Genomic DNA, 72,089 nt, shown 5'->3' with positions numbered 1-72,089 from the left:
TACTATCACCTCAAACTGTAGACCCCAATGAATCTTATGATTCTATTCCATTATATGTCTCTTTACCTCTTGCCAAATCTTGCCCTCAACCATTAAACACACATCCTATGCTCACTAGGTCTAAGACTAAAGCTCATAATACTATCTTAGTTTCTTCCCTTGACACCAAAGAGCCAATAACAGTATCAGAAGCTCTCTCTCATCCATCTTGGAAGGTTGCCATGCAAACTGAATTTGATGCCCTGCTGACTAATAACACTTGAGAGTTGGTTCCTCTCACCTCTGAAATGCATCCAATTGGTAGTAAATGGGTGTTTAGAGTCAAGTATATCTCTGATGGATCTGTTCAGAGGTTCAAAGCTAGGTTAGTGGCCAAAGGATTTCAGCAAACTCCGAGTGTAGATTACTTAGAAACCTTCAACCCTGTAGCAAAGTCACCAACTGTTCGTGTAATCCTCAGCTTGGCAGTGAATAATGGGTGGGATATACAGCAGATTGACATTAACAATGCGTTCCTAAATGGTGAACTTACTGAGACAGTACACATGACTCAGCCTAAAGGGTTTGTTAACCATGCACAACCTCATCATGTGTGTAAATTAATTAAGGATCTTTATGGCTTAAAACAAGTACCAAGAACCTGGTTTGAGAAGCTAAAACATGCCTTTTTGCAGTAGGGTTTTACACATTCTGTGGCAGATTCAAGTCTTTTTATTTACAAAAAAAGATGAGAAAATTATGTATGTCCTAGGATATGTGGATGACATACTAGTCACCGGAAATGATCCTACTTTAGTACAAGCTACTGTTCAAGACTTAAACACTAAATTTGCGTTAAAAGTCTTGGGATCCTTAAAGTATTTTCTTGGGTTTGAAGTTTCCAAAACTGCATCAAGCCTTTATATGAATCAAGCAAAGTATGTTAAAGATCTTTTGGAAAGAACTAACATGGGAGAATGCAAACCTTGTACTACCCTATGGCTCTTGGCACTAAGTTAACTCTAGATGATAGTGAGCCTTATGAAAATTCAGCCCTTTATAGAAGCACAATAGGAGCTCTCCAATACCTGACCTTATCTAGACTTGATATTGCTTATTGTGTTAACAAATTAAGTCAGTTTCTTAAAGCTCCCACACAGCTACATTGGCAGGCTTGCAAAAGGTTACTTCAGTACATTAAAGGCACAACTCACTTTAGCTTATAATTCACTAAAATTCACATATTAAACCTGGAGTGTTACACAGATTTTGACTGGGCAAGCAGCCCTGAAGACCGCAGGTCCACTAGTGGCTGTTGTGTCTTTCTTTGCTCAAATCTACTTCAATGGACCTCTAGAAAACAGAAGGTAGTAGCCCTATCATCCACTGAAGCAGAATACAGAGCTCTAGCTCAAGGTGCTATAGAATTGACTTGGTTTTCCAGCCTTTTCTCTGAGATTGGCTTTCCTCTTTCAGAACTTCTAGTCATCTAGTGTGACAACTAGAGTGCTGGTTCATTAGCATCTAACCTTGTCTTCCATGGCAGGACCAAACACATTGAGCTTGATGCTCATTATGTGAGAAAGCAAGTCACTGCCCACAAGCTCAAAGTTCAATATGTTCCCACTGAATTTCAAAAAGCTGATATTTTTATTAAAGCTCTTCCAACTTCCAGATTTGAATTTTTAAGGAACAAACTCACAGTTCAAGCTCCTTCCAGCTGCTGAATATTCTTGATGAATTCACTGTGTTCCATTCTTCTACTGAAGTCAAGCTCCTTCCAATTGTTGAAATTCTTGAAGAATTCATTGTGTTCCATTCTTCTGTTGAAGTTACTACTACCTGCTAAGAAGTATCTTGATATGTTCTACTCACTGCTGAGGAATTTCCTCTGTTACTGTTTGACTTTTGCTGATGTGGTTGATGCTGATTGATGTTACTGTTGAATTTTGCTGAAGTAATGTTGGATGATTCTGGTTGATTTTGTTAAGTTGATGATGGTTGATTTTTTTTTTTTTTTTTTTTATGTTGATTGATTTTGCTGTTGAATGTTGCTGAAGTAATGCTGGTTGATTTTGCTGGTTAACTTTGCTGGTTAATACTGGTTGATTGTTACTGGAGTACTACTGGTTGATGATGCTATTGATGCTAGATGAGAAAATGCTTAAGGTTGGAGGTTCAACTTATGGATGGATGTTAAGATGTTGAAAATGCTTCTGAAGAAGTTGATGCTAGGATGAGAAAATGCTGAAGCTTGGAGGTTCAACTTACGGATGGATGTTAGGATGTTGAAAATGCTGAAGAAGTTGATGCTAGGATGAGAAAATGTTGAAGATTGGAGGTTCAACTTATGGATGGATGCTAGGATGTTAGAAGTTTGTTAAAACAAATAACTAATTATGTTAATATGTTAATCATGTGTTAGAGTTTGTTAATATGGTTTTAAGTTTGTTTAAACAGATGGTTATTAGTTAGTTAGTACAGCTTGCATAAAGACAAAACTATAGCTACCATTTATTGTTAATAAAAAAACGCAAAACAGATTACACTTTCTCTCTCAAACTTTCCCTTTTTCTTCTCTGCACTTTATCAGCTAACCTTTCGTTCCTCTGCATTTTACCAGCTGCTTTAACTAAGTTCAGCTGATTTTCACCTCTAATTATTAGTGATGGTTCTAATCCTTTTGTTTATTATATTTTCTTAGAATTATTACAAGAATATACAAATAATTAACCTCTACATGTTGTCACAGCTAGAGATGTAGCCAAGATTCTTAGTGAGTGGGTTTAAAATATTAAAGTTGATAAATTAATAATAAAATATATAATGAATTAATAAGCATAAAAAAAATGTACTTTTAAAAGCTATACATACCACATTATCGGAAATATAATTTATTTTCAATTATAATTTTAAAAAAAAAAAAAAAAAAAAAACAACAACAACAACAAAAAAAACACAAATTTCACCCTAAAACCTTCCAATTCCTCAACTTAAACAACAATTATAACTTAATTTATCAAAATTCAACTCATAACTTAGGTTTTTCAAACAATTTCTGCTAACCCAATAAATTTCAACTCATAAACCTACGAAAACTCATCAAATACAACTCTAAATATCAAGCAATTAACCAATATATCAAAATTAAACCAAATCCCCAAATCTCTACAACTTAGGATTTCATCAATTCTTTAAACCATTCAAAATTAACTAAATAACTAACCAAAATTTATTAAACCCAAGTCAAAACATCAACTAATTAACCCATACCTCAACATAAACAAGATTAAATCAAAACCTACATCAAAATCTAGGAATTTAATCTTCCAATTTCAAACCCATTTATTAAACTCAACAAAAACCCATAACTCATGATATTTCATCAATTAAGAAAGCTAAAAGAAAAGAATTTTAAGTAAAAAATAAAAATAAAATGAGCACCATCTTACCTTGTAATCGAAAGGAATAGCCTTTCTCGAGTGCCCCACTGAAGGAAAAAGATAATATGAGAGAAAATGAGAGGAAATGAAGAAGAGATGAAAGTTAAAAAAGTGTTAATTAATAATTTATTTTTGTGGGGTCAACATGAAGTTAAATGCATAGGGTTAAAATTGTTAAATCCATAAAATATTAATACTTTTTTGAATTTTTTAAAAAGTTGAGTGGGTTTAATTGAACCCACAACTCTTTATGTGGCTACGTCCCTGGTCACGGCCTTAGTGAAACCGTGTAGCTTTGGAACATGATTTAAATATTCTTTGTATCAAAGCCTCCAATTAGAAATTGGACCTCCTAAATGCATTGGTTTTTTTTTTTTTTTTCTTTGGTAACTAGTAATTTTACCAAAAATAATAATAATAATAATAATAAAAGAAATACAACCTAAAGGGGACTCCCCTTTAGTACCAAGCCCTCAAACACACCCGATTGCAAGTCAAAACAGAAGAAGAAAAAACTACCAAGGAAAACAAATCTTACCGACAAAACAAGTTCACTAGATCCTAGGAAGCCAATACAAAAGGCTCAAACTTATGGACCGACGAAACTATTCATGCCTAGTGTAATGATAGTGTCATGACCAAGGGCTATCCTCTATCTCGCCACCTTTGGGCTCAAGGGCTTTCCCGACATGCTAGACACATCCAAGGTATCGTCCACTATAGGTCCTTCTATCCACGCCTCCTTCGGACCCTCACGGCTTTGTTTTGTTTCGTGGTCTTTTTCCACCTTGCAAATGCCCTTCCTCGTGACTTGAACCTCAGACTTATACCTTGGCCAAGTAACATGAGTAACATATTATCTTTTTTACTCAACGGAATTCCATATGCCCTACCTTTGTATTATTTTCAAAGGCACGAGATTCGATCCCAATCCAGTTGTCTTTGTCCCTAGTATTTAGATATGCATCGTTTGGTATTTTGGAGCCATCTGGCATGGTGATAGTGAGTGTCACCCATATGTTCTCATTTCTAGAATGATCGCCCTCTATCTTGATGACAAATGCGGCTTTGTAAGAATTTCCCATAAATGTCAAATCCAGAGACTATCAGTTTAGCCACCTCCACATAAGCATCACGGCAAAAATAGATCGAATTTTAGTATAATAAGGAACAATTAATCAAATTGTCAGTTTCTATCAAAAGTTGTTAGATTGACTTAATCTCATGATTGGGAAACCTCCAAAGGCTTAGCCTAGTGGAAGGGAGCTCCTTCAAACTTGGCAATGTCCTTGGTTTGAGTCTGGACCGTGTCAGGGCCTTTATGGATGGGATGGGATAGGGGTTCAAAAACGTTGTAAGTATATATATCCAAAAAAAGAAAAATTGGGAAGGCGACAAATTTAAACTATTAGTGTAACTATGATGTTTATAATAATTATGTGTTAATATTGGTTTTATTGTTGAATAATGGCAGAACCAGAATTGTGACTTTGCTGGGGCCGAAAGGTAATGTTTTGTTAATAAAATATTGTGAAATATTTCAGGGTTTATCTGATATTATTTACAAAGCCATTGTTGAAAAACTGTTATGTAAAATAGAAAGAAGAAATTGGATTTTATTTATATTTCAAAAAGAATTAAAGAATGAATTTGTGAAGAGGGGCTTCGGATTGAAAATTGATGATCAGCTAGCAATTAAGAGCCAAGAGTAGTTAGCAATTCTTGTTGCGTTATTGATAATTTTGAAAAACCAATGAGTGAATTTCAACATCTTTATCACAAAACATAATATTTTATCAACATCCACTGTGTGAACATGTCTATTTCGCTATTGACTTTGGAACACACTACCATACTCGTACATCTCGCCAAATAAAAGAATTAAAAAATATATTATATACATTTTGAATTTCTTTCTCTCATTTTTTAGAATAATATATATATTGCATACTAAATTTCATTCTCATTTTTAAAATAAAAAAAAATATATTTATGGTAACTCTACATTTGCCCTCATGTAGAAGTTAGAAAACCCTTATCTATATCACTAACGGACAAAGTTTGGGTTGGTAGCCATATCTCATTGATACTAACTATTTCTCTTTAAGATTATTTAGAAGTGGCTGGCTTGCTTGTTCATCACTGTCAATCATAATAAATATGGTTCAAGTTATTTGGGGATGAGAGAATTGGCACTTGAATTATTCCATTAATTGTGATGTTATGTGTGAAAATGTATATTTTTCTATTGACTTAGAGTTATGTCCAGTGAAATTCAACCATTGGAAAATCCATTATATGCATCAAATGATTAATAATTCCTCCTCAAATAGTCATATTGATAAGAAAATCCGTTCGTTCAAGATAATGGATGATGATGAGATAATCGTTAATTCATTATATATGCATCAAATGTTTAATAATATGTTGCTGTCCAAATACAATGGTCTCAGAAATTAGAATAACATGCTTAATTATTTGATCATTCATTTATATATCCCTAATCGAAATATTAAGGCAGATGTAATTTGTTTAAAATGTTTTCATATGTAAGCACTACACGAGAAGAGAAGGTTAAATTTCCTTGTAAAAAGTTTTTAAACTAACAAGGGAAGGGTTTTTTGCGAAACAAAAGGTTAAGAACAATTAATTGCTCCATTCGAAAGGACCAATCATAAATTCCCAAGGCATGATTTAGGTTGAGATTGAGTGACATGAGAGGGAAAAAGAGCAATTACGTTGCCCACGTGACGAAGCAGAGATGATTACATACTAAATTTATTTGTCTTAGTTTTTTTTTTTTTTAATATTTACTTCTTTAGTAATATATATTAGAATTTTAAATAAAAATAATTGTAATTTCAACGTTTATAGTAACTCTACATTTTGCCCTCGTGTTGAAGTTAGAAACCCGCATCTTTCCTTGTGGTCGGATGGCAAGCTTTTTAGCCACTAGGGTTAGTTATACTCATCCAAGAGGGACGTAGTTAGGATTTTTAGTGAGTGGGTGCAAAACATATAAGATGATAAAATTACAATAAAATTTTGTGAGGTCAAAATTGTAAAGCCTTTTTTTTATTTTTTTCAAAGTTTGAGTGGGTTTAATAAGAATTTGAATAGGGTCAAAATTGAAAAATATTATAAAATATAAAGCCTTTTTTTATCTTTTTCAAAGTTTAACTAGGTTCAATGTGAATTTATGTTAGATCAAAATTGTAAATATACTATAAAATATAAAGCCTTTTTTTAATTATTTTTTTCAAAGTTTGAGTGAGTTCAATTGAACCCATATGTGATAGTGTGGCTATATCCTTGTATCAAGGGGTCCTGTGTTCAAGTCGCGAGAGAGGCAATTGTTGGGTTTACCCAAAAAAAAAAAAAAAAAAAAGGTTAGAAAACCCTAATATGTATTACTAACAGACAAAGTTTGGGTTGGTAACCATATATATCTAATTGATACTTATTGTTTCTCTTGGATATTATGCAAAGTGGTTGGCTTGCTTGGTATTCATCAATGTCAACAATAAATATGGTTAAGTTCTTTAGGGACGAGTGAATTGGCACTTGAATTATGCAATTAATTGTGATGTTTAAGTGTGAAAATGTATATTTCTCTACTGATTTAGGGTCATACATCATTCCGACATATGTATGGTGAAATGCAACCTTTGGGTGTGAAAAGTAATATAACATTGTCAGTAAAAAATTGTTAATAATTCCTTCTTCAACAAGCAATTAAACCAAGGGTGTAGCTAGGATTTTTAGTCAGTGGAGTTTGATAAATTTACAATAAAATATATACTAAAGTAATAAGCATAAAAAAAAATATGGGTATTTTCGAATCCCGAGATCAATATGGATATCATCCTACCTTGTGTTCTCTAAATGAATAGTCATTTTTTATTAATCCAACCAAAAGAAGAAGAAAGTAAGAGGGAAGATGAGAGGAACTGAAGAAGAGAGAAAACGCGAAAAATCGAATCCCGAGATTAACAAAATATGGAAATATCTTAATGAGGTCAATAAAATACAGATAATTTTAGTGGGGTTAAAATTGTTAATTACTATAAAATATATACCTATTTTTAATAATTTCATAATTCCAGTAGGGTCAAGTGACCCAATTGAGTATACTTTGGCTACACCCCTAAATTCAACATCTTTTTTGTGTACAAACTCCTAATACAAATTGATTTGGTATAAAGTGAATTAATGAATTTATATACAAAATCAACTCAATAAATTCTAATTAATATAGATTGATTATGTGGCAATAAAAGAGTTATACTACATCAATTTGTATACAAGAATTTGTACATATAGTATCACTCAATCGCTAATCATTATGGATATCATATAATTAACAATATGGTGCTCTACATTACAGTGGTCTCAGAAACTAGATTGACATGTCTAGCTACTTGAATTCATTTATCCCTAATCTATGGCAAGTATCTCATAATTTCATTTATCCCTAATCTATGGCAAGTATCTCATAATTTGTTTTAGTTATGTTTTTGTAGATATTTGATATTATGGGTGTGTTCGTTTTATTATTTTGAGTAGTATTTTAAAAAAGTTAAGTTGAGTTATTATTATGAGGATAGGATTTGAATTTGAAAATGCGTTCGGTAAGATTTTTTTTTTTTAATCCCCTACATTTTTTAATTTAGCTGCAATAAAAGTTTTAAAATTAACAAAAACACTTCCACTCACCCAATAAATGCCCGCGAATATGTAGGTAGATGAGAGTGTTTTTGTCTATTTATAAACTTTTATTGTTAAGGGTTTTTAGTTAAATTAACAAACCTAAGACGTTAAAAAAATCTAAATATTTTGAATTGAATATAATAGGATTAAATTATTTATGAGCTATCATTGCACTTAGTTGGTAATGATATTCAATTTTAAACAGCTGAGTGAGAAAGAGATTTTGGTGTGTAGTAAAGTGTTAAGTTTAGAAAAGATTGCACTTGGTACTCATTCATATATTTTGAATTGAATATAATAGGATTAAATTATTTATGAGCTATCATTGCACTTAGTTGGTAATGATATTCAATTTTAAACAGCTGAGTGAGAAAGAGATTTTGGTGTGTAGTAAAGTGTTAAGTTTAGAAAAGATTGCACTTGGTACTCATTCATATATATATATATATATATATATATATATATATATATATGTTAATACAAAAGCATTACATGAGAAGAGAATGTTTGTTCTAGAAAGAAGAAAAAAATATTGTAAATTGTTGAATATTTAATTTATGTAGGGAATATGATTTACTTATATGCATAACCATATATACATGCATTAAAACAGGAATTAGCAGTTTAGTACCATAGAAATTGGTAGGACAAAGTCTGGGGAAGGGCCGCCATATCCACCACTGGTTTGGGCAGTGCCTAGCCTTTGCCGCCATGGGATTTGCGATCCCAATTCATATGTAAGTACAACGTAGAGAAGAGAAGGTTAATTCTAAAGATTTTTAAATTGTGAAGGGACTTTCTAGCCAAAGGTTAAGAAGAGGGACCAATTTGAAATTGCCATGGGGGGATTTAGGAGCAGAGTGACGTAAGCAAGAAAAGGAGCGATGACGCAGGATCAGAGGGGGTCCTTTTTGTAATATTTTTATTCTAAGAGAGGTTTTAAGAAAGGATTGACAATAAGGGTTTGATCCTGAAAAGATCTTGAAGGATTAGGACTATTAGTGGACCACATTAATGTAAAAATTAAATAAATTATAAAACACAGACAAAGTAAAAAAAAAATAAAAAAAAAATTGGAGAATTATAATTGAAGAAGTTATCTAAGGCAAATAAATAAGATTTTTCTTGTTAAGTTTTAAAATTAATTTTTGAACTTTTTTGTTCGTTTAAATAAATATTATTAGTTATAAATCTTAAGTGACCAGCCAAATAACGCATAAATATCTTAATAATAGATATCTACTTTAATTAAGTGTTCATGATAAAACAAATTGTCTCTAACTAAGCTCCACGTTCACTTTGAAAGATGACAAATTTGTAAAATAATTCTTCAACAAGCAATTCAATATCCTTCTTTGTATTGATAAAAAAATTCATTAGTTCAAGATAACTAAGATATAAGTTTCTTTGTTCCAATGCCATTAAGTTTCGAGCCAAAGATTCCATGGTGTCGTTTGCTTCAAAACATTGGTTTTGCAGCTCAAGTGCATTAAACTTTACGTCAAGCAAATGTTTCCCGCAAATTGGCGTAAACCTCACTCCCAACTTTCGCAACTTCATTGCATTAGGTAGATCTTCTATAATCGGCCCTTTTGTCTTCAAAATTGGTTCCATTAAAGCACGTCGACACTTATTGGTGAATTGCTTTACTTTGATCACCTTCTTGAAATTAAGGTGGTTTGTAGGGGGAGAGATGAAGTTGGAAGAAAATACATGAAAGAGTGAAAAATGAACGAAATATCTTATGTCCATTTGGAGTTCTGGGGAAAGCTAAATTGTATAATTCATCAAGAACAGAATCTCACGAAAAGTTCCAGTATGAAGATAGCATCATATAGAATCATCTTGACAAACTTATCACTCAAAATCTCAAGGGGCTCTAAATAATGACAACGGATTTTTTGTTCATGGTTTTCAATGAAGGTCTTGAGTTCCTTTCACTCACACTATGTGATTTGTTCATCGAACATTTATTTATATCGTTCCTTTAGTTTCTCCATATCAGAGAGTTCTTTTTTGCCTTGTTGAAAAGGACCGATGGAAATTAATTGAGGACTGTACGCTTCTTCATTTATTTTTCGAAGATTTTTCGAAACCTTGTAGATACAACATTCTGGTGGAGGCTCCAAGAATTCCTCTATATCAAATACCAATTCATCATGTTCAAGAGAAGCACTATCTATATCTAGGTTGTATTTTGTCATCTCCCAACCTATTTCTCCTGTTTATATCAATAAAAAGGACAATAAATTCCATCAAAAGAAGATCCTTTTCTTATATGCGATATGAATTAGGTGTAAAACGTTCAAAAATTTGGCCATGCCAATAATTAAAATACAATCAAAGACAGAATTTTAATTAAACTACTTGCATCATAAAAAAAAAAATCTTGTCTCTAGTGCATTACCGATATCAAGAATAATAGTCAATATCAGAGTTTTAAAACCCAACCTGGCCCAACCGGTTAAACCAGTTCAATCAAGACCCGAGGCCTTTACTGGGTTGGGTACTAATTTTCCTATTCACCGAAAACCCTAGAAATTGTGAAGATGATCGACAAACAATTGAAGGTTGGGATGTTAGGACTTACGAAGAGGAATGGCCAGTGAGTGCAATGGTGTTGATAGATGTGATTTCAGGTAAGTGAATTGACTAGAAATTGAGAAAAACTAATGATAGAAACAGCCAACTTTTGTCGGCGATTGGCAAGGTGAATGGGGGTGGGGTGAGGTGGGTTTTGGTCAGAAGGCTGAGGAGAGTATTTTCGTGGTGATAGGGGGTGTCAATTTTAGCCATATTTTGGGTAGATTTTCTTGGGAATGGGCTCAAGTGATGATTGGGATTGCACATGGTGGGTTGTCGCGGCCAACCAGTCGATCGTCAATTTGTATTTGGGGTGTGTTTTGTTAAATTGAGACACCAAAATTATATTACTGGTGAACATTAAGTATTATTGTCATTCTAATAGATTAAACATTGTAATAGTAGATTCACTGAGTTTCTCAATCTTAACTTTCTACTAAAATCTTTATTTGAGATTGTGCTGCGAGATAAGAATTTGAGCATTATGTCTTTGATATGCCCTATGATCTACAATGTCAAATTATTGGCTTACTTTTTGAGAAGAAGGAAAGTCCGTACTAAAGAATGATTTATGTCTTTGAGGACAATTTCAATTTATGTAGAGATTGTTTGGGACTGGTTTCCTTGCAAAGTTTATTTTTCTTATGAGATTTGTGTCATGTAAAAATTAATTTCAAGAAGCATACTAATCATATAAGGAAAAAGTTACCAATAAAAAGAATTGACGTACCAAGATTGAAAATTTTGGGTTAAAAAAAAAACTTTTTATTTTTATTTTTAGAGCATTAATTAACTTGACCCACTACCCACATGCCGCATAACATTGACGTGGCGTGCCACATACGTCAATTTGTGCAAACTCTCTTATAAAGAGAGTTTTTACAAATAGCTTTACTAATAAGTTAATTAAAGACGGTTGCAAAGTATTCTCAATAAATAAAAACGTCTTCCATTGAAGTATCTTAAAAACCTATAAGACATTTAAAAACCGTCTTCTTTTAATTTTTTACTTAATGTAGATATCTATTCTAATTTTTACTATGAAAATATATTGTATATATTACTCTTACAAAATGTTAGTCTGAAGTATGAAGTATGAACAATAGTTTAAGAAAAAAGGAACTTTTTAGTATGAAATAAATTTTTTTTTTTTTCCCTAATAAATGTTGTAAAAAAGTTATCAAAGACATTTTTATTGAAAATCTTCACTTTTTAAACTTTATGTAATTTTATAGTAGTTACATATAAATAAGGAAAATGCTACACCCAAAATCTCTTCTCACGATCCTAACGTGACAACTCCCAATTGATCAACTCGTAATGGGTCTCACTTAGTAAATTACGACTGACCAATTGTGAGCTGCCACATCGAAATTGTAAGAGAAAGTTTGTGAGAAGAGATTGTTGATCTAACATTTCTCTATAAATAAAGGGATTAAATAAAGGGATCATGACGCATAAGAGAGTATTTTAAAATCTCAACAGAAAAGAAGGTGGGTCGAGAGTGTTTACCACAAGAATCAATGGGTTAAGGCCTCACCAGTGTCAGTAGGCAAAAACCTTTACCATAGAAGAGTGTCGGTGTGCATCTTTCTGCCAACGATCAGATCATGTAAATGACTCCAACATAACTTCAGTAATCGGTAGGAAAGACTCTAGAGGTTATGGTTGCTACAATGGACAAGAAAATCGTACATGGATAATGTAAAAATAATTTCCAAAAGCTTAGTTACGGAGGCTGGAGATTAAACTAAGCTTCTTTAGTTTTATTAAGAGCCTAGTTTTGTTATTCTCATTAAATTGGATTTGTCTTAGTTTGTGATAACTGTTATTATTTTGAAATAGGATTTGATTGAAGAAGTGTACAAATGACATGAGATATCTGTTTTCCCGATGAATTTCTCCAACATCAATTATATATATCAGAGACTATCATGTAGGGATTTCAACAATAAATAAATATTAAATATCAGACACGAAATAACCGTAATATAGCTAATTGTATAATGGTATACAAAACTATATCACTTCATCAATTGTGTTTGGTTGTCTTTCACAATTACCCAGATATCCAATGTGAGTTTAGCAAATGAAAATAAATGAATGTCAAATTTGGTTGGTGATCAACAGAACCGAAATTGGAATAAAATCAAGGATGAAATGAATAAAGAAATAGAAGCAGATTCCTTGCATTGTATCATAGTAAAAAAATTATGTATATACAACACCAATGGTTGATGCCCCACCATTTTTGCTTGTTTCATTTACAATGTACGGTGAACAAAAGTTCTTCGCGTTACCTTCACTTTGCATTTTTGGCAAAAATCAGTTTGCCAGCTTTCCTGTTCGATACTAGAACCCATTTAATCCAAGTTTTTCTTTCAGCAGGTGACAAACCTATACATAACATAAGCAATGGACTGGAGGAAGTTAAATTGAAATATAAGTCAAATGTTCATATTCTGGTAATACAAAAAAACAAATGGTTATAGATATACCTTGCTTTCAGCAATGTTCAACAATCTCCATCTTCTATTCAGCAGCTAGTTAGACCAAGGTTGCTCACCATTGAGGCAGTAAAAGCTTCGATTTGACTTTGCCCATGGAATCACTTCCTAAGTCCGCTTATATCCATGTTGCTGAGAGAATGGAAATGCTTGAAATCTTGAGTTATCTAACATTTTTGGCTCTAGAGATTATGTCATATATAGAAACTGATGGTTTTAAACCTGACTCTATCATCTCATTAAGTAAAACCCCAGCCTCTTGCCACTTCCCGTTCTTGCAAAGGACACCAATGGTGGAGCTATAGCTAGCAACATTTGGAATAAGTCCCTTCTCATCCATTTCTTTAACCAACCTAAGGGCCCTATATGAGTTATCCTCTTTGCAATACCCGTAAATCATCATATTATATACAACATCATTCGCCTCCAACTGCATCTCACTCATTGATTTGAATAGTTTTGACGCCTCTTTCATATTGCCATTCCTACACAATCCATGGATCAAAACACCATAGGTGTAAACATCTGGAACCAAACCAGCCTTCTCCATGAAGGCAGGTATCTGAAAAGCTTTCTCCACATGATCAGATCGAGCAAATGCATCTATTAGAATTGTATAAGTAACTTTCGAAGGAGTTATGCCCCTCTACTCCATCTCCCCAAGTATATCAAAATCTCTACCTAAATTTCCTGCTCTACAAAAACTTCCAATTAGAACATTATAAGTCACCAAAGATGGAGAATGACCATTTGACTTTAATTGATCAAAGAATGTCAAAGCCTTGTCCAATTGCCCAACATTACAAAACCCATCTATTATTGTGTTATATGTGATTAAATTTGGATTAATACTAGCATTTCTCATCTGATAAAATAACCTCTCCGCCTCCCGGATCCTCATCACTTTACATAATCCACCAATAAGAGTGTTATATGTAACCACATTGCAAGCAACACCTCTTTCACGCATTTCATCAATCAGTTTAAAACCTTCACTTATTTTTCGATCATTGCAATACTCATTAATCAAACAATTATAAGTATACAAGTTTGGTGACACCCCATTAAACTGCATTTTTTCATATAGCTCAAACCCATTCCTTTTAAGGCCTTTTTTAAATAACCCACTAATCAAAACAGTGTAAGTGTACTGATTAGCAACGCTACCCCATTTTATCAAAAAACTTTTTAGCTCTCTCGATATCACCATTTTTACAACACCCATCATTCAAAGTAGTATATGTGACAACATTTGGAGACCAACCCAAATCCTCCAACTGATGAAAAACCTCAAATCCCTTGTTCAAATCACCAGCCTCACAACATCCCTTAATCATTATCCCAAAACTATAGGCATCCAATTTAACCCTACATTTATTCTCACTAAAAAACAACCAACTCTTCTCAAAACAAGAAGATTTGATAAGAAAGCTCAACAGATTATTAAACAAGTTTGATTCAGGTACAAGACCCTTATCAACCGTTTGATTAAAATAAAACAGAGCTTGCTCTACTGACTGAGATTCTATAAGAGCATTTACAATTGCTTCATAAAGATGAAACTTGACTGTTGGGTCGCAATTGAAGTGTTTTTCTGTTAAGTGGTGGAGAAGAGAGTGAGGAGTGATGACTGAAGGTGAGATGTGACCAGATAATATCTGTAGAATGAGAGACTGCGCATGAGATTGCATGTTCGAGGAGAGAAGAAGGTGGAGAGTTATTGATATGGATTGTGGGGTGTGATGGAGGCCTTGGAGAGTCATGGATTTAAAGAACGAAAAAGCTTTGAGAGGTGGAATTTTCATCATATTTGATATGAGAGCCAGAGCTTGCTGACTGTGTGACATTTTTGCAGCTACAATTTGCATGTCATGGCTTTCTGACTACAAAGTTCTTAATACTGCACAAGAAAAATGAATATTAGCTGTAACCGAACTTCCAGATCAAAGAAAATTTTCCCATTTTTTATTTTCCCTCTACTGTGCGACATGTTTGCAGCTACAGTTAAAATATTACGCTGTGATGGAGGCCTTGGAGAGTCATGGAGTTGAAGAAAGAAAAAGCTTTGAGAGGTGAGATTTTCATCATATTTGATAAGAGAGCCAGAGCTTGCTGACTGTGCGACATTTTTGCAGCTACGGTTTGCCTGTCATGGCTTTCTGACTACAAAGTTCTTAATACTGCACAAGAAAAACGAATATTACTCTGTAACCGAACTTCCAGATCAAAGAAAATTTTTCCCATTTTTTATTTTCCCATTCCCATACCATTTTTTGTTCACTCTCTTCGAAAATGTCAGCATAGATAACAAATTATTTACAAATTCTTCAAAAAAAAAAAAAAAAAAAAAAAAAAGTGAATTCGCTTCTTGCAATGTCAATACAAATGATATGTCTCATCATCTTCAGTACACAAACTGTCTGTAAATGATTTTACCTTGTAACAAATATCACAAAATACAGAATCATCTCATACAAAAACTATTAGCAAAATTATCAAAATTATAATCTACCTTCATCCCATCAAAGATACAAGGGAAAAGGAAAGAAAACCGTAAAATATTTTTAAACACAAATACAAAAATAATGTAGCACAATTAGATTCATTTTAGTGAGAGAGATTTTAGAGCTAGTTTTACACCATTGCTACATTAAAACGACAGTCAGCAAAAAATTGTCAAAATTATAAATTTAAGCATCATATGAATTAAGAATTAAAAGCACAGCACAGCACAGCACAGCACAATTTTACTTCAATTTTGAATTTTGAATGTCTTTAAATTAAATTTAAGAAATTGAGTTTAAAACCGATTGAATGCATCATTCACTTAACTCATAGAAAGAATAAGCAGAAAAGAACTAGGAAATACCTCCACAGCGGCGTGCGGCGGCGTGTGCGGCAGGTAACGCCGGCGACGGCTCAAGAATGCAACCAGAGAGCTGATAGATCTTGCGGGATTTAAAAGACGACCTCATTTTAATATTTGTTTGTTCAATGTCATTAAGATCCCTATAGATTATTATAATACCAATCGTCTACTCCAAATAAAATCACATCGTAATACTTGTCATTATTACATATTTACCTCTCTTTTAAATGTTTACGGGTTATTTCATTTTGTCCCCATGAATTATTAAAAGCATAGAGTTTTATAATACTAAATTTTTATTATCAATTGGAATCAAAGGATCATTTTTGTTGATTTTAATAGATTATTTTATAAAATTGTATTCCTAGAATTTCATAATTACCATTGCCCCTGAGTAGAGGTGACAATGGTTTTTTTGGAACGGCACGACCCCTAATTCTTTTGGCACAACACAAAAATTTCGTGTCGTGCCATGGCTCGTGGACTATTTGGGATGTGTTGTGAGCTTAGGATTTAGCATGTGGGCCTAGCATGGCCCATGAATTTAAAAAATAAAAAAAAAATTAAATTTTTTGAGAAAAGCCTATGCAGCACGTGGGCCAGCCCACAAAGACAAGGCACAACCCATCGGGCCATGGGTCGTGCCGTTGGCCTTGAGTTTTGATTGCTTGGCAGTTGGCACGGCACGACCTATGGCACGGTGGGTCATGAAAATTTTGGCTCGGCATGGCCTACCGCCATCTCTACCCCTGAGGGCTTAGCCTAGTGCTTCATCGAGTTTGATCTTTGGATTAGGCCTAATAGGTATTTATAAGTGGATGTTCATGTAAATTTTTAAAATCTAATAGGTTTAAAGTAATTTCCTAAACTTCTTAGGCATATAAATTATAAAGAGACTGAAACCCCATGGCCACTCCAAACTGGTAACTTCACAACATCGCTGTGATGACTATGAAGATCATATCTTTAAGAACAAAACCTCTCCAAATCCTTTCTTCTTCCTAAAATCTCTTAAAGTTTCAATCTTTTTCATCATCTTCAACAATTGAACATTCTTCATTGAACCCAGAACCCAAAACTGCAACTTTAACACCACAATTAACCCAACAAGAACTCGCCAAAATCAACCTCTTAATCCCACGCCTATGCCTCACAAACAACATTAATACCGCCATTAATCTCACTCTCACAGCTTTACGAACAAACGCGCCTCCCAAGTCTCTATCTTTCTCCATTTTAACTCACTCTCTCACTTCCCAGCCCGACTTGGTCCTCCCCATGGCACTTTTAACCAAACTCAAACATACCCCACGAGCACACTCACATCTCACATTAATCACCACACTTCTTGTGTCTTCATATCTCAAAAAGGGTAGGCCAAAAGATGCTTTGAAAGTGTACAACTGGATGCTGAGGCCTGGCTCTCCATGTAAAGTGGAGAAAGTGGTGTGTGAGGTTTTGGTTGATGGGTTGTGTAGAAGTGGGTTGGTTATGGAGGGATTGAGGGTTTTGAGGGACATTTTAGGGATGAATTTGGTGGTGAGAAGTGGTTTGAGGAAAAGGGTTTTTAGGAGTTTGTTGAGAGAGGCTAGAATTAGGGAGGCTAAGGAGTTGAATGAAGCTTTGGAGAGAGTTGAGAATGGTGAAGGTGAGGGTTTGGAGAAAGTGTTGGCTTTGTTGGATCAGATTATTGCTAATTGGACAGAGTAGAGCAGGTTAGTCTTTATTGAAAGACATTCTCTGTGTTTATTTGGGATTTTGTTGTATATAGTTTTGTATAAGATTTTCTCCTTGAAATCAATATGTTAACTTGATAATGATGCAGGAATAAAGTTTTAGATTAATTGAATCCATGAGATCGAAATTACATTATCTCATGATGAGCTTAGGTTTTTAGGTTTCTTTATCTCGAGTTACAGGAAGTACCATTTCTGATGTGTGAAAAACAAGGAAGTTTTAGAAATCTTGAAATGATTATAATGAGTGAAAATGAATGCTATTAGTTCCAAATTGCAGTCTGTTTTTATTATGATTTGATATTTGCTTGTGTGGCATCTGTTCTTTTCGCGTGTACTCTTGATATAGCAATATCATTTGTTTTCATTGACATTGTGCTTGAGTTTGCTCCATGAAAAGATGTAGGGGACTGGAGAAGATATATAACCTTGGAATTGCGTATAACAATTCCTTGGAGTTGCTGATCTCTGCAACATAACAAAAGCTGATCAAGAATTTTGGTGTTAGAAGTTTAACATTGATGTTGGTAGATGCTTTTTTCTTTCCATGATATGTGCATATCCATGACACAAATTTGTGTATATTAGTTCTTACTGTGAATGCATTAATAAATCATTTTCTTTATTCATAGAAAATTGCAAGCAGTTAAGGGTAAAAAGGAAAAACGTTCTAAGCAAGATTGACTGGTGTTTGGCTTGTGACATGCTTTACTTGATCTACTAAAAGGATAATTTCTCTGTATCTACTTGTAGCATTTTCTGTAGTGCCGTTCTGAAGTTCTATTGATTAGGAATTTAGCACAGATTACCTTTTGTACCTACAAACTACAATACATGTCCAATCCATTGCTTGATTAGTGAAGCATGTTATTTACATCAGTTATTCCATTGGTCATTCCCAATAGTATATTGTCATGCAGCTAATAAATTTTAGGTGAGTCTTTGACTTAAGACAGTCCTCTGCTTCGGTTTGATCAGTTGACTGACTGGGGTTAAGGCAGACATAACCATCTCTAGTTTATACCTTTATTAGACTCTTCAGAATGAGATAATGAAGAGATCACTTCCTGATATATGGTTTTGAGTAAATCTGTATGTGAACAAGTCTTATTAGGTTGAGTTAGTCACTACAAACTGGGAAGAACAGTCCCTGATAAACACAATTTCAGTGATATGCAAATGGAATATATCCCTAACTATATTCTAAATTCAAGTAAAAGTTAGTGCAAGGTGAAAATTTCATATTGTAACCTTTGTTCCATATGTTGCATTTACGGATTTACACATAATTCTAAGGCATTGGCACTTTGTTTTTGGCATTTAGGAAAATGGTATAACTTATCAAGGACCAGTAGGATCTAAAGCATCAACTTTTCACAACCTCCATTTTAGACAAGGGCAAGCAAGTATTGAATTTCGAAAAGCGTACTAGTCTTAATAAATTTATTTTTATTGGTTGGTTTGATGAACCAATGTAGGCGGCTTGGAACAGTAAAATTAGGTAAAGGCATAGTCAAATAATAAAAAGACATCACAGTTTCTAAAGAAAAACATTGCAAAATGGGGTTAGAAATGAAATCTGGAAGCATCTTATGACTCTTTTAAGTTAGTTTCGTCATGGACTTGTTCAGCTGGTTTTGCATATCTATATCTTTCCTCCTCAATTTATTTACTGAATGAGTTATGTGATCCCACCTCAGGTATGACTGAACTCGTTGGACTCAAGCAAGTGACTATGCGATAACTGTCTGCCCCCCTATTTTGTTATCGATTCATTGTTGAATGTTATCGACATTGATATCATTATATGTTACTAAAATGTTCGAATCATGACAATATTACTCCTCGCCTCGAGCTAAAGAAATCTTGAAGGGTTTGGAATTTTTATTTTCTATTTTCTATTAAATAGGACATCTTAATAAAAATTTAGTTTATTTTGCCCTAGAGAATGAAATTATAATTGTGATTTTAAGAAATTTTTTTTATGAATGGTTTCATTAGCGTAAATCTTCCTCTACAGTAAGGACTAAAAATAGCAAAATATTACTTATTGTATATATTAAAAAAATCATCGAAATCAACGTTAAAATCCTCAAGAAATTAATCCAGTTCTAGAATAACTCAAGCACAGTAAATGGATGAAAGAAAATTAAATTTATTTTAAAAAAAATATATCCATGAATTTCCTGAAGGTTTGACAAATTAATTTTGATTATTGTATAATAATGAATGTGTTTAATTATTTTTACAAAATACAGAGACATTAACCGGCTTCAAGTGGACAACGTTGTCAAAACCTGTAAAACACAAGACGCAGCTCAAAGTACGAGCTTTGAACTTTAACTTGTAATAAGATTTCTTCTTTCTCCCATGGTTATCTCAGTTTCTCTTCATCAACTCACTTACTCTCTCTTCTCCAGTTCCCAGGTCCATTTCTCTCTCTTGTTTCTTTTTATTACTTTCTATATGCATATATGTTTAGCCATTGTAATTGTATCGTATTGTATGTGTGCAACAGCAGAACTTGAAGCATAAAAGTGTTCACCAGGGATGGTCAGAGCGACCCGGTTACTGTTTCAGCAATAACAGCAAGAACAAACTCAGACCCATCAAAGCTTCAGTGGAGACTCCTTTTCCACTCTTTCAACCTCCCCAAGTTGACGAATCAGATTCTGATGGGGTGATTTTTTACATTTTTATGTTTAATTTTTACCCTTTCAATTTTGCATACGTTTAATGATCAGTCAAGCTGAGGATAGTGCAAATATATATCATGCTCAGTAAAGTGTTCTTTAATTTTTATATTTTGCTTCAAGGGAGTTACAATTTGGTATTCTTTCAAGAGTTGAAATTATAGAAACTGAACTTTATTTTAGTTTTTAGAAAATTGTTTTTTGAAGCAATGCAATTGAACATGTTTTCATAAAATTTCTTGTATCCCTTGTTTTTGAATGTAATGCTTTTTGTTTTTCATAAATAGTTGGAGCCAGCAGACCCTGATTTCTATAAGATAGGTTATGTTCGAAGTATGAGAGCATATGGAGTTGAATTCAAAGAAGGGCGCGATGGATTTGGAGTGTATGCATCCGAAGATGTTGAACCACGTCGTCGTGCTAGAGCGAGTCACTTTGTTTGCAACTGAATGTGTGTATAATTAATGGACTAGCTATGGAATTGTACATCATGTGCTTGTGTTTCTCGTTGTCTTTGTGATGCTAATATCTGATTTATCACTAACACGTATGGAATGCTTTTCACTTGTCTGCACAGGTAGTCATGGAATAACCTCTGGAGCTGATGAAAACCATAAGGTAGAAACTCCCATGGATGTTTTTCCCAGATATAGTGCCGATAGGCCATCCAATATTTGATATCATAATAAACCGACCCAGAGGAACTTAATTATTCCTTAAAATTAGAGATGCTCTTAACCTTATTTTCTACTGCATCAGTATAAATCACCATTTAAGTTTGGATCTTAACTTTTATGCTTCTCACAGTATCTTCAATTTGGTTGATTACCAAACACATGGATTGAAATTTAAAGCAGTTGAATGCCTTTCATTTGTGCTTATGAGGTGCATCTCTCTGTGGCAGACAGATGGGACCTTAGGTTGGCATGTCTTCTTCTGTATGCATTTGATCTAGTGAGAAGAGTGCCATAGCTTGCTTCTAGCAACTGAGGTGAGTAAATGCACAAAAAAAAAAAAAAAAAGAAAAAAAAAAAGCAACATAATGTTTAGCGAAAATTCTTCTTGTATTCATTGGTATCCAATCATTCATCATATTGCTTGTGTCATTATAAAAGCCCCACTTTTCTTTCTATCAATTAAATTTTTTTTTTTTTTTTTTTTTGTTTTTGTAGATAATTTCATTTCGTTATCCCTATAAATTATAACTTTATTGCCTTATGAAGAAACATAACATTTGTACTTGTGCTTATGGCTCTGTGTGTGCAACAGGAGGATCTTCTGGAGCTGCAGGATCCAAATCTTGCACAACAATGAGAAAACAACAGCAAAGAGCATTGAATATGGGGAAAGAACTGGGTATGAAGAAACTTGATATTATACAGTAGAAAGCATTCTGATCTTCCCATGATGTTTTTTTACACCAATGTTCTGCTTCAATAATGAAACTCTGTGTTTTAACCTCAGCACAATGGAGTTCCATCAAGATAAAGCGCCTTGCTCGTGATCCTGAGAGATTTATGTGGGCAATGGGTATTGTACAGTCACGATGCATTAACATACAAATCAGGATGGTGCTCTAGTACAAGATTCAAATATGCTAATCCCTTATGCCGGTAAATTTTTTATTAAATTCTTCTAAGTATGTCATCTGATATCTTGCCATTATTGAAGATATATAATATTTCTTTGTCATTTTACAACTTGCTAAACCATTCATTTCAGCCAAATTGTTTTTTCCATTGGCATTTTAAGGACCGCATGCTTGAAGTGATGATAAATGCTGGACAGCGGGTTAAAAAAGGAGAAGAGGTAATATTCATAATTTCCTGAACTTTTTATGTTTACTAGTGCCCTACATTTGTTTGTATACCTCTATGCACATAACGAATGTAAGAAATGGTATGAAATTTATAATTATATGCCAAAAATATGTTGTACCCGAATCCCTGCTACAATATGTTAGCATTGTAGTTCAGGTTCGTCCTATTGGAATGGCAAATACTAATTCTAGATCCAATTAGGCCCTGTATGTGAGAGCTAACAGTTGTAGATTATGTTACATTTGACCTAATTTACAAACTGCTGATGCCTTTTACTAATCAAGGCAAACAAAAATCATGTCCATACTCTGCAGAAGACGGATCCTTGAGGGTCGGAACCTTGCGAAGTCGATATTGGCTAGGGGAGTTTTCCATGCCTCGACGATAGTCGGAACCAGCGTACCGATTATGGGTTTCTCCATGCTTGGCACTTTCATAGGCGTGCCTATGCGACATGTCTTGGGATTGCTCACGACGTGATGTGTTACCTAGCTGTAGAATGGGAATTTGAATTTCCGGTTCGTGGGCAACATTCGAGCGCCCTTTTGAGCATCTCTAACCTTTGTTGGCATTGCGTTTACCCTTTTGAGCTACAGCACGCATGACATGAGGATGTGCTCGCTGCCAATTTTTTGCGCTTGCGCTAGGTGTCCTTGGTGGCAGCACTCCTCTTGTAGAATCTGCCCCATCCAATCGATGTAGACGGTTGGAGATCCTCAGTAGGGCAGAGTCCAAGATTACCCAAAAAAACGAAGGAGAGCAGGATCCGTCTGGGAGGTTGAAGCGACGTTCCCCGATGTGTTATAGGGAACTCCTTCAAGGGGTGTTTCCCCTTGAGGACGAGGAATCTCCTCGTTGTTGTTTGTTGCAGTTGTGTCGTTGAGGCACTCACTTTCAAAACCACAAGCCATATCAAGTTGTTGATTGTTTTGAAGAAGAAACTGATAGGTCAGTTAATGTGAAAATGGATTTATTGGATAGAGAGCTGGTGTGAATCATGTCTTCCTTCTAGCGCCAAACTGTTGATGCTTGATTTTGACACAAACAACTTCGTACATGTAAAGTCCTACGAAGTTACATGTGAGATAATTATGGGGAGATGATTATGGTAATGTGACGACGGTTGCATGCAAGTACATAAATAAAAGTTGACAAAAGAAATTTTATAGCGGTTCGGATGTTTATAAGCAATTCCTACATTTACTATGATTATATTTATGATTGTTCTTGTTGACCGTCACTTATGTTTACACATAGAGCGACCTGTAATCTGTGGTTACATTGCTTAGGAGAATGTTAAGCTACACTCTTTCTAATAGTGTTTTTTCTGATTTATTTGTAAATTTCAAGTGTCAAATCCTTCTTTCTCGAGAGGGAGTTGCCTATTTATACCCATTTGCTCAATGTAATGAGTGCTTTTGCAAGTGGTCTAATGGTGTGAAGACCCTTCTCGCCTTCTCAAGAGGGAGCTGACACTTTCTCCATCAACCAACGTGATAAGAAATAGAGAGAATTTAAGTCATAGCAAATGGACCCAATACACTTTAAGTTTTTGTCAACTTCGTAAATGGCTTGATGAATGGAGGGGGCTCTAGCGACTTTAGAAATAGAGGACATGTAGGCCAAACAACATACTACCACAAATAACACCAAATTGTGATTCAGGTGGTGTGTTCGATTGAGGTTGAAAGAACTTCGATCGATTGGATTTGGACCACAAATTCACCCAACTTTGCAAAGTGGCAAGAAGGAGATGACCGGGAAAGGTGAGAGAAAACGGCAAGTGGAGGTATAGGTGTTCAAGAAGAGGTCAAGAGGAGTTCAACGGTGATTTCGAAAGTGATTTTGGAGGTTGAAATTGGCCGAAAAAGCCAAAAAAACCGATTGCTTTAGGGGATGCTAATGTGAGCCAGATTCAGCTAACGTGAGCCCGCATACAGTCGAAAGGAATAGCAGCACATGTTAGCATGTTAACGTGAGCTGTGCTCAAATGTAATAAAGAGAGAGAAAAATTCTCTCAATTTCCCGTGCCCAACCCAAATTGACCCTAATATCTCATAATTTGTTTTAGCTATGTTTTTGTAGGTCTTTGATATTATTATTTCAGGGGCAAGGCCACCATATCCTCCACCGGTTCAAGTGGTGCCCATGGCCAGCCTTCTCCGCTAGATTTGCGAACCCAATTCATATGTAAGTACAACTTAGAGATAAGAAAAGGTTAATTCTAAAGATTTTTAAACTGTGAAGGGACTTCCAAACCAAAAGGTTAAAAAGAGGGACCTATTTGAAATTGCCATGGGGAATTGAGGAACAGAGTGACGTGAGTGAGAAAAGGAGCCATGACACAGACCATGTGACAGATCAAAGATAGAGATGGGCGCGGGCCGGGTCGGGGCCGGGGACCCCATGCCCCGAGCCCGTCCCCGTTACCCTCTTCGAGGACCATCCCCGCGGGCGGGGATTTTTCTCATGACCATCCCCGGCCCGCGGGGACAAAATCATGACCATCCCTGTCCCGGCCTGGCCCAATAACCAAGGCTTTGCGGGGAATTTATCCCCCGAACAAGGATTTTTGCCCCGTGTAAATCAAAACTTTCTGTAAAATTAATTATTTTAATTGTGAAAAACTAGTATGTTGATAAGTATTATATTTAACAATTTGACTGTTTAATTTCAATAGTTAATTAATTTAATTCATTAAAAATGCAAAATTTAAGGTAAGAAAATATAAAGTCTAACAATTTCTTGTAATTAATTTAAGGTAAGAAAATATAAAGTCTAACAATTTCTTGTAACATTTAAATTAAGATTTAAAAAGCAAATTGATATGAATAATTGAATATGGTGAATAACAATTTCTTGGTAAAAATTGGAACATACTCATGCATTTCAAAGCAATAAAATATGATCATCATTCAGGCTACATTGCTACAACTATGCGTCTATGTCATTCACAGTTCAAAAAGCTTGTAAACCATATATTTCCAATTTCTTAACAACTTGTTAAAGTTAAATGTCATCTAATTTCTGAATAACTAGAACGATAATCTACTTTCATTAAGTGATTTATTAGATAATCAAAAACTAAGGATCTTAAATACTATTTGAAATTCAAAAGAACTGCAAGGAGGGGCCATTGAACGACTGGAAAAAGCCAGGGCCCATTTACGGAAAGTTAAAATGTTGGATTGCTGCCGCTGGAGTACTCAGACAACTCCAACAAGAAATCAAGAATTAATACAATAATTATATTCAATCTTAACATAATTTATTAGGTAAATTGCTTAGTTATTCAATTGTATGGAGGCTTAGGTTTAGTTAGCCATGTTAATTAATTAATTTTTCATGAAATTAACATAACTAAATTCAATCTTAACATAATTTACTAGGTAAATTGGTGAATTAATTCATAAAACACTATCTCCACTACAACTAATAAAATTAGTCCATTTGTGAAAGGGACAAATCCCATTATTTGATTAAGTTTAACATCATATTTAATTGATCAATTAATTAATTACAAGGATAATTGAATTTGTGTAATTTGTAAGTCGTTAAGCAATTGTATATATTCTTATATTGGTTTGTAAATTGTAATAATCTAATTAAATTTTTTTTTGGGCCATGTCTCATGTATTATTATTTTGTGAAATTCACAAAGTAATAATACATATATTTAATTATTAAACTCTCTCGTTTAAATTATTTTTCTATAAATTTAATACAAACATTAGAAAATATTATAAAAGTATATATCATAAATTTAGATACATTACTTAAAATTATGATTTAAACTTTAACTTTATATACAATTTTGTAAAGGAAACAAAAAAAAAAAAAAAAATTCTCAAGAAAGCCGGCCGGTCGGGGCTTCATGGGGATGGGGCGGTCCGGGGCGGGTCGGGGATTGCACTATCCCCTTCCCTGGCCCGTCCCCGAATGTGGGGACATAACTAAGGACCATCCCCGGCCCTATCCCCGTTTTTTTTTGGGGATTCCCCAGCCTATTCGGGCTGGGTCGGGACGGATCCCCGCAGGGCCAGGGCAAACACCCATCTCTAATTAGAGATAAGAAATGCCATATGTCCATAAGTTTGAGCCTTCTGTATTTATACGTTATTTGGTTGGACAACTTAAGGCTTAACAATAATGCTTACAAAGAATTCTTTGTAAGATTTCTGTACAACGCGGTGCGGCTGGAAATGAATAGGAAAATAAATATAAAAACTCAAACTCATCATATTCACTCTTCTATTTATATCTTGTCATATCATTTTATACATAAGTCTTTGTAAGATTTTTTTTTTTTCAGTCGTGTTTTCCATTGGAAATCACCCCTACTTGCAGTGTCAACTCTCCTTCACCTCTTCTTCAAAACCCCTCAAACAGCATCTCTATTGCATTTCTTAATCGACGGTTGGCAGTGGTTTAGGCGACTAGTAGTGGCTTTGGGGGGGGGGGGGGGGGGGGTGGTATTTTTGTTAAAAATTAAACTTTTATGTGGCTGAGATGTTTTAGCAAAATCTCAAATCTAGAGGGTTAAAAGAAATTATTCAAAAAGTAATTAATATTATATTAACATTTAAAAAAGAGGGTAATTTCGTAATCTATATAATATACCTATCAATTTATTCATTTCAACCAAACATATCAATATAACATACATATCAATTTATTCTAACCTAACTAAACATATTTTTCTAAACATTCACAGTAATGTTTAAGTTAACTTATCTTTTTATTAATATAATATTCTCAATAATACATCGTTTTCTAAACTAAACACACCCTTAAATTAATATCCTATTCTTTTATTATTTTAAAATTCCTTTTAATTATTTTCCTTATGAACCTAGACATTACAAGGACATCCATTCTTATATTATGATTTATCAAATAGTTTATTACATTTATTAATATTATTATTATGATTGCTTTGATCCATTGGCATGCATGAATCATGATTAACGAAGCCCAAGCCTACAGAATTTGCCTTGGGATTATAAAGGCAGAGGGCCAGTGACGTCAGCGGGAAATAGAGAGATGACGTAGGGCCATGTAAATTTGAATATTAAAATTTTTGTAAACCAACAAATAGATTTAACTAATTAAATTTAATTATATTTATTGTGGTTTAAAGCAACACCAACCGAACAATAAATTTCAATTAAACATGGCTACCAACCCAAGCTGTCTAATTGGAATTTTATCACTTTCTTTTGGATATTGTGAAGAAGTGTTTGAGTTGGCGCCGCTATTGATCACAGTAAATATATTTTGGACAAGTCTATTGGTACGAAATTTGCACTAACAAGATAGGTTTGATTGACCTCAAATATGCACGTGACTAAATGAAAATCATCAATGTTATACAAAAGTGCAATAAAATAAAGAACACATGCATTTTAAGTGGTTATGTAAGTTAAGACTTAAGCTACGTCAATTGTTCTGTTATTACTTTGAGAGCTTACAAGAAAAAATGTAAATTGCCTATACTAATTTAATGAGTTATTTATATAAGTTTTTTTATAAAGGAAGGAGAGACAAATCCGAGATTGCGATCAGATTTGGTATACAATCCCGTGATTTCAACAATCGAGTGCTAAGATTGTACTATCAACGATATTGATCTTATCTCTTCCAAAGTATCAAAGATTGAATCTTATTCTTGATTTGTCGAATAGCTCTTAAGATTGGTCGTTGTGACGAACATTAGCTGGATCGAGCTTACTCTGGATCGTGTTGAATCTGGGTTGAGCATGTTTTTTGGTCAAGTTGATTTTGGGTCAGACTACAGCTTTGCGAGCTTCTAAGATTTGCAAGCGTTCTGACAAAATCACACACAACAATATCAATGGGCAATAAAAATATTGAATTAATTGTAATATTATGTGTCAGAAATGTATATTTGTCTAACTTCTCATGTTTGCGAGGATTAACAAGAGAAAAGGTAATTTAAAATGTAAATTATTTAATCAATATAAATATGAAAAAAAATAATTATCATGATCAACATTATAACTATATGTTAATAAATAATATATTTTATTAATAATCAACAGTATTTTTATTGTAACTATTTCAGAAATTAATAATAAATTCAAATGAAAAATTATTTGAAGAAATATTAACTAAATTGTGTATAATAAAGGAAAGGCATATATAATAACATTGATATTGATGTTATTATACAAACTCATTCAATATATTAAAATAAGTTTAGGAATAATTCAAATTTCCTATGTTCAATGTTTTCTCCAAAAGGCTACATTGGGTTTCACTGAAGAGATTGGAAGAGGTGCGGGAGGTGTCGTGTACAAAGGTTTATTATCTGATGGACGGGTTGCCGCGATCAAGCGGCTCAAAGAAGCTAACAAAGGGGAAGCGGAGTTTCTAGCAGAAGTAAGCACCATTGGGAGGCTCAACCACATGAATTTGATAGAGATGTGGGGATACTGTGCTGAGGGGAGGCACAGACTTTTGGTATACGAGTACTTGATGCATGGATCTTTAGCAGAAAATCTTTCTTCCAAGGCACTCAAATGCGATCAACTGTTTGAAACTGCTGTGGGGACAGGAAAAGGATTGGGTTATTTACATGAAGAATGTTTAGAGTGGATTCTACACTGTAATATAAAGCCGCAAACCATACTCTTTTGATTTAGATTACCAACCGAAATGGCGGATTTTGGTTTGTCGAAGCTGTTGAATAGAGGCGGGCTCAACAATTCAAGCTTTTCTAGAATAAGAGGAACAAGCGGTTACATGGCTCCGGAGTGGGTTTACAATCTCCCCATAACCTCAAAAGTGGATGTCTATGGCTACGGCATCCTTTTGCTAGAGATGGTGACCGGAAAGAGCCCAATTGCTACTTTTCAAATTGTTGATTTTGAAGGGGTGGGAGAACATGGGACACCGGTGACATGGGTTAGGCAGAAGAAAAATGGAAGAGCTAAAGGAGAGGGTTGGATTGAAGAAATTGTAGACCCTTCATTTGATTGCAACTACGATAAAAACAATATGGAAATAATGGTGATGGTGGGTTTGCAATGTGTTGAAGAAGACAGAAATGTAAGACCCAGCATGAACCAAGTGTTGGAGATGCTATGTAAAGAGGGTGAACATGACAAGATGTAGATGTTCTAAATCCATAGAAGACTTGAGGGCCATTGCAGCGAGTTCGGATTCCACAAAACAACTTAGATTATATTTTAATCTTGTAATTATATCATATATGTTCTTTGTTCCGTTGTTTGTGTATAGGCGTGTAGCTCTAGGCTGGAGTTTGCTATCCCATGCATGAGGCAACAAAAATTGAATTCGTCTTTCAATATGGCTAAAGAAATATTTCTATGCATCTTGCTAATCGCTTGATGTCCAAAGTGGCCGATCACCATTGAATTGTCAACATGTAGAATAGCATGAGTTTTTAGTAGGGGTGTTCGGTTCCGGGTACCCTACACTTTTTGAAGGAACCGGAACCGGAACCGACGGTTCCTTGAAATTTGGAACCAGAACCGGAACCGACGGTTCCGGTTCCTAGGTACCCAGAACCAGAACCTGTAACAACGGTTCCGGTTCCGGTTCTGGGTACCCTGTAAAATTACATGACCCCCCAAAAGTTTTTAAAATAGCAAAAAACCTTTAAAAACTTACAAATACCCCCCCACCTGGCACTTGTTAACAAAAATAAAATTACAAATTATAAATTCAAAATTACAAACTCCATTACTTTGTAAAGGTAGATTCTCAAAAGTCAAACCAACTTACTTTAAATGTTATGAAATATAAATATAAATGTATTCACATTACTTTTTCCACAAAAGTTTATATTAACTCCCTAATCTTAATTTTATTTATATTAGTCTCGGTTCCTGGTTCCGGTTCTGGTCCTAACTATAGGAACTGGAACCGGAACCGCACAGTACGGTTCCAAAAATTTGGAACCGGACCTACCCATTGACGACTGGTTCTGGGTAGGAACCGGAACCAAACCCAGGGTACCGCCCGGTTCGTTCGTTCAACGGTTTTTTGAACACCCCTAGTTTTAGGTGTGAACGTTTTTTATTTTTTATTTAGATTCGAATACTCTTTACTGAAATGGAGGAATGGGAAGGCAATCTGGCCTTCTGCCATTCAACTTCGTCTATTCTCAAGAGGTTTAACGATACCCTTCTTTGAATTGTGCTTTCTAACCCGACTCTTTGGTCTTAAGAATATTGTTTTAGGATGAGGGATTGCTCCTTCTCGAACTGTTGATTTTAAAATGAGTAATATCCTTTTTTGATCCTTAACTGCCCAACCTAGGGGGATAGCTAATGCATTTCATTTATTAAGATTTTATGGTTGATCCACAACCATTGGATATCAAAGACGTCCTTGGAGCGATATTCGTGGTTCTTCGGGCTGGACAGTCTACTTATTCGATAATGTTAGTTGTGCATTCATTTCAAAACTTGGAAGACTATTTTATTCCCCTTTTCGTACATAAGTAGATAGGTTGTTTTATTGTAATAAAATCATTTTAGATCCCAGAATTTAAGAGTAATACTAATATATTATTTTTCATACAATATTCTCATATAACATTATGTGGTAGATAGATTGGCACCAAATCATATACTTGCCACGTAATATTGTATGAGAAATGTTGTATTAAAATGATGTAGTATATATTTGAACTTTAATCAGCTTGTTGGCATGGAAAGTCAACAAACATAATGAGTCAACGACAAACTGAGTTACTGAAAGAGGTACATGTACTTTTAACAAAAATGTCATGTACCAAAAATTTGCACCGAAATATGTGACACTTGACTCAGACATCGTCACGTAAGACGATAGAAGACTTCCGTAAATGAATGGCCGTCCAACATTTTCGTACGATCGTCCATATTTTCTAGACAACCATTCATTCAGGAATGAACGACGGTCTATAAAAAATATTTAAAAATAAATAAATAATCAATGGACTACTGTCCAAATACTAGGGACGTACATCCCTTTAATATGGATGACCGTCCAAATTATATGGACGGCCGTCCAAATAACCACACTAGATGGACGCTTGTCCATCTAATGTGGACGATAGTCCCTTTAAAAGGGAAGGGACTGCCGTCCACATTAGATGGATAGGTGTCCCTATTCTTCCACTTTCACTTGTTTATTCTTCAACTCCTCCCTCATATAATCCATAACATAAAAAATAGTGTTGCTACTCACATTTCCATAGTCCATTAAAGCCTTCCTGCTATACTCCAGCTTCTTATTGTTTAATTTCAATTTGTTTTTTGAACGGTTCAGAATTGCTGGTCCACCAGGATGGACTGCCCAAAACAGATCATTGAATTTGGACGGTAGTCCATCCTGGTGGGCTAGCAATTCTGAACTGCCCAGAAAACAAATTGAAATTAAACAATGAGAAGCTAGCGTATAGTAGGAAGGCTTTAATGGACTATAGAAATGTGAGTAGCAGCACTATTTTTTATGTTATGGATTATATAAGGGAGGAGTTGAAGAATAAACAAGTGGAAGTGGAAGAATAGAGACCCCTGGCCATCTAATGTGGACGACAGTCCCTTCCCTTTTAAAGGGACTGCCGTCCATATTAGATGGATATGCGTTCATCTAGTGTGCTTATTTGGACGGCCATTCATATTAAAGGGACGCCCGTTCCTAGTATTTGGACGGTCGTCCATTGATTTTTTGTTTATTTTTATATATGTTTAATGGACCGTCGTCCATTCCTGAATGAATGGCCATCCAGGAAGTATGGACGACCGTTCGAAAATGTTAGACGACCATCCATTTATGGAAGTCTTCTATCGTGTCCTACATGGTGACGTCTGAGTTAGATGCCACGTATTTCAGTGCAAATTTTCGATACTAATTTCTGGTGTCTGTAGCATTGCTGGTATTTTTAACGGGGTGATTGGGTTTTAATATACACATTCAATAACTAAAGGGCCTTGGATCCGCGGCTGCCCGTCTGGTCAACTACTAAGTTCCAAGCCCATCTCTGTGTGTGGGATTGTGGCTCGACTTGTTGGTTTTTTGTGTCTATTGACTTGTAGTTTACCAGTTGAGATTTTGGACAGTTCAATAGAAATCATTTTGTTTTATCATGATTTTTATGACTTCTTTCAGCATAAATTTGATCATTTATTTGTGGTTGTGATAAAACTCATTTTGTTTTCCATAGATTGACGAATTTTGCAATAATTTTTGCCAGAGTAAATCATCAAACTATCATAATAATATTGTCTGATTCCATTTTATATTACCTTCATGGCCATTCAAAAAATTCCTTAATAAAAAAAAAATCTTATGTATTAGGTTGTCCATACAACTTAAGCAAGATGAAAATTTTGGTTGGTGTGTATGCAGTGCTTGGATTTGTCTGACTTTCATCTACCAAATCTATTGTAGGCTGTAAATGGAGGCCATCTGACTTAAACTGCATCTTACTAGACACCAGCGCCCAATTGGAGTTTTGGGTAAGAATTTATGTAAATACATGCTTTTTTTTTAATGATTGGGATGTCTGGATTAGTTTGTGCGCACCTCAACTAATCTTCGGGATTCATTAAACACCTTACAAATCCAATAGTCTAATGTAAGTCATAATATATAGGTAATCCTAAGGCTCGAACCTAATAGGTCAGTGAAGGGAGTAAATCTCCTTGTTCGCCAAGCCAATCCATTGGAATTTAATACATGCTTTTGCTTCTTTGTTTAAAACATATCCGATCAATTTTACTACTTGATTTGTGGGTGGGTTTAATTTGTAATGTGTTAATTGGTTTTTGTTGGTGCTCTAATTTTGGGTTTGTTAACTCGTTGGCCTTCTTCACCAAGTGTTTGATTAATGAGTAATAGTACACTTACATCACTCTTTTACACAATTTTCATTACATCAAGATGTAGCATTACTCTTGATTAATTGCCTTAACAACTAGTCTTATATCAATACACTTTCTAAGTTTTTTCAGAGGTTGGAATCATAAAAGAAATAAACATTTTCCATGATAAAGACTGTTGCCATTAAATTGGAATCATCTTTCACATGTTTCATAATTCTAGATGTTTTATGAAAGCCATCATAAATCATTCAAATTTTTTGAGTTCATTTTCAGGATCAAATTAGAGTCCAAATGTAGGTACTTTCGAGTTATTTTTCATTACTGTGTCAGCGTATCTTTTGACCAAGCCGAAGATGAAGCCAATAAAAGCTTAACACACCAACGAAGCAAACTCAGACCATCACAGAATTTTTAATTTTTTTATACCCAGAATTTTAATTCTGGGTATATAGTTTATTTTCTTAATTAATAAATTTTTAATATATTTAAAGTATATTTCATAAATATTTTAGTGTAAATTTTGATAGTAATTTAACTTTATATTACCTTAATATTTGAATGTGATTGATCTATCTATTTGTTTAATAATTTTGTAATAATGTTTTATTATTCTTCTAAATTGGTTTTTTGAATTATTTAATTTTGAAATATTTATCTTTTACTTAATTCAATAATATAAATAAACTAATTTGGGCCGCTTGTCTATAAAGCCCAACATATTTGGAGCAGCTGGGGTACTACAATAAAGTGAGCTGGGCTGCTAGAGTGGACTCATGTGCAAGAGTTTCTTCTAACATCGCAATATTAATTCATGCTACTCCAGGCATTCGAAAAAGCTGACTCTAAAATTTTGAGATTTTCATGCATAAACAACATAAATTTAACAATTTGAGATTTTCATGAATCATTAAAGCAAATGAAGTGATAAAACAACTAGTTGATCCCCTCTATAGTTCTGATTCAATCTTCTATAAACTTCAGAAGGCATCCTTGTTTAAATATGCGGTGTACAAAAAAATAAGAACCTCATAAACAAGTGTAACATTATTTACGGGTGCCTTGTTCCCCTTCGGATCATTATATTTGGACATAATACAAATTTTTAGCCACCAGTTTTTGTCTTTTCCTTTCTGAATGCAGGTATTTACCCACCACTTATTGGAGGTATGAGGGCTAATTCATCTTTATGTTTAACAATAACTGAATCATTCGTGTATTCCTCATTTAAAGCTAAGACCATGCAGCCCCGGATCTCTTCCAAACTTGGAAACTTTGCAACAAGCTTGTTCAAGCAATCTTGAGTTGTACTACCATATGATACTTCTAGACACATATCACTCACACCAGTTATATCTCGAGCTCTGGCAAAGAACAATACCTTTATTTGAACTGATGATTTGTTGTCCTTGACAGGTATGCTATCTGTAATCCCAGTCTTAGCCTCAATTTCCGTAGAATCCATGGTAGGTAAAGGAAATGGAACACCTCACCGCAACAATAATCCAACAATATCTAATAAAAAAAATGAGATAAAACAATATCAACAACAAACATAATTGCTAGATGTTTACATTAGACAAGAGCAAGAATTAACTTGTGTTTCATTAATGACTAGAGTGGATGGAAGTCATTTGTGACGAAAATAATCAAATCAACCCAGCATTGACTCACAACTCACAAGTGGACAGGATTCAAAGCTTCACAGACTGAAGCTTGAGTGCTAGTCTTACAATAAATCCCAACCAAAAGATGTTTCACAATGTCCCCGGTGGCAGAGCTCCCTTATACCGCAGATAAAAGATATGATCTCGATTAAAATATTTAACCTTGCATATTTCCTTTCCTATGTTTTGGCACTTTCATTAGTCCATTTACTTCATTCCACGTCGTGCGACTACCCTCACAATTTAAGACCTCTGTCTCATTAACTTACATTTAAATCAAATAATATGCCTCTTCCATCATGTTGAGGTATGTGAACCCAATCTGCTTCAGAGTTCTACTCAAAATGTTACTATTTATATAATAATATAAGACAGTCTAGAACTGACTTGAAGACCACAATGATTAGTAATATACACTCAGAAAACAAACAGACCCCAACATTCTATTCAAGAAACCATTCAAGACTGGAATATAATCTGCCCTCACCTCTAAAACTTTTTCATTCCCTTTTCTCAAATTGACTAAAATTTCAAAAATTAATTAACTGAAAATCTTGTTTAACTGCTAACTTGAGATAAGAAAAAAGTTCTAAATGGTGAAATCGTCAACTACAAAGAGACAGAATGTGTTTCCCTAGAATTATGATGTGTTTGGGAAGTGCCTCTAAAAAATGTAGTCAGAAAATAACGAGGTATAAGCCTCTACTGTATTGTCCTGCAGAAACTGATAAAAATGTACTTAAAACGCGGTTTTAGAGAAGCACTTCACACATACTTTTTCTTTTACTTTTATTGGCGAAAAAAACACTGCATAAATGTTTTCACAGAAGGCTCTGTTAAGTGCCTTCAAGAAAAGCACTTCTACTCAACAACCCACGTCCACAAACAAATACATTTTTGAACATCTAATAGCACTTCGAAAAGTACCAAAAGAACTCCAAATTCCAGAACAAACTTATACAATTTGCTTTCAAACGGCATAACCATTATTCAAACTACAACAAAACCTTATATGTTTCCGCTCTCAATAAACCGAAAAAACAAAAATTTCTTTTGATCCCAATATCAACAATATTCTCATATCCGTAAAATATTAAAAAAAGAAAATCCAATTATACTCTCTCAGTAATTGAATGGCTATAAGCAATAAATCAGGAATTAAATTCATATACATAGCCAAATTGAAAAGAAAACCCACTAAGGATATAAAATTAAACAGGGTATATGAAAATAAAAGCTCTTGAAGAATAGAGTTACCGGGAACAGGGGTAGAAGGTCTTCGACTCGTCCGTAGAAGCTCCGGTTTTGAGAGAAGTTGTGTTGGTTGAAGAGGAAGAAGGCAAATGTAATGACGAAATTATCCTCATATTTAAATATTAATATATTTTCAGTTCCAGAGATAGGTGTGAATTGATGATGTAAGTTGTAATTATTTTAATTATATAATTTAGTAAAATATTTAAAATTGAAATATTAATATGATGACGTCACTAAATTGGTAACTTATGATATTATTTTATGTGAACTTGTAATATATAGAGATGCATTTGATGCAACGTTATTAAAGATATATTTGAATCTTTTTCATTTTTTNGGTTGCAGGTGCTCGGGCAGACTCCCTAACGAGTCTAGAACTGGTGCATCCTTCGCCTTGCCGGTAGTGGCCGCCTCGCTCGCGGGCTCCTTGCCTGACCTCCTGGATTCCTGGCGCGTTCTCAGAGGCTCCTCCTCGGATTCGGTCTCAGACTCTTCGACCTGGACCTGTTTCCTCTTCTTGGACCTTTGGGCCGGAGCCTTCCGTCTGGGGCGAGCAGAAGGTGCCTGAGCAACCTGTTTTGTTCTGGTCGCTTCTTGCGCAGGACGGGGCTGCGAAGGCGCAGAAGCTTGCAGCGGTTGTGCCGGAATAGCACGAGCAGCTTCGGCCGCTCTCTCCCTCCTCAATCGAGGGAAAACAAATGGTGCTCGGCGGGACTGCCCGGACTCCTTTGGGGGCATGGTCTCTGTATTTAAGCTCGTCAGTAAGGGAATTTATTTCACGACCAGAAAGGGACCAGCACAACTTACCTTCTAGGGGTTCTAACGACGCCTTGTCGCTGAAAAAACCGTACTTCCGCAGGTTCGCGGTCGTCACAAGCTTCCTCGCGTCCCGTTGTTCCTCGTCCAGTACCCCGAAAGATACAAGTCTATCTGGATCGGCGAGTAGCTTTTCCTTGGTCGTTCTATTGACTGCAAAAGAAAACAGGTCGTTATTGTGGATCAAGCGAGCAGATAGCTAACCCAACGAAAGGAAACCTACTTGGATCCTGAAAATGGCAGTGGCCGTTATAAAAGAAAAAGAAAAACTTAGTCTCGTAGGCCCCCGCATTGCTGGGATAGCTGTGTATCCCCGCGGTAATGGTAGGTCGCCGAGACAAATAGTACGAGTCCTTGTCCATACTCTTCTTCAGGTAGTAGGCGATGCTAAGCTCCACCGCCGTTGGCTCTCCCAAGCCATTTTCGTAGCACGCGATGTACATCGCGACAGCGATGACATAGGCGTTTGGCGTCAACTGCATTGGTGTGATCCCGAAATGATCCAGGACCGACCTGATGAAAGGATGGAAGGGAATCCTCCCTCCACCCTTGTAGTTCTCCTCAGAGATCGCGGCGAGGCCGTCGGCCGGACGCCGTGACGGCCTAGTGTGGTCGAGGAACACCTCCGAGCGGATGTCGAACTGCCTCTTTATTCTAGCATATTCCTCGGAGGTGAGAACCGAGTAGACATCGAGAGCTGCGTCCTNAGCGATAATGAATCCTACAGATTCAAACTCACCACTGTACATTCACTCATCGACACTCCAGGGTCAGTGTTGGTAGCAGAACAACTCACCGGCACTGAGAATTATGGCATCTGGAGTAGAGTCATGGTGGTCTCACTCCGAGCTAAGAATAAGTTGGGTTTTGTTGATGGCACGTGCAAGAAACCATCAGATCTAAGCTTGGGTGCACAATGGGAAAGATGCAACTCACTGGTTTTAGCTTGGATCTTTAACACGGTTTCAAAAGAAATCTTTAATGGAATTGTTTATTCCACCAGTGCATATCAAGTGTAGCAGGACCTACAAGAACAGTACCATAAGGTGAGTGAACGAGAATTTATGGGATTCATCGGGAGATTGTTAATCTCACGCAAGGTACCATGTCTGTGGCTATTTATTGTAACAAATTAAAAGCATTGTGGGATGAACTGAGCTTGTTGATAAGCTTACCACCTCCAGACAGTGCATCAACTAAGGCGTATCTGGAACATCTAAACCAACAAAGGTTGTTGCAGTTTTTAATAGGGTTGAATGACACTTATTCTATGGTGAGGAGCTAGATTCTATTGATGTTGCCATTGACTTTGGTCAAGCAAGCTTATTTAGTTGTGAATCAAGATGAAAGTCAAAGGATTTTGTCGAGGGCTACTGCTGGTACAGAGGTGACCACTGCACTCTATGTGCAGAATATGCAGAAGGGACATAATCACAATTCTAAATACAAAAGGAATAAGCCCTATATAGAATGTGATTTTTTTTTTATTTGCCGGGATATAAACGAGACACATGTTACAAGATTCACGGTTATCCAGCTGATTACAAAGGAAAGATGAATGGGTCAAAAGGCAAGTCAACAGCTAATCAAGTGCACACACAGTCTAATGCACAAATAATACCTGCTGCTAACACTTCTGCGAATACATCAAAGGGTTCACTAGGCACAATTCTCTCAGTAGAACAATATTCCCAGCTCCTTCAATTACTTGGAAAAGAAAATGTCTCAACATCGGCCAATGTAGCAGGTATATCAACATCACTCTTATCTTGCTTTAATGATACTGCAAATTGGATAATAGATTCAGGGGCAACAGATCACATGATTAGTAGACTGTCTAGCTTAACTTCACCTGTTGATATGGATTCTAACCCAAATACTTATGTTGGCCTACCCAATGGAATGAAAACTAGAATTAGGCACACTGGATCTGTTAAGATAGATGACCAAATTAGTCTAGATCATGTGTTACATTTACCAGATTTCAAATATAATTTGTTTTCAGTATCAAAACATACTTCATCCAATAATTGTGCATTACCTTTTATCCTAATTTTTGCTTAATCCAGGACCTCTGAAGTGGCAAGTTGAAGGGGATTGGTAAAAAAATTCAAGGCCTATACTTTCATGTGCCCCTTCCACAGTCACCCTTACACAACTCTGACATGCATAATCTGGCCAAACTGCTTTCTACAAATATTGTTTGTAATATAGTAGTGAATAATTTTTCAATTCCTAGTTCAAAACTTGTTAATTCTAGCACATGTTCTGATTTTCATATTTGGCATAAAAGACTGGGTCATGTCCCAAATCTTGTTCTAAAATAGATGGTTAAAACTTTGCAAGTTGATAATTCTCTTTTTTCAATTTGTCCATTGGCAAAGAAAAACCAGGATACCTTTCCCAATAAGTCAAAACATTTCAAATCATGTGTTTGATCTTTTGCATTTGGATGTATGGGGACCTTATAAGGTACCCATTTTTGGTAATGCTAGGTTCTTTCTTACAATTGTAGATGATTGTACAAGAGTAACATGGCTTTTCTTAATGCAATTTAAATTTGATGTGTTTCAAATGCTCAAACAATTCTTGAATATGATTAGGACACAATATCATTTGACTCCTAAATGCATTAGATCTGACAATGGTTTAGAATTTTTTAATAAAAATTGTCATGATTTATTGAAAGAATTTGGTATTCAACATCAAAGTTCATGTACTTACTCTCCACAACAAAATGGTGTTGTGGAAACAAAGTATAGACACATTTTGCAAGTTGCTAGGGCCTTAAAATTTCAGTCCCAATTACCACAGTCCCTTTGGCGACATTGTGTTCAAACAATAGTTTATTTGATAAATAGATGTCCAACCACCATGTTGAAAGGTCTTTCACCATTTGAAAAATTCTTTGGCAAACCTCCTTCACTAGCACACTTAAGAGTTTTTGGTTGCTTAGCATATTCTACCATTCTTACTCCAAAAGATAAGTTTTCCCCTAGATCTATTCCATGTGTTTTTGTAGGATATTCTCTAGACAAAAAAGGATATGTCCTATACAATTTGCAAAACCATGCTATTCAAATCACTAGGGATGTCACCTTCTATGAACAAATTTTCCCCTTTAAATGGTCAACCACAGACATGTCTATCTTTCCACCAGATTCATTTTTAGAAATAGATTCATTTGACACATATACTGGACATAATCCTCAACATATAGACAATTTTCCTGCACCACAAACAGATCTAGCTGTGATCTCTAGCTCATTACATATGCCAGAATCATCTAGTCCACCATTTCTACCAAATGAACATACTAACCCTGCAAATTTGAACCAAGCCAACCCTGCACCCTTATAGAGATCAACCAGAGCTACAAAGCCACCTATATGGACCACAGATTTCCATTGTCCCACACTTCCTTCTTCATCACAAACTCACCTTGTAAAATATCCAATTTTGGATAACATTGATTATTCTCACATTTCACCTAAATATCAAGATTGCCTTGGAAAAATTTCTTCTTTAACTGAACCGACCAGCTTTTCCCAAGCTTCCAAAGATCCTAAATGGGTTGAAGCCATGTCAAAAGAAATAAAAGCTGTAGAGGACAATCATACATGGTCATTGGTTCCCTTGCCTCCTGGAAAAAATCCAATTGGGTGTAAATGGGTGTATAAATTGAAATTTAAAGCTGATGGTACTCTAGAGAGGTATAAAGCTAGGTTGATGGCAAAAGGTTATACATAACAAGCCGGAATTGATTATGAGAAAACATTTTCCCCAGTTGTTAAAATAGTGACAGTAAGAGCCATTATAGCTTTAGCTTCCATTTATCAAGGTTTTACCAAACCACCTGGACAGAATCTTGTTTGTAGACTTCATAAATCTTTATATGGCCTCAAACAAGCCTTTAGGGCCTGAAATTTTGAGCTTACTTCAACTTTAATTCAAGGAGGATTCTCTCAATCAAAATCAGATTACTCTTTATTTGTTAAGAGACATGGTACTCAGATTGTGGCTATCCTTGTATATGTTGATGATATAGTTATCACTGGGAGCAATTCTGCATTAATAGATGAAGCTAAACAATTACTTCACTCAAATTTTAAGCTTAAAGATTTAGGGATGCTTAGATATTTTCTTGGTCTTGAGGTAGCAAGATCAGCCAAAGGGGTAACTATATGTCAACGTAAATATGCCTTAGAGTTGATTTCTACTACTGGTATGTCAAGTGCTAGACCTGCCATCATTCCTCTTGATCAGCATGTGAAATTCACCTCTTCAGATTATGATAAGCAATTCAACATTACTGGAGATCCCTTGTTACAAGATGCTTCCATCTATCAGTAGCTCATAGGTATACTCCTTTACTTATGTATGACTCGTCCAGATTTGAGCTACTCAGTAAACTTGTTAAGTCAGTTTAGGCATGCACCCAAAGAATCCCATATGCAAGCAGCTTTGAATATTGTAAAGTATGTCAAATATGCTCTTGGTTTAGGATTATTTTTCCCATCTAATAGTACATTGTAGGTTAATGCTTATTGTGATTCAGATTGGGCCTTTTGTTTACTAACAAGAAGGTCAGTTACTGGGCTTTGTGTTTTCTTGGGCAATTCTCTTATATCTTGGAAATCTAAGAAGCAAGTGATAGTATCACGATCTTCCTCAGAAGCTGAATACAGATGGCCTCAGCTATTTGTGAAATTGTTTGGATATTGCAACTGCTTTTTGAACTTGGTTATCCTCCTTTTTCTGTTGTTCCTCTTTTTTGTGACAATCAATCAGCTTTGCACATTGCTTCTAATCCGATGTTTCATGAGCATACCAACCACATTGACATTGATTGTCATTTGGTCCGAGAAAAGATACAGGCTAATCTCATTCAAACCAAATATGTCCCTACCACTTATCAACAGGCATATATTCTTACCAAGGCTCTTGGGAGTCAATTGCATCATCATTTTTGTCCAAGATATATTCAACTCTATTCAGTTCAATCTAATGTTGACTATTAGTCAAATGTAGTGTAGTGTAAACTTGTGTTTTCAGTAAATGTAATAGAATGGTTGTAAATGTAGTTAGCTGAGGTTAGTTAAGTAAATTTACTATAGATATGTTAGCTGAAAAGTGTTTTATATGCTTAAGATACAAAAGAGAAAATGGGTGTAATTCCCGTCAATGAATGAAATGCTCTTTTGCAGAATTTTTTCTCTTCTACTCAAAATCTAATATGGTCAATCAAGACTTTTGGGTGTATTACTCAATAGGTTCCAAGTTCAATCCACTTGGGTTGGTAATAGGGGTGGCCATCGAGAGATTGATTTGGCCATCAACTTCAAGGCCTCAGGGGATTAGTTGAGGTGTACACAAGTTGGCCCGAATACCCCTGATCACCACAAAATAATAATAATAATAATAAATAAATAAATAAAATAACAATTATAAAAAACAACCGAATGATAAATATATTGCATCATATCTTCATGTTCATTCCACATTCTTTGAGTTGCATTCGCCAATTTGTCAACCTCTTGAGTAGTGTTAAGCTTAGTAATTGAATCCTCAATAATCTTCATTATTCTCATACCCTTTACCCCCTGAGCTTGAATCTTAGCCATTTTAACCTCTGAGGCCTCAAGTAGTCTCATATTCCCTGCTCGTGCAACATGGCAGTGGTTACTTTCAATCACTCTCATATGCTCTATCCCTCAGGCTTTAAGTTGGACAAGTCGAATTTCCAAATCTTGGAGACTCAATAAGTTAGAATTTACTATTGCCCGTAGTTGCTTTAGTTTTTCGATCTCTTTATTGTATTCTTCTCCTATAAAATTTTATTTATTCAGGATTCACATGATTAATTTCATGCAAAAATAAAAAATACAAGATTGAATGATAAAAATTCATACCATAGTAATATGAGATCATACCTGGCATAGCTGATCTCTTTCATCTCGTGATGTCAACACATAAAATTTATTGATAATGTAGAGAAAATAATAAGTCGCTTGCTTATATTATATATACTATCTCTCCGCACTCTAAAAAAAAAAAAAGGAAAACAGATTATAATGCAAAATGGGTTTCTAGTTATCATAATTGTAATAGGATTACTAATATAAATAAGAATTAGAAATAAAGTAGGACTCTGTTGTAATTAGATTATTACCATTTAAGTTAGCATTACCAGTGGCGGATCCATGAATTNCTAAGGGTAGTTGAGTAAATGTAGTTTGTTGAGGTTAGTTGAGTAAAATCACTACAGATTCATTATAGATATGTTAGCTGAAAAGTGTTGAATATACTTGAGAGAAAATGAATTGTAATTTTACGACAATGAATGAAATGCTCTTCTGCAGAATTTTTTCTTCTACTCAAAATCTAATAAATGAAAAGATCAATTTAAACAATATAGCAAAAGTTTCCTGACAAAATACAACCTTTTAATTTCCTCGCTTTTTGGGAAAACATAACAATGGTGTCCAACTGGAAAACCTCAGATGAAAGAAAAAGCTAATCAACTTTGCAATTCAAACATAAGCCAATTCACTTAAACTACTATAATCACAACTTAGAATCAAACATTAACAAATACAATGTACAAACCCAAATTTTGCAAAAACCAATACAAAGTAAAATTCATATGCAAGCTTTAGCATATGTAATTTTCGAAAAATGAAACATGTTAATGAACACGAGATTATAAGAGCATAATTGTCCAACAGAAGAAGAAAATATTAAAATATTTTAAAGGTCAAACATTGATATTAATATAACAGCTTCATAGACCAAAGATTCTTAATATACTTACATACCGTTTGTTAACCATTAAGATGATAGAAAAATCACAAGTGACTCCAGCAGTCGAAAAACACAAAGTCCGCAAAAGAAGCAAACCATCAAAGTCCAACAATAAGAGAGCAGTAATCCACCTCTGATGCGCAAAATTGAATCACTTCCTCTGATAATTCTCTTATTAGGACTTGGTTCCATTTCCTCATCAGACATGTCACTTCCACTTCCATCTGTGTCATCATGATCATTGTTGTAGCAGTCATCCACAGCTATTTCACCGGAACCTTGATTGATGGTAGCCAATTCCTCAATAGAACTGCTGGATTTGCTGACTTTGGGATGTATATAGAGTGGATAAACCCCACAACATTTCACCTTGTGATTTAGTGATTGCCCTTTTATCTGTATTAGGCTGAACCAAAATGAGGCAGTTGTATAATCACCCTTTAAAAGATCAACATCCATACGAGGACTATATCCCAGTACTATGTGATCGGGCTCCATTGCCCCTTTCTTCACATAGCCAATTGACAACTCGCAGTAAAACTCTTCCTCATAATTTGAATCAAAATAGTACGTCACTCTGACATAAGCAAAACCACCACTGTAACTTCCCTCAAATGTAGTAACAGCACATAGAAGAAATCCGGTGAATCTTTCATTAGAACTACGACGAGGTAGCCTAATCTGAATGAAAGACCCTGATCTACGATGGCTAAACCAGTCCGGAATTTCACTCCCGGGTAAATTTAAGCTAACAGCAAGTACCTCCTCAGTCTCCTGTCATAGTAAAATGCATAATTTTATGCTTTATGATGAGACAGAATGGTAGAGAGAGAAAAAGAAAGAGAGACTAACCTCTTCACAACAACGTTTAATTGACGCAATGGCCAGACTCTCAATTCCAAATCGTAACTCTGCCAAAAGGTTGTGGTTGTGATTCAATTTCATACTATGGGTAAATATGAACGCACTGAATGACCTTTGAATCTTATAGCAGCGTTTAGATGCTATTTCAAATTGGGCTTCGTTTAACTCTTCTATACCCCGAGGCAAAGTGAATGACACGAGCTGCTTGCAGTATGGTGCTTGAAATGATCTAAGATGTAAAGGAAGCTCGGGTAGTGATTGAAGCATATTGCAATCCCTTAAGTAAAGAAAACGCAGCCGAGAGAGTTGGTTGATACTTGCTGGTAGACTCTCAAATTTGCTCCCGCTTAGATCTAAGTAATCCAGTGAAGTTAAACGGCAGAGATCATCGGTGATTTCTTTCAGACCGCTGTAAGGTAAATTTAAAAATATTAAGGAACATAAAGCTCCAATAGAGGATGGTAGTTGGCTTATGGCAGTTTCCTTTGCAAAAAGCGCCTCTAATTTTTTCAAATTCCCCAGGTTGTCCGGCAGTTTTTCAAGTTTTGGGCAACCATCAAGATAAATTACATCTAGATTTGTCAAATTACAAATACTGCTTGGAACAGTCTCGAGATTTCTGAGACGAACCAAACTCAAATCACGAAGCCGGCTTAAATTTTCAATGGAAGATGGTATCTCTTTTATTGCCGTCGCTTCAGATAAGTAAAGACCTTCTAAGCATTCCATTCTCTCCAAGATTTCTGGGAAACTCTGAAGGTTCCAGCAACGATAAAGATAAAGCAAACGAAGAGATTTCATTTGACAAATACTTGTTGAAATTTCTTCTATTGCGGTCCCAGATAAATTTAGTTCTGTTATACTCAGTGAAACCTGTGGGAAATTCCTAATTCCTTTGCAATTTGAAAGTGTCACAACCTCAAAGCTTTTGGCGTCTTCAAGGTTTGGAATTGAATTCAGAAATTGGGAGCCATCAAGATCGATGATTTTCAATTTGGGAGAAACCTGTAGCAAAAGAAAAATTACTAGACTACATTAGTACTAGTCAACAATATATATATATACACACACAATAATAACAATAATAATTATACCTCTGTTTCTTGCCAGACTTGCTCAATATTGCTATAAGGCAATTTAAGGACAACAAGGTGCTCTGGGGTAAAGTTTTGTGGTAGTGATTTCAAAGGATATCCATCCCACCGGAGATACCTCAACACATCAGGAAGATAATCTAGACCTAAAGGAAGATGGACCTCTGAGATCTCTCCAGACTGTTTATAACGCTCAGAATTACAGAATATAAGCAGTCTAAGTCTAGACATATTTACAAAGGCCTTGGAACTGAATTGAATGTCTCTTGTTTTAGACATTTCTAGGTATATGCCTTCAATTGAATCGGTCCCCTGTTAACAGAAAGCAAAGAAATGGTTAACATAAAATTCACAAAAGCTTAAAAAAGTTATATAAAAAGAATGAGATAATATAGGCTAGCTTATACAGCAAATCATGGCAAACTATATAAGAAAAAGAAAATCAATTCAATTAAGTTCTTACCTTATTATTTTTCAGTACATAGTAGACATCGTCATGACTGCATAACCTGCTACGCTTGCCTGGGTCCTTAGGAGATTCTTGTCGAACAATATCCCAAGCCATTTCTTGGAGTAAATCATGCATATGTAGCTTTTTATCATACGATATTGTAATCAGTGACTTATCAATGAGAACAGTCAACCCAGAATGCATTGAAAAATAACAGTCATCAAGTATTTTTGTGATATGATCACGATCATTCCCTTTAAAGAAAAATGCAACATCAAGAAATATATTCTGATTTTCGTGATCTAGAGCATCGTAGCTTATTTTAAGCACCTTATGAATTTCAAGATTAGGAATCCTTCCTAATTTGTTCAGAGCACTTTGCCAATCTCGCTTGCTTTTCCGATAAAGAGAGGAGCCTAACAGTTTAAGAGCCAAGGGATTGCCTTGTGCATATTCTACTACCCTCACTGCCAGTACCATAAGATCTCCCAAGCGATTATTTTGTTTGAAGGCATAATGACAAAACAGATCAAGAGCTTCTTGGTCATTCAGTTTCTCAACTTCATATGTATAACCATCAGATACAAAATTATCTAACACTTGTTTATCTCGAGATGTTATAATGATTCTACTTCCTGGACCATATCGATCATTCTTTCCAATTAAAATCTCCAATTGACTTTGATTACTCACATCATCAAGAACAAGTAAAACTTTTTTGCGTTGGAGTCTACTTTGAATATGGAAGGGTATATCACTAGTGCCTATTTTTATATTTTCTTCTAATATTTCAGATAGAACTTGATCCCGTACACTAAGTTCACTTTCTCGTTTTGATCTTTCCCTAACATTTGCAGCGAAGGAAGAACCTTCAAATTTACTTGAAACTTGCTTGTAAAGAGATTCAGCAAGTGTGGTTTTACCTATACCACCCATACCCAAAGCCCAATTTCGAGGCTCGGACAACCAATGCATATATGATTTCACTACTGAACACGTGACTCTAATCCAAATGAACCTTCAAAATCACATATGTTGGTTTACTTTCAATTTCTTTGATATATCTTTGACATGTTCTCCACAAGTTCTACGTCAGACCTGCCAAATGATAAGGTAAAGTGAAATAGAACACTATAAAACAAAAATTAGATATGATTTTATATAATGTAACCACTTCTACTTCTCTTTATTATTGTTGATAACAAAAATACGTTTCACAAGAAGCATTCAAAATTATGCACAGTTTCGCAACCATATATACGCTAAGCACAACATCAATCAATGATGTCATCCAAGATAACAAAAAAAAAAATAAAAAAAATAAAATTAGTAACAGTGAGGTAAATTAAAAGTGAACTCAAGTAGGATTTTTTGTTATCATTTCTAAAGCATTAGTAAAAGTGAATCTTTTCCTTTATAAATTTATTAATTGCTTGTTTTTCCAACTTAAGACTCAAACAGGCTGGTTTTACTCGGTCTTCAATTTTTTTTTTTTTTTTTTTTTTTTTTGTGCCTGAAAAGATAATTGGCGCATTCTAGCTGAATTTTAAGAGAAAAGAAACTACAGGTATATTTCTAAAGGGATGTTGCAAAGGGTAAACTTACTTGGTTTTTGATGAATCCCATCCAGATAGATTGCCTACTTCAGTCAAAGCAACTCTCCACCTTTGCACCTTCTCTTTCATCTCTTTCATACGTTCATGCTTAACGAAGGCATTCTTAAAGTTTCCAGTTTGCTTCCTTACATCCGATGGATCTACCTGAAAGAAAATTGGTATAACCTTCTGGTTATTCATTCGCTTGCAATCAAGAATGTTCACAAGTTCTTCCAAGCACCATCGAGAAGAAGCATAGTTTTATGAGAGAATGATCACTGAAATCATTGATTCTTCAATTGCTGTTAACAGCACTGGTGAAATTTCATCTCCTCTATTGAGGCCTTCATCATCGATAAACGTTTGTATTTTTTTATTGCACAAAACAGCATAGAGATGGCTAGTGATTGTTCTACGAGTATCCTCACCTCTGAAACTAAGGAAGACATCATATTTTTCTTTTGGACTAGAGGAAGAGGAAGATGAAGATGAAGCCATAGAGGAAAACTATGGGATTATGAGTGGAAAAATGGTTGGAGAGAGAGCAAGGGATTCTTGATCTTAAGATGTAAAAGAAGTGCTTTATGATGGTAGTTTCTTTCTGCTCATATGTAAGTCTTCTATTGACTTGGTAGCTTTTTTCTGCTCATAGGTCTTCTATCGACTTTCTTGCCACCTTCCCTCCAAGTTTACTTGTTCTTTGGTTGTAGAATTGTTGGTCCACAAAAAATTTAGGTGCATGAGTGGATAAGATTATTATGTAATTAATAAAATGGTCCTCTTAAAGGATATGTAATACTTTTAGATGAATACTCCAATTACTGCTCAAATACAATAATCACACATAGGTCACTTGTCTATTGTTTGTGTCGGCAATAATGATTATGCTTAATTGGGAATATCTTACAGTCGGAGATATAAATATAATAATCAAAGTTCAAGTATACTGTACAAATGGATTATTATATAAAATTATCTTAGTTGAATAATTTTAACTAATTAGAAATTGATGACACACTTTTTTCCTTTAACTAGAGCTGGCGGTGAACTGTGTTATGTTGTACTGCACCTAAAAATTTAAGGTCTGTCATGTTGTGGGTTATGTCGTGTCAAAGGCCTACAGAAATTCGTATCTTATCATATCGGCCCGTAAAATTCTGCTATATAGCGTGCCGTGCTATGGGCCTAGCACGTAGGTTGGGCAGGCCTACAATTTTTTTTAAGTGGGCCGTATATTTTAAAATTTATGTTTACATTCAACTTATCTTTGTAATTTCATGAAAAATTATTTGTAGATTGCTTCATTGAATTATAAATGAATTAAGGATTAACATTTTTTTTTAATTAATAATTAATGAGAAAATCATTTCTAATATTACATTTGATTTTTTTTATTATGGATGATGGAGAGTAATTTCAATGAATTATAGAAATCTAAATTTATTTTTTTCAATCATTATTTGAATAAGGTAAAACTTTGCCCTCTAATTAATTATTTTATGGTCAAAATGAATTTTCCATCACATTATGGTAAGCCCCATATATTAATTAGATCTTGGTTAGTGTAAATTGACTGGTAAGTATATGATATTATTTTCATATTTTTACATTTTTATTTTTGGCTTATGTAGTGTCACATTCTAATTTTGGACTTTGGAGCAATTATAAGTAATCATGTATTCATGAGCTTAATAGTTAATATATGGTCAAATTACATATACAGGTAAAATGCTCTATAGTCATAATAGTGGGATCAAATAATTTTATTATATGAGGAGGTTATAACTTAATAGAGGTTAGTTACAAAAATTATTATTTTGATTTCTTATTTTATAATTCATGTTTTAGTAGTATAGTATTAGGATTTCAATTCAAACTTCAATTGTCTATTTTCAAATAGATAGAAGATCAGTATTGGAATAAGCAAGATAAGTGTCCTTGATGGAATTATAAATGCAGTTGTTGTATGGTCGATTGATATGAAGCCATACAATTGCCAATGTTTAAGCACTGCAAAATATGATCCCGATGTCGTGATGATTGCAAGTTACAAATGAAGTTGATGAGGAGAATCGAAGAGTCATTACAAAATTGAGTGATGAGATTGGACAACTTCACTACACTAATCGAAGGATATTAATGTTTCCTTAATCATTCAAATGAGTAAAAGTCATGTATGCTTTAACTAAGAAGAAATCATTGCTACAATTAGACAGTAAGAGAAAGGAAATAGTCCTAAGGATGATAATATGAAATACAAAAAGTTTCACGCCAAGAAACTCTAAACATACTTGAAGTTAGCAATATTTTGGCTGTAACAAGAAAGTTTCATGCTAGCGAGTTATTATGTACTCACAAGTTAAAAGATGTCCAAACAACTTTAAAGCATAAATATTGTCCAAACAACTTTAGATAAATATTTTATTTTATTTGAAACCTTTAATGTAATATAGCATATATTTTTTGTTTTTTGCAATATACAAATAATTATTACTATGTAGAGACAACTTTTTTTAAGATGGGAATTAGAAACATTTTAACTTATAATAGGAGTTTATCTTATTTATAACTATCCAAATTGAGACTAAAATTTTTTGAATATATAGAGTTTATTTCATAGAATATCGCTAAGAAAGGTTTTATTGTATAAATATGATTAAATAACATAATTGGACCTACGTATAATTAAAGGTAATAAAATTGGACTTAATGATTAGGAATGGACACATGATTTGAAATTAGCATCTGAACTTAAATTCTATGGGAACTAAAACTATACAATTATATAACTGTAATTGAAAATTAAATATTTTTTTCTTATATATTTAAATTCAAAATTTCATGTGTAAAAGGTGGTAATTAATACTACAAAAACAAATTTATAGTTTCCAATGAAAAAAAAAATTATATTTTCTGAGTGTTTGATTAATACTATAATATAGTCAAAGAGGATTTTTAAAGTTGATTTTGATAACCTCCCCTGGCCATTTGAATTTGTCATATTGTAATTTGTTTTGGCATTTTCTTGAGAAAAAGGAACATTGATAGATTTTCTTGGATACTTATATGGCAACATAATTATCACTACCTCTTTCATTTAGAGGTGGAACAAATGGGTCGGGTTGGCTGTTGCCAATCCGAGGGTTGGCCGAAAAAAAAAAAAAAAAAAAAATTTAATTTGTTTTTTCAAATTACCCCTTTACCCTTGAAATATAGCCGTTTTATAGCCATTGGAGGGGTCTTTTTGGTCATTTTTCTTTCCCATTTTTTTCTATAAATTGGCCCTAAACTCTCACATTTTCTCACAACAAATTCTCTAATTCTCTCATATTCTCTAATCTCTAATCTCTCAATTATTCATTTATTCTCTAATCTCTTTGTTATCAATTTGCTCGTATTTTAATTTTTATTAGTTTTTGCAATTTTTAATTCATATTTCCAATTTTCCAAATTCCAAATCCAATTTCATATCCATTCTCTTTCTTAATTTTATTTCTTCTACATCAATTTTTTTTTTCAATACAATGGATAGATATTCTCTCGCATCAATTACAATGATGAAGGAAATTACTATCCTAGTCCTAGTCCCCTGATTTTACTAACAAAAATGCAAGAGGAGATTCAAATAGTCCGCTTTTCCATTCTCAGAATCCGATACCCCTCAAAATATGCCCCCGATTCCAACAGCTTCTAGTGGTTTAGAAGTCCTCGTAATCACGTGCCGTTCCAACTTCATCTCAAGCTGAGGCGGATCATCAATTGCCGTCGAAACCGAAGACAGACACACATCAGACGTTTGGGCGCATTTCAACAAGTTTTAAGATAGAAAATGGCGTTCAAGTTAAGAAAGCGAGATGCAAATACTGTGAAATATTTAAAGCTGATTCAGGTAATGGTACTATACTTTAAAAAGGCATGCTAATAAACATATAATCACCTGGAAATAGAGAAAGCAATCAAAGTCAAATAACTAATTGGGTACTACTTAGCATTATAATTCTGATGTATATAGGGAACAGTTAGTTATATATTGTTCAACGATCAACCTATAATATGGCTGAAGATAAATATTTTGAAGATTTGTTCAAAATTCATTTTTTCAAGATTTAAAGTTATTCTAAAACTGCAACTAGAAATGATTTAATAAAATTGTTAGAAAAATGAAATTAGAATTAAAAAATAAAATACATATGTCATGTTAGAGTGACTCTAACTGTCGATATTTGGAGTGGTAGAGCTAAACAAGATTATATTTGTGTGACTAGTCATATTTTTGATAATGAAGTAAATTAATAAATCTTTATTAGGATTAGATTAATGGATTTTGATCATAGTGGTGAACAAATTATAATAAAATATTTGAAGTTTTAGAAGATTATGATATTGTTAGTAAGTGATAAGTTAACTTTAGATAATGCAAGTTCTAATAGTAAAGCTATAGATTATTTCAAAGTAATTATCCTTTATATAACAATTTGAAGTTTTTTCCAAACGTTGTGCATGCCTTTATTAATTTAATTGTGAAAATGGTATGAAAATAATTAAGAAAATATTAATAGAATTAGGATTGTTTAGCTTGGATTACTAGTAGTAATAAAAGAAATGCTGAATTTCAAGAGCTTGTATAAAATCAAATATGTCTCTAGAACTTTGCATTAGACATGACTGTTAGATGGAATAGTACATTTAATGCTTGATTCATGTTTACCTTATGCTAATATAATAGTTATTTTGTAGCAAATAATAGAGGTCCTCTATTTGGTAGAAAATGATTGGCAAATAGCTAAAGTATTTCATTCTTTTCTTAAAATTTTTTACCAATCCACTTTACAACTTTCTGGTGTGTATTTTCCTACTAGTCTATTGGTAATACATACAATATAAAAATTTCAGAGTTATTTATAAAAAACAAAGACAATGAAATTTTAAATGCACCAATAAAGACAATGCAAATTTTTTTTTAAAATATTGGGAACCCATTCCTTTCTTTATGTTTAGGTGCATATTTGATCCTATAATTAAATTAGCAGGTTTAGAAAATGGTTTTGACAATTTATGTGAAAATTTACAAACCGAAGATATGCCAATCAAATAGGAGAGGTAAAAAATAGATTTTTCGAAGTATATTTCCAATATGAAAACAGGTATGGGAACCCGCAAAGAGGCAAAACATCCAGGGAAGCTGCATCAGAAGAAACAAATGAAGACTTCTACTCTTGGGGTGCACTGAATAGGCCGAAGAGGACCGAATCCGAAGCACAACCTCCTTTTCAGAAGCCCACCAACAACAACAACTAATGTATTGTCTTCCATGCAGTCGCAGAGTAATGAGTTTCAACAATATTTGGCAACCCCTGAAATGACCAGTAGATCCACAACAGAGAGCCAACATTGATCTTAGACTATTGGGAGCCAGAAAATGTATTTTTCGGTATTATCAAGACTTGCCTTGGATGTTTTGTTGTTCCTGTCTCAACCGTCTCATCTGAACAAACATTTAGTGCAAGTGGAAGAATTTTAAGTTAAAGGAGGACTAAAGTTTCACCAAAAATGATTGAAGTCCTACATGTCTTCGAGATTGGGAACGGTCGCGCCATCAAGGTCAATACGGGTTGTCGACGATACTTTAATAGAATCATTTCAATTTTGTAATATAGATGATACGGATGAGGGAGGTCTTAGTGAACCCCAAAATTAGTTGTTTTGTAAATTGTAACTTATAAATTAATTGTCAATTATTGCACTCTTTTTTCCTTACCAAGTTTTTGTCCCATTGGGTTTTTCTTGGTGAGGTTTTTAACGAGGCATAATTATTGTAATTTCTTATTTTATTTTTTAATAAATGAATAAATTTAATTTTTCTTATATTACAATTTTAATGTATTAAAATTGAATTAATATTTGGAATGTAACAAAAAAAAATTAATTTAATTTATATTTGATATTGAAAAGAAGTTAACACTTAACTAAAACAATTACATTTATTCATTTATAAATTGTTAATTATTCATTTGAAATTTAATTAAACATTAAACTTAAACAAAATAAAACAAAACAAAATTAAAAAAAAAAATCAAAAAGAGGTTAACGGCCCCCTGGCCCGATGGGTTAGGGTTGGCGGTCCGGGTTGGGCAGCCAATTCCCAACATTGGCAAGCCTAACCCGGCCTGCCAATGTTGGCGGGTGGGTCAGGACTGACCCCCACTTTGCGCAACCCGCCGCGGGTGGGCCGGGCGGGCTGCTTTTCCACCTCTACAGTTTCATTTCTAAGGAATATTTTTTCAATTTAATGTTATTTATTATTTTTCTATTTTTTTCCTTTTTCTTTTATTTTAATTGAATAATATTTTTCCATTTACTTGATTCTAAAATTATTCTTTGAAAATTATTTCATAAAATGAATAACTAAAAAATTACATTATTTTTTTTTAAATTTTTTTGGGGGACGTGCTGTGCCGACCTACGTGCTTTTTTTTAAGGTCTACAACATGGTGTTGATCGTGGGCCTTGTAAAAAAAAAAACTGAAACCAAACTCAGAAACTAGTTCGAAAAACTAGTTTTTCGAGGTAACAGGTTCGGTTTCGGTTTTCGAAATTGACCAAACCAGAAAACCGGTTCGATTAATTGTTTAAGGGTAATTTCAAACTGGTTAACCAAATCGGTTTTACCTTAAAAAAATCCTAAATCTAAAACCCTAAGTTTCGTAGCTCCATCCTCTTTATTTGTTTCTTTCTTTTACTTTTCATATCTGTTGATTGCAACCTAAAACTCAATCTATGGTAGAACATCACCTCTCTTCCCTTTTCTTTCCCTTCTCCCTTCCTTTCTATTTTTCTTCTTCTCTTTCTCTTTCTTTCCTTCTTTTTCTCGTTTCTTTTCCCTTCTCTTTTTCTTTCTTTCTTTGCCATCTCCATGATGTGATGGCTGTAGTCACCCTTTCAGATCTAGGTAATGACTCACCCCTTCGGATCCAACCATAATTTACAAGTCAAATTGTTGAGCAGATGAGTTGAGAAAGAAAGAAGGAAAAGAGAGAGGAAATAAATATAGAGAAAGTAGAAAAGGAGAAGAGAGAGGGGGAGGGAAAAGAGAAGAAAAAAGAACAGATAGCAGCTCTCTTTCTTCCTGCAAATTTTTCTTCTTTTGGATTTGAGAGTTGCGATTTATAGATTTTTTATTTTCTTTTGGATTTTGGTAGATACAGGATTTGAGAAACTTTTTTCAGAAACCATTGGGTGTTGGATAAAATTAATAAAGAAAATTACGACATCTCTAAAGAACTTTTAATATGAGTTAAACTCTTATTATAAATAGTCTATCATAAAATAAGGGTTTGACAAACTCTTTGTCCTTTAAATTAAAGTAAAGAGTGGGTTTGACTTCCACATTTAGAGAATCAAATTTTACTCTCTATCTTAATTTTAATTAATCAACTATAAGTTTTTATGCATTTTGTTTATTAATTTTTTCTCCTATTAAGTTTATTTCTTGAAAATAAAAAGCATCTTTATTAAATTTAAAGAGTCCATTAGACTTGAATAAAAATTTTATTTTTTATATTTAGAAATTAATACAGATTTTCTTTATTTATATGAAAGATGCTCTTTAAAATGAAGAACATCATTGGAGATGCTTTTAGAAAGTTACTGATTGTGTTTTTAAATTAAAACTTTTAATTTAAAAACCGGTTCACAAACCAGTTAATCGGTAATCAAACAGATAATTCGGTTTGGTTAGTAACTGATTCAAGAGATAATCTGATCCGATTTCAGTTGGATTATCCCTTGAACTGAAAAACCGATTTAGTTTTAAAAGTGGATAATCTGGTTCGGTTAACTGGGTTACCACACCCCTAAATTATACATCAAAGACAAATTTTATTGTTTAAAATTGACCCACTAATACTATTATATACATAAAAAGATTAGTTAAACCTAATTTTCTTAATATTTGAGAAAACAAATACCATTAATGTTTACTTATTTTGAATGTTGTCACTACATTTTGATGCGCAGTATTGTGGAGTAGCGGTAAAGGGAAAAAAGGACACCTACATTAATTGTGAAAGCAAGTGGTAATAAAAAAAATACTTTCTCTCTCTTCTCTTACAAATCAAAAACATTTTCGGGTCGTTTGTTTTATTATTTTGGATAGGATTTTGAGAGTCATATTGGGTAGTTGAATAGGGGAGTATTACGAGGTAAAATTTAAAAATTTACAAAAAAAACCCTTAGGTTTGCTAATTTAACTAAACACCCCAATATATAAAAATTTTGTAAAATGACAAAAACACCCCCACCACCCATAGTGCCAGATTCTGGCCACCACCATCGGAATTTGGCCGAAAAATACCGTTACGACGCAGACTGGTTGGATTTGGTAGGTAGGTCGTCGATATGGCCTTTTTCGGCCAGATCTACTGCCAGACGGCCGGAAAAGTCCAGATCTGGCTGTCGCAGATATGGCCATCGTTGTTGGTCAATGATGGCCAAGATTTGGCCATCGCTGACGGTTAGATTGGTGAATTACCGACCAGTTCTAGTCGTTTGTAAGCTATTGTGATAGATTCCGGCTACCATCGATGGTAGTTATTGGAATCTGGCAAGTATGGGGGGTGTTTTTGTTAATTTTTAAACTTTTTTCTAGGGGTATTTAATGAAATTAATAAACTTAAGGGGAAAGTGATAAAAAAATATACTAATATTTCTCAAATAACAAAACAAAAAATATTTGAGGAATAGGATTGGGAATATGGGTAGAAATATTGTGCCAAACTCTTCCTTACAGCGAACGACTTTTTCTCCCCTAAAAAAGAAAAAACCAAAGCTTATAAACTTTTAAAATATCATTTTATTATCTAAATTTATATTTTGTTTCTAATTTCGGCAATATTGTAACCTCACATCACAATCATCACTCACCAAAACCCCTCAAACCCTACTTCTGTTGACTTTGCTAATTGTCAGCAATTAAGCGATTATGGTTTACGTAACCGCCCCTCTCAAGTTAAATTCCTACCAATCCTAATCACCAAAATCCAATCTTCCACCATTAAAAGACTCATCGACCTCCTCTCCTCAAAAGCCTCAACAGCTTGGACCGAGTTTGCTCTTTGTTAGCTAACGAAATATAAATTTGGGTAGTAAAATCGTATTTTAAAGGTTTGTAGGTGGGAAATTGTCATTAAGTCATTATTTGGGTGGAAAAAAGTCATTAACTCCTTCCACAAATCCATTCTCTTCTTTCTTGTGACACGAGACCACACATTGTGGCTTTCAAGGTTTAAGTTTAAAATCTAGGATTGCGTTTGTTAAAGGAATGCTGTATTCATGGGTGTTCAAAGGAATCGATCAGAATCGGAATCGACGGGTACCCGGGGTTTGGTTCCAGTTCCAGTTCTAGTTCTTACTCGGAACCAACAGTCAAGGGGTAGGTTCCAGTTCCAAATTTTTGGAACTGTCACTATGCAGTTTTGGTTCTCGTAGTCAGGAACCGAGAATTGAGACTAATATGAAATAAAATTAAAGAGTGGGGGGTTATTGTAATTTTACTGTCATATATATAACAACAGATAGTTATGTTCTTATGTTGTTATTTTGTAGTGTTTTGTTCTTGGACACTGTAAAATGTAAGCAATTGAAGTGTTTAATAAGGAAGCTGTTTTAGTTTAAGGAAGGATATTGAGATCAAGACTGGGTTTAAGTTGTAACTAAAATACAAGAACAAGCGGGTGCACTGTAGAAACTAGAAAGCAATTAATGAAAACCCCAAACTTTTTTTCGAATTGTCTAACTATGTTTCTCTTCAATTTCTTCTTTCACTTCTCAAATCACATTTAATTTGAATTCATTAAAGTAATATGGATAAAAACTTTTGTAGAAAAATTAAAGTAAGTTGGTTTAACTTCTGAGAATCTACCTTTGCAAAGTAAGGAGTTTGTAATTTTGAATTTGTAATTTGTAATTTGTAATTTATAATTTTATTTTTGTTAACAAGTGTCAGGTGGGGAGGGGGTGTATTTGTAAGTTTTTAAGGGTTTTTTTATCATTTTAAAAACTTTTGGGAGGTCATATAATTTTACAGGGTACTCGAAATCGAAATCGAAACCGTTGTTATAGGTTCTGGTTCTGGGTACTCAGGAATCGGAATTGTCGATTCCAGTTCTGGTTCCAAATTTCAAGGAACCGTCGGTTCCGATTCTAGTTCCGGTTCCTTCTAAAAATTCAGGGTAATTGGAACCGAACACCCCTAGTTGTATTACCAGGAATGTTATATTAATGGAAATATAGATTATCTAGAAGATTATTAGGAATATTTAGGGAAATATGTTTGGTTAGGTTGTAATAAACTGGTGGATATAATATAGATTACTAAGTTGAACTCCTTTTTAAATATTAATATATTATTATTATTATTATTATTTGAATTATTTCTTTTAATCCCATACGTTTGAGATTTTGCTAAAACACCACAGCCACATAAAAGTTTAATTTCTAACAAAATCACCCCCACCCACCCCAAGACACTCCTGGTCATCAGCCACCATGCAACCACGGCTGAAATGTGCATGATTGGTCGAATATTGCCGACCATGCACCGATTTGGCTGGAAACGGCCAGATCTATTTAGGTCATTTCAGGTCAGATCTATGGTCATTAATGGCCAGAGCGGTGCATTACCATCCATATTGTGCTAGTCATGCACTGTTCTAGTGACGTTGACCGATGGTGGTGGCCGATAACAGACGGTGGTGGCCGACAACAGACGGTGGTGGCTAGCGGGCAGTGGTGGTCTTGGGTGGCCTGTAATTGTTTTAAATGCAAGGGCATTACTGTCCAAAAAAATAATTAATTACAGGTAAAATTGTAATGGCATGTTCATGTAAATTAATTTTAAAATAAGGGAATTATTTTCCGAATTTTTTTTTACTAATAAGGGATAAAATTGTAACAAAAATAAGATTACCAGGTAATCTCAAAATATCTACGAAAAATGTGTTATTCAGATTACCACCTATGTAACCAACAATAATTACTATTGGTTTTAGAAGATTGTCGAAATCTTATATTACTTGATAACCAAACATGATAATATAAGTAATATAAGATGATATAATCTTAGTAATGGGGGATATATAACCCCCAACCAAACACATCCTAAAAGGTTTTATTCTCCCATTCTCTTCTCTTACATTAAAAAAGTAATAAAAATAAAAAAAATTCTCTCTTCCTTGAAACCAACTTTCTTCCTTTTGCTTCTGTTTCATTTTCTTCTCCTTTCCTCACCTTACTCCACTTTCATGACCAGAATCTGGCTTGCTTGAGCTTCATCAAACCCATTTTCTTCTTTCTTGAAAATGCTTGATTATTTTCATAACAATAAGTGCACAAATGAAGCGACATCGTCTTCTTTACAAGGATGGGTACTCATTTCCCGCTTCACTTCATAGTTCACTCCATACCCAAACTCAAGCTTTCGCCGAGCTTGAGGGAGCTCGCTCGAGCTTGAGTACCCCTATAGGTGTTGAGCTTGAGCTTGAGTTTGATTTTTCAAGCTCTCAAATTCAAGCTCGACACTATAGTAACCATATCGAGCCGAGCTCGATTAGCCAAAAGCTCAGCTCGACTCGATTACACCCTTTGCTCCCTCAATATTGAGTTCGAGTTGTATCAAGGGATGACCAATTACCATTCCTAAAAAAAGAAAAAAATGTAGTTAAGGGTGTTAAGTTTAAATCTCTCACATCTCAAATTACGTGACTTAATTAATTATCTCTTAATTTCTAGACTTTTGTAAATCTCTCTTTATAGTAAACCCATTTCTCTATTTAATCTATGTTTTATGTGTGCAAACTTTCTAGACTTAAATACTGTTAATTCCCTAAAAATTTAAGTTTTTGTGTCAAGTGTAGTGAGGGGACCACTCTCAGTCCTACTGTGACTTCCTTAATATATAGTAGGCCATTCGAAAGAACTATATAATAACATGTAAAACAATATGATTCAACCATCTTTCAAAGTATATTAAAACTACATACTAATAGAGATGTTAATTGATTTAATTAATTATATTCTATTGGAATAATATTAGACATACAAAATATATATATCATAAAGACTTACATACAAGGTGACATGACTGCAAATGAATAGATGAATTAATATTAAAAATCAGCTTCATAAATACATAATAAATGAAGTTGAATTACATAGCAACATAGTATAGTTTTAAAAACAATTCATAATGAAAGATTTTTTTTTTTTTTTTTTTAAAACTGTCTACAAAAAGTTATTAAAAGACTATTTTTTTTTTTAAGTGATAGTGTCCTCTTTTTAAAAGTCCCAACTAGGGTAATTTTGTAGTAGTGAATGTCAATGTACAACATCAACACATGAGATTGAAATAAAAAATTCATCATGTATCAGATGACCTGATTCAGATCCATGATTCTGTTAGTGTAGGTGCCTCAGACCAATCATATTGTTGTATATTACTCTACGGATCATGATTATTCAATCTATAAAAGACATCGTTTACATTATGTAAAGTATATTATATATGTATGTATTAATATATGTCCCTAGAGTGGTTGAACCATGACGAGGGAATCAAGTAATGATAAGTCTTGATTGTGAGATCCCTATGATCACTTATGGTGGCCATTCTAAAAAGGTCAAATATTATCTTGACTTAGGGCACAAATAATATAGTAAGCTATCGTAGTATTGGACGACCCTATCGGAAGGTAGTGACAGATCTCATATGTCAACTAGGTTGTTTGGTAATAACTTGGTGCGACTCATGGGTGCTTGTTATTCACGAGTTCATCGGACTAACCCATCAGAGGATTCCATATAGATGGTAACCCAAATGTCCATGGAATACATCCTTTAACAGATGGTGGTGCAAGTGGTCCTTAGACTTGAGATCACCGGAACATTGTGTGTAACTATTGGTGTAGTTTGACACTAGTCAAATGTAATCCTATTCAAGGTTATTAGTATGGTGGTGATTGGTTGCATTGAGAAGTACATCATGGCTATGGTCAATCAACAAAGGATTCATCACTCCTGGGTGTAGGAGAAATTATCTTGGTGAGATAAACAGTAATGACACGACCTTGAATCTATGGCCACAGTGGAATTGAGTTGGTGCTCGATTGGTCAATTGGTTTGATAACCGAATCTGAATATGTCAAAGTGGTTTATACTTGAAGTTGACATTATTTCCATGCTTCAAACCTTGATGAGATAATAGATAATGAAAGGAATTGATTGCACGGTAACCATACTGTTGACAGGTAGCGAATACACTGAATCCAAATTTGTCAAGAGGTCATGATGCCTTGCCAGAGGCCAATCTTGGTTTGTGTGTAATGAGATGATCAATAGGGTGTTGATTGCAATATTACTCACCACCAACATGATGAGGAGCCTACGAGTCACACACTTAAAAGGCAATTTAAAGAAGATAACGAGTGAGGGGCATTTTCATCATTTATTGACGAAGGGGTATTTTGGTAACTCTAATGGAGCAATTAAATTTGCTGGAAAGGTTGTTGCCTGGATCCAATCTCATATTGGATTTAAATATGTAAGATTGATTACACACACACACACACACACATATTGTCATATGTATATTGAATATAAATAAAACGTCATTATTTAAATATATTGGTGTATATATGTTTTACATACTGAAAAATCATTATTAGATGAATAAAATAATAATGGCCTAATACCCGGTTAGTGGATTTGTTTGAAAATCATGGAAACTAATTTTTTAATTAGTGAAAGGGTATTGGTAATATACTAAATGAGGGAAATTACAGTGTGCCTATAAAAGAGCACTTTTCCCCAAATTTCCTCATTAGCTCATTTTGGCCGCCCAAGAGAAAACTAGAAGGGATTCTTTTCTCTCTTCTTTTTCTCACTCATTACTTCTTTAAACTTCACAAATCAAACTAGTAAAATGATTGTGTGTTGATTCTTGCCTTTGTGTGGACATCGTGGGTTCACTCCTATCCTTAGAGTGTGAGCGTTTTTCAATGATCAAGCGGTGGAGCCATCAATGTGGGTAAGAATCTAAAACCTTGAATGGGTTTTTGATTATCTATAAGATGTAAACAACATATTTCTCATATATGGATTATTTGGGCTTTAGGGTTTTAATAGGTAAATTTTTGTTTTCCACTACCTAGTTTTTTTGATTAAATCTTAATAGATTCAAAGAAATTCAGTGTGGTAAATTGTTTATGAAAGTTTTAAACATTACCAAGTTCTTAAAACTTAAGCGAAATGGGTTGCTAAGTTGATTTTAGTGTTCATTATTCATCATTGCAAAACAACCAACCATGAAACAAAATAAAGAACACCAAAGGTTTTTACATGGTTCAGCAAAATGCCTACATCCATGGGACCAAGTCTAGATGAAGCCAATCCACTATGGTAAATATTTATAGTTCAATTACAAAGCCAAAGTCAAGCATCAATTGCAAGAACACTCCCTGTTTTGCAATGCTTCAAACTCCACACTTTGGTCGAACTTTGAACTACCACAGCAAGCTCCACGTTCACAAGACCACCTAGTTAGCCTTGAGCTCCTCTCAAGGTACAACAACGAAGACACACTTCAGCTCCAAAAGCTTGAAATCCCTTCAAGCATCACCAATGGAAACCCATGTTTCAGCCATGAACAAATAAACAAAGTTTATCCAAGGTATTTGTAAGCCTACCTAAAGCATATGAAACCCAAATGAAAAGAAACAAACCTCAAGGAATTTTCAGAGTAATATCAGAGGTACAATTAGGCTTAAAAACCAATTGCATTGGAGAAGAGTTTATATAAGCAAAAACCGGTGGCTAACAATAACTTTACACAATAAAACTTCTCTATAGTCATAATAGTGGGATCAAATAATTTTATTACTATGAGGAGGTTATAACTTAATAGAGGTATAGTTACAAAAATTATTATTTTGATTTCTTATTTTATAATTTATGTTTTAGTAGTACAGTATTAGGATTTCAATTCAACACTTCAATTGTCTACTTTTCAAATAGATAGAAGATCATGTCTTGGAACAAGCAAAGATAAGTGTCCTTGATGGAATTATAAATGCAGTTGTTGTATGGTCGATTGATATGAAGCCATAAAATTGCCAATGTTTTAAGCACTGCAAAATTATGATCCCGATGTCGATGAATTGCAAGTTACAAATGAAGTGGATGAGGAGAATCGAAAAGTCATTACGGAATTGAGTGATGAGATTGGACAACTTCACTACACTAATCGAATGGATATTAATGTCTTTCTTAATCATTCAAATGAGTAAAAGTCATGTATGCTTTAACTTAAGAAGAAATCATTGCTACAATTAGACAGTAAGAGAAAGGAAATAGTCCTAAGGATGATAGTATGAAAATACAAAAAGTTTCATGCCAAGAAACTCTAAACATACTTGAGAAGTTAGCAATATTTTGGCTGTAACAAGAAAGTTTCCATGCTAGCGAGTTATTATATACTCACAAGTTAAAAGATGTCTCAAACAACTCTAAAGCATAAATCATTGTCCCAAACAACTTTAGATAAATATTTTATTTCATTTGAAACCTTTAATGTAATATAACATATATTTTTTTTGTTTTTTGTAATATACAAATAATTATTACTATGTAGAGGCAACTTTTTTTAAGATGGGAATTAGAAACATTATAACTTATTACAATAGGAAGTTTATTCTTATTTATAACTATCCTAAATTGGGACTAGAATTTTTTATGACTATGTAGAGTTTATTTCTATATAGAGTATCACTATAGAGAGGTTTTACTGTATATGGATTTCAACTTTATAAAAGTTTATTCCATTATCTTGATGCCACCTATCAAAGAGAAAAAACTTTCCAACTTATTGAATATCAATTTGACAAGTGTTATGGACCACACAATATCTCATAAAAGGAATAATGACAGCTCATGAGAATATTGAAATACAAAACATATTTTAACAAAATATTTGCCAGATGCATTGTGATCACTNTTTTTTATTAATTTTGATTTGTAATGTGCTATAGATTTTTAGAATCCAAGTTTAAGTTTGGCTAATTTTTTTCTTGATTGTTTAAATAAACTCTTTATCAAATAGAAGTTTTTGGAGTTTGAATCTTCACGTGTATGAATACTCATCCTCTTTTGGAAAATATCTTTTATTAAAAAAATTAAAAATTTGACAAAGTTCTTATGTGAAGAAATTGTTACAGGACAAAATATTTTGTAGTTTTCAAATTTTTTTTAATAGCTTCATAACATATAAGTAAACTTGGTCAAAATTAAAAAAAATTAATTAATTTGGAGTTCGGAGTTCGGATCTTCACATGTAAAAACTCATCCTCTTATATATATATATATATATATATATATATATAATTTAGACAAAGTTCATATGTGAAGAAATTGTTACAGGATAAAATTTTGTAATTTCCAAATTTGGTTGAAATTTTGTTTTCCAGTAGCTTCCAAACATAAGTAAACTTGGTCTAAATTATTTATTAAAAAATTTCTATATGTATATATTTGGAACTTATTAATTTGTAGTTGATACCCTTAATTATTATTATTATTTAAATTGCTATAATCGAGGGCCACCAGATTAATATAGCCTAGAAATTTTACATGGTCCCCATCGAAATAAGGTCCGTAAATCACTTTAACTAAGAAAGATATTTGGGCTACTATTCTGTGGAATAATTATTCCGCAGAGTTTTTATGAATTTTCAAAGTTCATGGTTCTTCTGATAGGTTTAACTGCTTTCGGACTTAGAAACTTCTCTTATTAATAACTATTGAGTCTTCAACCTTGAATTTTCCAAAATGACAACGAGTCACGCACACAAACTTATACCTAGCAAACTCTTTCATTTTATTATATCCACCATCTTCCTTCAAAAAATTATATCTAGAGGTAAGGTTTAATATTTGAGCTAAAACATGGGCTAGGTGATGAAATATTAGGCTACTCATGGTTTCAGCTACAGAGTTGCATTTGTTAGATATTAATTATGTTATATGTCTTACAGTCTTAGGGTATTCATTTATGGCAGGGAAATGAAAATTTTAAACAATTGGAATCTCCGTACAAGTAGAAAAACCTCTGAAATGGTAGTGATATTTATCTTAAAACTTACAGTATATATCAATAGAACTAATCTTAGAGTGCATATAATGTGTGAAAACATCTTCATCCAACAGTTTTCTCATTTCACATTGTGCTCAACAATGATAAACAAAATTGCAAAATTCTTACCAAATATTGTTTGAACAAATGAACTCCATTCATATGAGATTGAGGTCATCATAAGAGATTCAAAGAGAAAAACAAAAAGAAGAAAAGGAAATCTGCAGATCTGTGAACAGTAGTTTTCGTTTCTGATTTTTACCAACTGATACAAAGAGAAGTCTACTCTCTTTTATATATAATAAGAGAGAGTCAAAACGACATCATTTATGGAGAAGTGGAATTTACAACTTTACCCACTTTCATTCTCTTTAGCTTTGGTCAACATTTCCCCTCAAACACGGCTGGAGTGTCAACCTTGCATCTAAGAGATTCTAGCATTTCCCCTCAACTACAGCTGGGGTGACATTTCAACTGTCCAAGCACTTCCTTTCAAATACCTAAAGGAAAGTCAATCAAGTAAAAGCAAAATACAGTAATTCTTCACTTCATCATTGACAAAAGTAAGAAAAGTAAAATGAACCAGACTCAGTTTTTTGTTTTCATTGCTTCAGTTTCTGATTCTGCATTATGCCTGCTTCAGTTTCTGATTCTGCAGTACACCTTTAGACTCAAAGATGCAGAATGTTCAGTTCAGACTTCATTCTGAAATCTTCAAAAAATCATTCTCAAATTTTATACATCATCAACTTCACCATCAACTCCTTCCTACAGCTTGAGAGCAAATTTTCAGATTGCAAGATTTCAGATAGCAGAATCACTACAATCAAAACAAAATCACCACAAGCAAAACTCTATGGCAATATCAACTTCTTCAGTTTGCAAGATTTTAGACTGTCATTTTTAGCAACATCAACTTCTCCAAACCATTTCTTCTCAAATTGCACAGCAACATCAACTTCTCCAAATTGAAAAATTTTTAGATTACAATTTTTTCAAATTGCACAACAACATCAACTTCCATTTTTCAAGTTGTACAACAACATCAACTTTCAAGTTAAACAACAACACCAACTTCTTCACAGAATTATCATAAGCAAAACTTCACAGCAACATCAACCACCATCAAACACCATTTTTCAGCATTACAGAATGCTTGTACAACTTTCAAGTTGAACAACAACACCAACTTCTTCACAGAATTATCATAAGCAAAACTTCACAACAACATCAAACACCATTTTTCAGCACTACAGAATGCCACATTTCAGCACTACAGAACACCAAATTTTAGCACTATAGAATGCCACATTTTAGCACTACAGAACACCACATTTCAGTACTACAGAACACCACAATTCAGCACTTCCAGAACACCACATTTCAGCACAACAAGGCACTATTTTTCAGCATTACAGAACAACTACAGAGCACCATTTTTCAGCATTACAAAACACTATATGTCAGCATAGAAATATTTAACACAGAGCACCACCCAGAACACCACTCAACTAATTACTTTGCACAGCAATTCTCAAACTCAGCAATTAAGATAAAAGCACACAAATTCACAAAAAAAGAAAAATTCAGTTCAGATTTTTTTTTCAGCAGAAATCTTCACCTCAACAACATTAAATTCAGTTCAGATTTTTCCAGCTGAAATCTTCACCTCAATAGCATTGAGTTTCTGTTTCAGCTCTTGAAATTGAGCTACTGAGAAAGACTTTGTTAACACATCAGCAATCTGCAATTTTGATGGAACATACTGTCTTATGACTTTCTTGGCCAGAACCTGATCTCGGATGTAATGTGTATCTATTTCAATGTGCTTAGTTTTAGCATGAAATACAGGATTAGCTGCCAAAGCTCCTGCACTAAGATTATCACACCAAATCACATGAGTGGCAGTTAATGTAATTCCTAGCTCAGAAAACAGGCTATCTAACCAAGCTAATTTAGTTGCAGTCTATGCAAGGGCTCTGTATTCAGCTTTTGTTGAGGATAAGGAAACAACTTTCTACTTATGAGAGCTCCATTGAATGAGGTTGGGTCCTAGGTAAATACAATACCCACTTGTAGACCTTCTATCATCAAGATTACTTCCCCAATCTGCATCGGTATAGCACTCAACACAGAGGGCAACTACTGGTTTGAATTGTAATCCATAAAACTGAGTTCCTTTAAGGTACTGTAATACCCTTTTGCAAGCCTGACATTGAAGTTCAGTTGGAGCTTGAAGGTATTGACTAAGCTTGTTAACTGTGAAGCTTATATCTGGTCTTGTCAAAGTCAAGTATTGTAGAGCTCCAATTATGCTTCTATATAGACTAGGATCCTTGAACAATTCACTATCAGAGGAGAAAAGCTTTGTACCAGTAGCCATGGGAGTTGGACAAGCATAAGCATCTTGCATTTTAGTTTTAGTCAATAAATCACCAATATACTTAGTTTGCTTCAAGTGTATACCTTCGACATTTCTAGTTGCTTCTAAACCGAGAAAGTAACTTACTGACCCAAGTGTTTTTAGAGAAAATTCACTGTTAAGATCTACTACGAGTTGTAAAATAGAAGCATTGTCGGATCTAGTGATAAGTATATCATCTACATAAATGAGGATGTAAAGAATCTGATTTGTTTCCTTAAGAATAAAGAGACTGGAATCTGAAACTGAATTCTGAAATCCTCTATTCAACAAAGCTTGCTTGAGTTTGTCAAACCAGGCTCTCGGTGCTTGTTTAAGACCATACAAGGCTTTATTAAGTTTACATACATGAGAAGAAAGTTGAGGATGCTCAACCTAGCAGGCTAACTCATATAGACTATTTCACTCAAAATACCATTGAGAAAGGCATTGTTGACATCAACTTGTTGGATATCCCATCCTTTGGAAACAGCAAGAGTAAAGATGATCCTAATGGTTGAAGGTTTGATCACTGGACTGAATGTTTCAAAATAGTCTAAACCAGGGGTTTGTTGAAAGCCCTTTGCCACTAAACGGGCCTTATATTGGTGTAGTGAACCATTAGCGTGATACTTGGTTCGAAAAACCCACTTACTCCCAATAATATTCATGTCAAAGATCCTGGGAACAAGATTCCATGTTTCATTTCTCATAACGGCAGTGAACTCATGATGCAAAGCTTCTCTCCATTCTTTACAAGCAAGGGCTTCACTGACTGAGGTGGGTTCAGGTTGAACAGATAAAGGGATGGAGACTATTAGGACAGTTTTGTCTGGATCAGCAGGTTTGGCTTTATTTTGATTAGCAAGTTTAGTTATGGTGATCATGGGATGAATATTGGCAGACTAGAATTATTATTTATGTGATCATGTAACAATTCAGAGGATAACACAATAGAATCATTGGTATGATCAGTGGTATAATTATTATGAGCAGATAAAAATTCAGGAGATAGCACAGTGCAAGCATTAGAATCATTAGTGTGATCAGTTTTATAATTATTGTGAGCAAATAACAATTCAGAGGATAGCACAGTGCAAGCATTAGAATCAGAGTTATAATGATTAGCATGAACATTGGACAATTCAGAATGTAACACAAGACAATCATCAGGATTGCAATCAGAATTATTATTGATAACATTGTGATCAGGAACAGTTTTATTTATTGAATTGGAATTGTAACTAGTGACATTATCAAATGAACATGTTTGTGGGCTGAAATCAAAGGTTCCCAAGTTACAATTATCACCAGTAATTGGCAATGTGCATTCAGGAATGACACTAGAGGTAAGATTCCTGTTATCTAGTACAGAATTAAAGACTTAAGGATGTAGACTGTTAGGAGCTAGTTGCACAATGTACTTAGGTGAATTATGAATAGGAACAAGAGAAGATGACAAATTATAAGGAACATGCAACTGATACAGGCCAACTTTAAGACCTCCTTACAGAAGCACTGTTCTGGTATCCTTCTCCTTAACAAGACAACAGTTAGAGTTAAATTCTACTACCACATTATTGTCTTTCGTAAATTTTGAGATACTAAGAAGGTTTTTAGTTATTCTAGGTACACATAGAACATTTTTTAAATACAAGCATTTAGAGTGTAAAGCACTAGGTAATAAAGAAAAACCAACATGAGAGATATTAAGAGACTCATCACTGCTGACTTGTAATTGATCAGTACCATCATAGTTTCTGCTGGCTGCCAGGTGATGGGGATTAGAAGTAACATGATCGATAGCTCCTGAATCCATGTACCAGGCTGGATCAGGTGGTGTGTTTGTTGAAATAGTTCATAGGGACGAGCGAGTTGATAGCTGGTGAAGATTTTAATGGGATACAAAGTAGGCTTGATTATGAGTGGGTGAGTTTAGTTGTTGGCTTGGGATAGGAAAGCTAGGCTGTGATAAAGGTTGCTGTTAGTGGAGGAGAAAGATATACCATGAGGTCCTTGTCCATGAGACAGATTGTTCCCAAATGAAACACCTCCAAGAAGTCCAGAACTTGAGCGAGAATCAGGATCCCCATAATGTGTAAATTGAGGATGAGGACCTCCATACTGAGTTACTGAGTGAGATTGAGCAGGAGTGCCAAACTGAGATTGAGCAGGTGGAACCCCATTATAGGTTAAATTGTACCTATGATAGCATTGTGCTGCTGTATGGCCAACTTTGCTGCATACTTGACACACTGGTCTGCCTCTATCAGCACCTCTGCCTCGACCTCTGCCAAAGGAGTTATAACCAGATGCTCTATAAACTGGAAATCCAGCACCAATAGGTCATTTAAAATGACTCTGATGTGCAGAGGGAAAAATAGAATCATTGTGTGTAACAGGAAAGGAATTGGCTGGATAAGTAGGTGCAGAATAAGCAGTTGGTGCTGATGGATAAGCTGATGAATAATTTGGCAAAGAATGAACTGGTGCTGGAGGCAGACTATTCGTCAGAGCAGGTATATGGTGCATTGTGTGGAGACCTCTAGCACCATCAGTAGGATTTAGAGATCCCTTTGTACCAATAGGCAATAACGGTGAATCATTAGGATTATTGAGAGATGCCATATGTACTGAACTGTTTGGAAAATCAACACTCTTAAACTTCTCCAGTCTCATCTCATATTTCTGGAGCAGAAATTGAGCTTCTTGTAGAGACACTAAGTCAAATTTAGACTAAATCTGAGATGTAGATTGACCATGGCAGCATCAAATTTTGGCCCAAGGCCATCCAACACATATTGAAGTAGATCTTCATCACTTATCACCTGATTACTTCCTGATAGACTCTCAGCAAAACTTTTCATTTTCTTGACAAATTCACTAACACTCATACTTCCTTTCTAAGTAGTCTGAAGTAAATTCCTTAGGTGAAGAACTCTTGCTTTGGAGTCAGTAACAAATTCATGTTCAAGATTATACCAGATTTCAGTGGCAAATTGATATTTAGAGATGTTACTAAACATACACTCAAAAATTGACGCAAGAAGCCAAGTAACAAGAAATTTATCAATCTTCTTCCAAGCTACATAAGCTGGATTGATTTTTTCCTTAGTTATGGTTTCACTTGATTGAGTTGAGCTATCATTATCAGAAACAATTATAGGACCAGGACATGGAATTGAACCTGTGAGATGGTCTTCCAGTTCATGAGCTCCAACGGCTGAGAGAACTTGAGAACACCAAAACCTATAGTAGTCCTTGTAGTTATCTATGGTTAGTTTCGGTGTGATTACTTGCAAAGAGGATGAAGAAATTGAAGTCTGAGCTGAGCTGAGATTCGCCAGTTTCTCCATAACACCTTTTTTGGAACGAAAAAACTAGGATTCTTAGCTGTAGACGTGAGTCTTCAGCTCTGATACCAAAAGAGATTCAAAGAGAAAAACAAAAAGAAGAAAAGGAAATCTCCAGATCTGTGAACAGTATTTTTCGTTTCTGATTTTTACTAACTGATATGAAGAGAAGACTGCTCTCCTTTATATAAAATAAGAGAGACTCAAAACGACATCGTTTACAGGGAAGTGGAATTTACAACTTTACCCACTTTCATTCTCTTTAGCTTTGGTCAACAATCATTTAATAATAGGTAATCCTTTTTTTTAAGATGTTTATTATTTGTTTTATATACGATTGAATTGTATTAGGGAAGTTTTTGGTGGTGTTTGTCTAAACTTATAAGCTGGTCAAACTAGTTTATAAGCTCTAAAATTAAGCCGATTTGTTTGTTTATAACTTTTTTAAGCTTATAAGTTGAGTTTATAAGCCAAAAAAAAGTAAGTTGGGGGGGGAGGTATTTTTTTTTTTTTTTTTGTTTATAAGCATTCTGCTTATAAGCTAGTTTAATCAAGTGTATTACCATATTATCCTTGTTTAATTTTAAAATTCTTTAGTATACCCTTGTTTAATGTAGTACATTTTTTAGTCATTTTATAATAAAATATACTTATAAGCCATATTTTGCTAAACACGTCAACTACTTATTAGTCACTTATAAGTATTTTAACCAAACATGTAATTACTTAAAATTTTAAATGCTTATAAGCTAAAATTAGCTTATAAACACTTGTTGTTTATAAACTAATTTTCATAAGCTTAGACAAACACCCCCTTTATATAAATCGAGTGGATAATATTATCAAATTTAGATTCTAATTAAGGAGGTCTGAATTTAAAAAATGAAAATTAAAACTAAAAGAAAAAGTCTGACTACTCCTGTATATATATATATATATATACTACAAACTATAAACTCTTCAAGATTCTCAACATCAAAGCATTTAGTATGCTTTTAGCTTATTATTTGACTTCTATATATAGTCTTCAGCTAGTGACTTGAATTTTCCTAGTTGGAAATTTGTTAAAAATTGACATCTANCTAAAGTAAATTCCTTAGGTGAAGTGTTCTTGCTTTAGAGTCAGTAACAAATTCATGTTCAAGATTATACCAAATTTCAGTGGCAAATTGACATTTAGAGATGTTACTAAACATACACTTAGAAATTGACGCAAGAAGCCAAGTAACAAGAAATTTTTCAGTCTTCTTCCAGGCTACATAAGCTGGATTGATTTTTTCCTTAGTTAGGGTTTCACTTGACTGAGTTGAGCTATCATTATCAGTGACAATTATAGGATCAGGACATGGAATTGAACATGTGAGATGGTCTTCCAGTTCATGAGCTCCAACGGCCGAGAGAACTTGAGA

General features: G+C 34.2%; 3 protein-coding genes and 2 pseudogenes across 3 annotated transcripts; 2 read left to right on the top strand and 3 right to left on the bottom strand.

Moving 5' to 3' along the window:
• Window positions 1-13,014: 13,014 nt before the first annotated feature.
• LOC116112565 (pentatricopeptide repeat-containing protein At4g11690-like) lies at window positions 13,015-16,169 on the bottom strand. The gene is given in 5 exon segments (XM_031398692.1): window positions 13,015-13,112; window positions 13,214-14,391; window positions 14,393-15,122; window positions 15,239-15,402; window positions 16,092-16,169. Coding segments are annotated over 2 exon segments (1,704 nt in total). The 5' UTR covers window positions 15,091-15,122; window positions 15,239-15,402; window positions 16,092-16,169; the 3' UTR covers window positions 13,015-13,112; window positions 13,214-13,385.
• Window positions 16,170-20,099: 3,930 nt separating this feature from the next.
• Window positions 20,100-22,745, top strand: LOC116112502 (annotated as a pseudogene).
• A 5,775-nt stretch (window positions 22,746-28,520) lies between these two features.
• On the top strand, window positions 28,521-29,477 carry LOC116112548 (annotated as a pseudogene).
• A 14,175-nt stretch (window positions 29,478-43,652) lies between these two features.
• Window positions 43,653-47,141, bottom strand: LOC116112554 (disease resistance-like protein DSC1). Its single transcript, XM_031398678.1, has 4 exons — window positions 46,165-47,141; window positions 45,702-46,013; window positions 44,596-45,612; window positions 43,653-44,517 (listed from the first exon to the last, which is right to left on the bottom strand). Exons 1-4 carry the CDS (start codon window positions 47,125-47,127, stop codon window positions 43,771-43,773), a joined length of 3,039 nt encoding a protein of 1,012 aa, XP_031254538.1. The 5' UTR covers window positions 47,128-47,141; the 3' UTR covers window positions 43,653-43,770.
• Window positions 47,142-47,153: 12 nt separating this feature from the next.
• LOC116112555 (disease resistance protein RLM3-like) lies at window positions 47,154-48,296 on the bottom strand. The gene is made up of 2 exons (XM_031398679.1): window positions 47,758-48,296; window positions 47,154-47,250 (listed from the first exon to the last, which is right to left on the bottom strand). The coding sequence occupies exons 1-2, from the start codon at window positions 47,946-47,948 to the stop codon at window positions 47,199-47,201; spliced, it is 243 nt and encodes an 80-aa protein (XP_031254539.1). The 5' UTR covers window positions 47,949-48,296; the 3' UTR covers window positions 47,154-47,198.
• Window positions 48,297-72,089: the final 23,793 nt, after the last annotated feature.

Source organism: Pistacia vera, unplaced genomic scaffold (assembly GCF_008641045.1).
Source record: "Pistacia vera cultivar Batoury unplaced genomic scaffold, PisVer_v2 Contig663, whole genome shotgun sequence".
Taxonomy (NCBI): Eukaryota; Viridiplantae; Streptophyta; class Magnoliopsida; order Sapindales; family Anacardiaceae; genus Pistacia; species Pistacia vera.
This window is presented reverse-complemented; position numbering and strand designations above follow the sequence as displayed.

What these genes read in the sequence shown, in the direction of transcription:
- LOC116112554 (XM_031398678.1), bottom strand. Translation starts at nt 47,127, where the DNA reads ATGCATTGGTTGTCCGAGCCTCGAAATTGGGCTTTGGGTATGGGTGGT. An exon ending in AAGTCTGGCAAGAAACAGAG is followed by an intron (nt 45,613 to 45,701) that starts GTATAATTATTA and finishes CTTTTGCTACAG; the next exon opens with GTTTCTCCCAAATTGAAAAT. An exon ending in TTAAACGTTGTTGTGAAGAG is followed by an intron (nt 44,518 to 44,595) that starts GTTAGTCTCTCT and finishes TTACTATGACAG; the next exon opens with GAGACTGAGGAGGTACTTGC.
- LOC116112555 (XM_031398679.1), bottom strand. Translation starts at nt 47,948, where the DNA reads ATGAATAACCAGAAGGTTATACCAATTTTCTTTCAGGTAGATCCATCG. An exon ending in TGGGATTCATCAAAAACCAA is followed by an intron (nt 47,251 to 47,757) that starts GTAAGTTTACCC and finishes ATCATTTGGCAG; the next exon opens with GTCTGACGTAGAACTTGTGG.